Raw genomic sequence first — 72,089 nt, 5'->3', positions numbered from 1 at the left:
GGTTATGTCAAGTGTTATCTCTCAAATGCCTAGAGGACAAATGTAGATAATGTAATAGAAAGAAAATACACAGGCAGTAAAAGGTGGAGATGCATATACATGGCAGAAAAATGTGTTCATGAGAAAACAGCGAAGTAAAACGATTTTAACTGAGTGACACAGGTTCACATGCTAAAACGTCCTCTAAAAAAAAGCAATTATGATTGGAACTAACATAGACTATTTTGAGGAAAATTATTGGAATGGCTGTGCTGGGTGTCCACAGGTCTCCCTCTGATGATGGTCTCAGTACAGAAATATATTTACACTGCATTTCTAACTTACTGTGTGAGTTTTTTACATCTTCCAAGCTACAAAATAGAACAAATAAGTTGCTATAAAATTATTATAAGCTATAAAAGAATCAGAGACATATGGTATACTTCTCCTTTAGTTTTGGTGTTTCTAGCGTAGTTCTGAGCATTTTATGGTACACTCAAAACACTAGCAGTGAGAAATTCTTCTATTATCTTGTATTGTCTATGTTAATAGTCACCTTAATTAGACATTTACTGTATGGTTATATATACCTTGAATTTCCAGAGCAAATCCATGCTATATGTATATTCTTGGGTTGAAAGACATTCTAGAGGTAAAGTAGTCTCTTATTTGTTGATATTTCTGGAGTACTGTATTGGGAAGGACTCTGAAGCCTCGTTAGGACTAGGAGAGTAGACTGATGGGAGAGGTTAGTGATGTCTTCTATGGACACAGAATATTTGTAACCTGTGCGAAAGATATTCAATAACACATACTCCATTAAGAAAAATTAAGATAAACTTCACATAACATAAAATTCACCATTTTATCTATTTTAAAAAGTACAACTAATGTTTTTTAGTATATTCACAATGCTGTTCAATCAGCACCAGTGTCTAATTTCAGAACATTTTTATCATCCATAAGGAACCCCATGCCTCTCAATTCTTCCCTCGTCGCCATCCTCTGAAGCCCACTAATCTACTTTCTGTCTTAAGGATTTGATTATTTGGGTATAAATGCTACCACAATATTTGATATTTGATATAAATTCCACCACAATATATTATCTTCCGTGTCTGGCTTCTTTCACTTAGCCTAATATATTTTCAAGTTTCATTCATGTAGTATCATGCATCAATATGTAATTTTGTTTTATGATGGAATAATATTTCATTGCATGGATATATAACATTTATATGTCCATACATCATTTCCATGATTCAGCTTTATACTAGGCAACTAATAGTCTTTGAAAAAAGATCATCCTTTTTTTATAATTGTAATTGTTTTCTATTGTAATTGTTTTCTTTATTAATCTACTTTTTTGCTATTCATTTAAGCTGCTTTGATATTCATATTTAACTACTGATTTCTCGTGGTAATGAAAACCAGGTAAAAAAAGAGCTTTCCCCTGAATCACTTCAGTTTTCTTTTTTTTTTAAACCACATGAATTGGCCTCAGACTCACTATATATATATATATATATAATATATATATATATATATTAATCCCCTACTTGAGCTGTGTTCATATTTGACATTATGGATAAAAAATAAAACTAAGGTTAAGTCTAACCAAGTGGACAAAGAAGCAACAAATGAATAGCCAATTAATAGGAAATAGATAATACCTAGACTGTTAGAAATGTCTATCTCATTAATATTTAAAATCTCAATATCATAGCCTAATGGAAAGAATACACATTTTGAAGTCAGGCAGACATGGGTTTAAATACTAGTTCCACTGTTTCTAAACTTTTGCTTGGCTTGTTATTTAAGTTGCTCATCTATAAAATGTGGATAATAATACTTGCCCAAACAGGGACAGAGAGAAGATTAAAGGAGATAATATATGAAAGTATCTAGCATACAGCACACAGGGGCTCAAAAAATATTAATTCCCTCCCTTTTGTAAACACTCCTACTTCATAATTAATAATCTAGTGTTATCTGAATGAACTATATAGTTATTCCCTCCCTGCCTTTAATGCATGCCGTTTCATTTTATTAGGAAAGCCTCCTTTGCTTTTCATTGCTCTTACTCTTATTTCTTTTTTAATCTTTAGGGAAATAAAGTGATGAAAACAAAGACTTTCATTACTTTTCAATTTACTAGTACATTCATATTCCCTGTCTGACTTCCCATACCCTTGTGTTTAGGCATTAATCAGGATTTACAGTGAATGTTGATTCATTGTTTACTTACTTTGATATTCATAGTTAGCTGCTGCAAGTCCTACAAACTGCAAGCTCTTTGTGAAGGTAACTTGTTAAGTTTGAAACTATAAAGAATATGATATGTTACCCTGCTTGCAACTTTCAGACTTTCAGGCTCACAAGTGTGTAGTGTACGTGTGTGTGTTTGTGTGTTATATATTCATGCACACTATGTATACTATATATATATACACAGTGTGTATGTATATATAGATAGTGTGTATGTATGTGTGTGTGTATATATATATATCTATATATAGTCCAGAGACTATATATGCAAAAGAAATCTGGATCAAAGAACAAACCATTTACTCATAAGAGATCTTGTATTTTATTTCCCCATTCCCAATTCCCCACACTGTGACCCAGTGAGGGCCAGATGTACCATAGGAGGAGAGGAACTCCTAAATTATAAACTCAACAGCTTATACAGGGCACTACCAGGTCAGCTCCAGAGAAAGAGGAAGGAATATCTTTGCCTCAAAATATAAACAAAACCTCTCTGGGAAAGGAGAACTTTTCTACCTATAAGTAGGCAAATGGCTCCAGGAGAGATATTAATTTAAATCCTTCCAGAGCAATATACTTCTCTGACTTCTGCGGTGTGATTGTTATTCAATCATAAAGCCCAAACTGTACAGAAATGTGAAAATGTTCATGAGTCATTGTCTTCCAACACAAACATGTCTCTGAAATTTGTATCTCCATTTCCCAAATGCTTCTTGGGTGAATGAACTGATTTATGGTGTTCTCTTACTCCATGATTCTGTTTTTCAGGAATTCTAAGTGATCTTCAAGAATTTTTGTGAACATCTTCGTTTCCAATAGAGAATACAACCTTTGTAAGCACAAGCTGTACCTTATAGTTCTTTGAAATCCATGGTGCTTCTATCACGGCTAACTGCAAAGAGGTTGTAAATAACGGGCAGCTCCCTGGTTTCTCCACTTGGTCAACATCAGGAGGGAAAAAAAATGTTTTTGTTATTTTATTGTAGATGGTTTGGTGGTTTGGTCTTAAAAGGTATAAATCTAGAGATGTTTTGTTATTTTTTGTTGATCTACATAATATTGCAAAGCATTTCCATGATCTCATGGAGATATCTGTCTGAACAGGAGTTTGGTTTCAATACCTGAAAGTAGTGACTTTCCAAATGTGTTCCAACACAGCAGCTCTTACTGAGTTACCACTTATTCTGAGTCTGACCCTGAGTCAGGTATTCCTTCCATATGTTTTCTCACTTTTCATCTTTCCCTCCTTGGAGACAAGCATTGGGTACAGTTTATAGTAGTTGTTACATTATTCTTTTTGGAATTTACGCAAAGTGATTAGTTGGGCAGCCTGTATAGAAGGCATGAGAAAACAATTACAATTACAAAAAAAGAAAGTCTTTTTACAAAGAATATTAGTGGCCTAGTATAAAGCAGAGTCATGTAACTCATGCATGAACAAATAAATGTTATATATGCATGCAATAAAATATTATTCCATCATAAGGAAAAATTACATACTGATACACGATTCTACATGAATGAAACTTGAAAATATATTATGCTAAGTGAAAGAAGCTGGACCCAGAAGACACTATATATTGATGACATTTATATCAAATATCAAATATTGTGGTACTACTCCATCCTTCTCTTACTTATGAACTTACTGGTTTAAAGGAGAAACCTTCCCGTGGGTAAATGCAGAGTTTACCCACAGTTTTGAAATACTGCCACACAGATCTGCAGTTGCTATATGGAAAGGATGGTGGGGGTAGTTTTGCCATTATTAACTACAGTGGCTTATTATTTTTTCCAGACACAAGATAAATACTTTTCCACTTCACCACAGATGCATGATACTAAAATTTGGAAAACAATTATGTCCAGACATGATGTTCTAATTCAGTATACACTGAGAGGAACAGGACTATAAACAAACAGCTTTGTATGTGAGTCCCTGATTGGATTGCTTCTGCTTCTTTTCCCTTTGAAGATTTGATTGATGTTTGCATGTGTGTTTATTTGTCATTTCTCTCTTTTCTCTTGAAACATTGAGTTTTTAGGTAGTACTGAGTAGGTTGTTCCAGGATTTTGTGATTGTTGTCACTGTTTTCTATGACTTTCATTGACATCAAGGTTTTCTCTCCTTGATTTATCTTTCTCTTCATAAATGCTAGTTTACTCTCAAAACAGAACATAGTAGGAATGCTTTGAGACATAAGTAAAATAAACTACACTATTAAATGCAAAAGTTATTGTGTTTAATGATTATGATAGGTTAAGGTGGCAGAAAATTACTTGGCATTTCTCCTATTAAGACATAAGGCTTAACTCTCCTCTCCTTGCATCCCCACCAGCCTTGGTGATTTGGCTGACAGAGTGGTAGCCAATAGTGGTATCCAGTGGCACTGGAAGTGGTATTATGGGCATTTCAAGATACATCAAAAGAAATTGCATCCCCAAAGAAAACTGCAGGGTTAATCATTTAATATGCCAAGAAATCTACTTACAATTTCTTATAGAAAAAAATTTCAATTTTAATTCAACAGTTAGCTAAACTTAACTTCAAATAAATGATCTAAAAAAAAAAGGCTATGCAAAAAACTCTTATTTTACTCTTCTGTCTACCTCATTTATCAAATGCCCTTTTTCTGGTACTCAGATCACTGTGAAATACATCTTTGAAAGATTATAAAAGGGAAGAATATTGACCACTAATCTTTTCAGGAAAGTATTTTTACATATATTCAGTGAAGAGTATTTAACACAAACTGACAGATAATCTAGGAGTAGCCTCTTTTTTGATGAAATTTAGGCTTTACTTACATCAATTTCAGTAATCTTAGAAATTATGTTTTATTGTTTTTTTTTATTTTCCTTTTTGGCCAGGTCTTTTTGGATCCTTGCTAATATTATTTTGCTGAAATATCTTATAATAGCATCTTAAAAAAAAAATAAAAAACTTCGTACCACAAACCATATTGTGTGAGAAAACAAAGACAAAGAAAAGTTAAAAATCTTGCCAAGTTCAAATAGCAATATTCACTCCAACTTATCTAAGTTTTCCTCTCACTACATCTTGAAGCTTCCTTAGTAGTTCTCAATTAAATTGTTAGTTACCTCAATTTCTGTTTCACTGATTACAAATAACCAATGTAATATAGTTAATGCTGAAAGTCATCATAATTAATGCTATTTGTTGGTGAACTGCAGGCATTTATGGTAGTAACAACACAAGGTTGCCAAAAAATTTCATACGTCATTAAGTGAACAGTTGTTTTAATTCTGAATCCTACTAGCAATCTATGTGTCATGTGTAATACAATTTTCTATTATGTTGCCAAAAACTTAAATAATCAAATATACCAGGTTAAAATAGGGGTTTCAGTAAGCATGTGTCTCAATTATTCTAAGATTTAGAAAATAGCAATGATGTGTTCTCTTACCACTTTATTGAACATTGTACTGGAGGTCCCATTCAGTTGAATAAATCAAGAAAAATAAAAGCGTGCGTATTTAAAGGTAGAAAGTATAACTGTTTAGTCATAGGTAGTATTACTGTCATAAATGGAATTACAAAATATATATTAGAACTAATAGGTTGGTTTATCACAGTTGCAGAATTCAAGGCTGTTAAGTACGAGGAAAGGAAATCCCGGGGCAAAATACCCCTAAAGACCAAAATAAGTCAGAGAGAAATAAAGTTTAAAACCCGTTTATTCTCACAAACTGCAGTCCCAGGCCGTCTTTCTTCTCTGCTCCAGCAGCAACCACCGGCCCTACCCCTCACCTCTCAGGTACCGATAAGCCCTCTGTTGCCCAGGTAATCACCCATTGACATGGAGATGAACTTCTCCACCCCTGAGGAAAAACGCAAACGTACTAAAGCCATACTTCTTTCCACCCCTGACTGCCTATTGATATGCAGATGTGCTAAAGCCAGGCGAGAAATTCTGGAAATGTTTCAATTTTACCCACAAAGGTTAATATACAAAAATCAATTATATATGTATATATCCCCATAGTATAATCATAAAGAGAAATTTAAAATATTCTTGGGAACATAAAAAATATAAAGTCCTTCCAGGTAAATACATATTTTTTAAAGATGTCCAAGATGTTTACACTGAAAATATTAACTATTGCCATAGGTAATTATAGAATACTGACTAAATACAGAATTATACTATGTTCAAGAAAAAGAAACATAAGTATGGTTGTAGGATCTGAAAAATCAAAAGTTAGCATAAGTGCATAAGTACAGCCATCTTAAAGGGTTAAACACCACCCTCTAGCCTAGGAGAAGGAAAATTATTAGAATCTTGAAAAACAAATTAGTCAGCCAGTGTTAAATGTAGTGACCTTCAGTTAGCTAACCTCAAATCAGTTAATCATGACCACCAGGTGGTAGGCAGCTGCGGCCTTCAGATAGCTAACCTTGGTCGGATAGTCATGCATACCAAGCTTATCTTGCTGAAACACTGTGTAAGAAAATACTGTCTTTTTGAAAATGCTATGCTATAAAAACCTCTGGCTTTGGCTGCTCAGGGTCCTTGTTGAGACCCGCTGCGACGGGTAACTTGGACCCCTGCTAGCTGGTTCCTGAATAAATTCCTCTTGCTTGTTGCATCAAGAGACGTCTTTCGTGAGTGATTTGGGGCGGCGTCCTCCTCTGGGAGAATCCAACATGGTTAAGACGTTACGAATAAACGAAGCATAGTACATCCATCTGATGCCGGGGTTTTGTTCACAAAGCCGAAGAATGAGCTGCACAAACACTCAGGTAGGAGAGCAAAGTACAGGATTTTATTTAGAAATAAAGTGAGAGAATAGAGCTCCTGGCTCACGCCAGGAGGGGAGAAGAGAGCCCGTAGTGGTGCATTGTCTAGGGTGTTTTATAGGCAGTTGAGGGTTTTTCGAGAACATGAAAAAACTTAAGGGTGCGGACTTGCATCACCTGCCCTGTTCTCAAGGTGGGCTGGGTCATAGTCTGATTGCTGGAGCTGACAGTGGAGTTACGGGTTATGCTGATACCCTTGCAGAACACTCAAACATTCCAGGCCAAGTTGCTCCTGGCCTTTTGACCTTTAACTAATCTCACTGAAGATGTCTATATTAATAGGTATCTTTCCCTAAAGAATTAGTGTGACCTTGACTTTGCATAATGCTTAGCACAGAGTTTCAATGGGGACTTCTTTGCCCATTGTTAAATTGCTCATTCCACCCTGCTTTTCCCATAGGCCCTCACCCTACTCTGACTACACCCACCGTCCTGTCTCACATACAGTGGGATATTATTCCCTGATAAATGAGTTTCAAGTCATGAAAAAAAAATGGAAGAATGTTACTTGTATATTGCTAAATGGAAGAAGCCAATAAGGAAAGGTTACATACTGTATGACATTCTGGAAAAGACAAAACTATGGAGACACTGAAAATACCAGAGGTTTCTGGGAGTCCAGGGATAGGAAGGAAGGAATGAATGAGGTGGAGCATGAGAATTTTAGGACAGTGAAACTCTTTCTTATCATATAATGGTGAGTGTAGTAAAATTCACATTTGTGAGCCTATGATGCAGTTTATTTCCTTGGATTCTGTCAGTTAGATATTCTAATGAATTGCTTCTTTTGATTAAATAAATAAATTGGACACAAAAATATATATGCATTTATGTGTCATTTAATTGTTTTACTTATTTATTTATGTTTGCTATTTTTTCAGGCAAAAGTAGAAAGATAACATTAGGGAAAGACTTGATTTGTGAATTAAAAAGGTAGAATGAGGAAACAGACCTCAGTTAAAAGTAAAGATAAATACTTCTGTACTCAGAAGAATCCAATGAGGGAATGAAATTCTTAGAAAGTAGCAGGTATTCAAATATGAACTGAGTGTCAAGATCATGTTGAAGTTGTAGAGAAGAATACAGCCTATTACATGTAATTATTTTTGACTTGTAATGAATTTGAATAATGTGCCTAGCAAGACACATTGAGTATCACTATAGCATCCGTATCTAAAGAACTTCTGTTTTCCCTATTCAGTAAAGCTCTTGTTTACTTACATATGTTTCACTCTTTTGTCTGTTAGAATTCCCTGCTTTTTTTATTTCAGAAAAACAACATATTTTATTAGTATTTGGGTATTTAAACTCTCAAGGATTACATATGAGTGAAATCATTTGGTACTTGTCTTTTTCTGCCTGGCTTATTTCACTGAGCATAATACCCTCTATCTCCATCCATGTTGCTTCAAATAGTAGGATTTGTTTTCTTCTTATGGCTGAATAATATTCCATTGTGTATATACCACATCTTCTTTATCCATTCATCTACTGATGGACACTTAGGTTGTTTCCATTTCTTGGCTATTGTAAATAGTGCTGCTATAAACATAGGGGTGTATCTGTCTTTTTCAAACTGGGCTGCTGCATTCTTAGGGTAAATTCCTAGAAGTGGGATTCCTGGGTCAAATGGTATTTCTATTTTGAGCATTCTAAGGAACCTCCATACTGCTTTCCACAATGGTTGGACTAATTTACATTCCACCAGCAGTGTAGGAGGGTTCCCCTTTCTCCACAACCTCGCCAACATTTGTTGTTTGTCTTTTGGATGGTAGCCATCCTTACTGGTGTGAGGTGATATCTCATTGTGGTTTTAATTTGCATTTCTCTGATAATTAGCGATGTGGAGCATCTTTTCATGTGTCTGTTGGCCATCTGAATTTCTTCTTTGGAGAACTGTCTGTTCAGCTCCCTCTGACCATTTTTTAATTGGATTATTTGCTTTTTGTTTGTTGAGGTGTATAATGCTTTTTAATAATACTGGAATTTAGTTATATATATATATCTTAAGTTGTAAATATATCATCATATTCATAGTGTATTTTGTTCACATATACAGAACTGACTCCCTGAAATTCCCTTTGTGGTGTCTCATGGGCCCATGTTAGGGGCAGTTTATTTTTTCTCGTGAAAATTTATTAGGTTTGTTCCATATGTTTCAAGATGCAACATACCTACTTTGCTATAAAGACTCATTTACTGTGATTTAAATAAATAGCAATTATTTTTGACATGATTCTAATTTTAAGAGGAATATTAAAAGTAAAATATCAAGAAAATTTTATGAAATTCTGTTTGTAGGAACAGTACCAAATAAAACACAAACAAGTTAGTTTTTCTACTATAAGTAACAACTGTATGAAAATTATTTTCATATATTGTCAGATATCCAGTGCCATAAGCACTTCTGTGATGTGATGCTGTGTACAGAGAAGCAATCATTTGTCAGAATTTATTGTAGTCTAGAGAATTTGCTATGAAAATGCAATTTCACAGGAAGACTCTGAGAACAAATATGGAAACTTCCATGAACTTGATATTTATGGATCACTAAAGCATTATGCCATTTCTTGAAACTATAGTGTAGTAATTGGTGTGAATTACTCTGTCTGGTATCCAGTGAAGTTGTTTAAAAACAAAAAAGGTATAGAAGACAAAAGAAATGTTTTCACAGAATGAACCAGTATTGAAAAGCTTATACTTCTTGTAAATATTTGCTAAAAATGGCAAGTCACATCTAAATGGGTAAGAAAGTCATAAAATAGACAATGTTCAAGTACTTCATAATAATTTGAAAATTATGCTGGAGCTTTAAAGAACAGCTGAGGGACAAGGTATCAGAAGGGACTCGGGAAGGAAATTAAGTTAACTAATTAGCAAAGTTTGAAAACCTTACATTATTACTGATTTGTTGAATGTCCAAACTTCTCTTTTCAAAACAGTTTTGTTTTGAAAGGAATTACTGAATTTTCCATATCATAGAAAAAACAAGAAATTATAATTTATTAATTATGTAGGAAACAGTATGGTGTAATAAGGGATTTATTGAACTAAAATTTAAGAGTTAAAATTCTGATTCTGAAACCATGAGAGTGACTTTGGAAAAACCATATCATCTCTCTGGCCCCCATTGCTGATACGTAAATTATTCCTGGTGGACATGGTTAAATTATATCATCCATTTTAGTTTTACTCTTGATTCATATTGACTTTATAATCTGTTCCTAAAACATACTTGTTCAGATATTTTAAAATATTTTAAAATGTATAAAAAGGATAATATAATTTTTATTTTGAGTCTTCTTTTATGTTTATGATTATCTAGGAAGTATTTCATAATAAAAGCTATAAATGAATTTCAACTCATAAACAGAGTATACAATTCCTTTGCAAATTAACAATAAATGTGATGAAATGTGCTTATAATCTAATAACAGACTCCTTCATTAATGGCTTAGTGAGATTTAGACAGTTTGTTCCTAAATGTTAGTTCACATACTGATTTCAAGAAAACCTCCCACGAATGTTTTAGAACAAAGGGATTCCTGAGCCTCAACTCAGACATCGTTAGTCAGTCATGTATGGTGTAGTCAGAAATGTGTAAATATAACAACTGTCCCTGATATGCAGACATGTTAGAGAATCGTCTTTCAAGAACACTGCCATTTACCATTATCATTTACCACCACCTCATCACTACCACCACCGTCAACACTGCCATGACTGTGATATACTGGAATACTATCCAGACAGTATAACTTCATTGGGAAGGTACAGAGACTCTTCCTAATCTAGACACTAAATGTAGCAAACAATTTCTGGGAAATTGCAGATCAAAATCTCAATGGTCCCAGAGACTGCCTAACTCATCAAAGTTTTAACCCCTTATTGAGCACTTAAAAATCTTTAACTTAGTACAGGTTGCACTGCTGCTGTTCTCATGCAAACATGGTTTCAAGCAGTATTTGGATTGGAATGTATGAGAAAGATCCAAATGTGTGAGAAGGATCCACAAAAAGAAAGAAAAGAAAAGAATACTTCCTGACTAATCAGAGAAACTAGATATAATGGTGGATTAAGTATACAAAGATGAGACCACTAGCAGGGCTGGGTAAACTATGTACCAACTGTGTTTACTGCTTTAAGATACAAGTACAACTTCCTGAAACAAACATATGTAGTAGATCAAGGATGCAATTTCCTGTAACAAAGATACTTTACTAGTCATCACAAACCTCATGATATTCCATAAATTTTTATACTTTGAAGACTAAATAAAACTTTTTAGTTAACATTAATTCTCATAGCAACAATAAAATAGTAGGCATTTACAGATTTAAACTTAGAAAGACCTTCACCCTCTCTAGCTGAGCTGTAACAGTGCTTTATATTTTTGTGATCATCAGAATTAAAGCATACTTTGCCCTTTTTTTGGTATAACTACTAGAAAATAGATAAGAAGAGAAAGTCTTACTACTGCTTTGGTAGGAGGGTCAGTTCAAAGGGAAATGATCCTCACTTCTGGCAGTAAGCAGATACTTTGTATGTTACAAGAATTAGGATGGTCAAGAGCAAGAAATATTAAGAACAGGAGTGTGATGTTGGCAGTGAGCAAGATATCCCTCTCAGGTTCATTATAACTTATCTGTTTTCATAAGTAGATGTGTATGAGTAAGGAAACTAGGAAACTATGTTCTACAATTTCATATTTGGAAAGAAAATGGTTAGTTTAGGATGAACATATGATTTTTTTTTTTGTCATCTGAGGGTTGCAGAAATCCTTAACCTTTAACTCTTTCAAATATTGATGAGAAGTATAGTAACAAGTTGATTAACTTAGTAAGATAATTTTCTCTTATAGGTTTTCCGTAATTACAGTAGTGACCTTCAGTTTCTTCTAATGTTAATCTTAAATTAATCAGTGTTCTAGTCTTATAATTTATTCCACAACCACTTTATGCATAAATAAGTAAAACTGAGAGAGTGGGGGAAAATTAGCTTCTAGAATCTGATTCATTCATTATGTAGTCATTAAAATATTTAGTAAATAAAAAACAGCAGGAAACACAGATCAACTCACCTTAAGTGTTAGTTACCAAATGTTACTTTATACTGATGCTCTGACTGTAATTCCTGGTCATCCATCATCTCACCATCAAATTTAACAGCTTTTGTACGCTATGGTGACTCTACTACATTGGTTAACCATAATCTTTTACACAGGTTATTCCAGTATTCATCAAAAAACATCCAATGGCAAAGAAAAGCGTTATTAAAGTACAATTCTCATGCCACAAGATTCATTTTTTTTTGGAATTTAAATATTCACTAGATTTGAATATGTACATTTGCACTCCATTACCATTCTAAATGAATATACCAGCAGAAATAATAGATCAGCTGAATGATTTAACTGAATTACCAGTTTGTCATTTTGCAGACCCAACAGAAAACATATTTATTATTATGAACCTTTATTAAGTGGCTCACACTTCAGTATAAATCACACTAAAAAGATTTTTAAAAGCTATTTACACTACAGTGCTGACACATTTAAAATGAAAAAAAAAACTGGTATAAATAAGCTCTATGGAAAAGCCTTAACTTGTCAAAAAAAGAATTCTGGCTCATATTACAAAAAATATATATATATACGTCAGCTATATTCTAAAACCTACAACTCTAACTCAAATTATTTTTAGACTCCTTTTGCTTACACCTGCATCTGGCCCTAAGTGCTTCGATACTTCACAGTTATGGACAGGCACTGAGGAATGTTACAAAGCTACATAAACTATATTTTGTAACAGACTTGGGAGCAAGTCCTTGGCTTGCTTTCAGAATTATGAACCTTTATTACATTATTAGGTTTTTAAAAAAAGAATTTTAGATGATATGTACAAATTTAGCACAAAATGTCATCATCTTTTCTATCTTGATTTGAATGCGCTGAACTATGTTGCCTTGTATCAACTAGACTTATGAGACTGCCAGAACACAATTCTTCCTTTAAATCTTTGTTGCTATTTTTTAATTTAGAGTCCGGGTCTATCTTAAATTCTGTAAATTGAACATGATCCAATTTTGCTTTAACATTTTGGCCATCCATATTCGGTGCTCTAGTCTTTTCAGGAATATAAACATTCATAGGTTCTTCTCTGATTCTTACAGATGTAACAGGTTCATGTTTAATCTGCTGTAATTCATATTTAGAATGAAGTTTGTCTGAAAAAATAGAATCCAAGGAGGTTTTGCTTACAGCACAAACCATATTGCCACTGTGAGGTCCAAGAACAGATGACGTGGAATCTGGTGATGTGCCTGTTTCATGAGCAGCTATATTCTGAGCAGTGTCCTCCTCTGAGTGATATAACTTCAGCCGAACATGCCATGCTAAACTGCATGCAGCTGAAACTGTCTTGAACTGATGAACAACATTCCTGGGACAGTGGAGGTTCATGTAAATCTAACTGCATTTGTTGAACTACTTCTAAGAAATCTTCAGCATGAAAACAAATTACATCTTTGGTTATTTGGGGTTGGTCAGGCCACTCTCCGCAGTGCACAGCCTTCAACACTCCAACAGCAGCTGTCGTCTGTCATTCAAAACCTTGTCCAATATGATCTGCATGGGCTCTTGTCCTGTCTTCAAAGAGCATCTCACCGGGCTCGCTAGTTCGAGGTAGGTATTGCAGATTTTTTATTTCATTGGTAGTTCTTTTCCTTTTGAAAGGTGACTTTGGCATATCAGCCACAGGGATCATTTGTTCTCCTGGGCGTACCCACATGATGGGACCATCATCACTATCTTTTCGACTTTCTAATTTTAGACTAGATAGTGTCCCCCATGGCAGTGTACATTTTAAAAATGGTGGCTCTTCCAACATGTCAAGGAACTCAGGGAAGTAATCTCCCACTTCTTCATCAGCTGCTCCCACCAAGCTGATTTGTCGCATTGGGCCAGCTCTGTAAGTACTGTGAGAATACGTTCTTTTTACCTGAGCATGAAAATTGGACATAGTTGTTGTCTGTATATCCTTCTTTCCCAATATCTTCATTTTCACAGGCGAATTGGGAAAATTAAATGAAAAGTAGTCTAGAAAGTCAGGTAAATAAGTAGCTGCCCCATGAACAATACCCATTACATAGAAAGCTGCAGCGTTTTCATTTTCACTGAACACTAGACCCACAAATTCTTCTGCAAATCTCCCCATCTCCATGGGAGACAGGTGGGAGAGTTCATTACTGTAGGCATGGATAACTGATGCACCTCCATTGGGCTGGTGCTCAATATGAATGAGCTTTTTGAACTCCAAAGTGTCCAGCCTTTTGAGGTTATTCTGAACCCGTGGCTCTTTTAATGACACAAATGGAACCTCACTGTTCTCTGGAATTTTGGAATCATAGCTCTTGGTATCCAAGTTCTTTCCACTGTAATCCTGTATGTTATCACTTAGGATGCCTTTGGCTTCTTGATCTTCAACATCAGATAACAATCCTGAGCAGATGGTTTGAATAGATTTGCTGTACATTTTTGGACGCTTCCGTTTTTCATTCTCTTTGTGTTTCTTTTTCTTTTTCTTCTTGACCTTCTTAATTTGTAAGTCTTCTATATTTGTTTTTGGTTTCTCCTTCCCACAGTTCTGGAGATGAGGAGGGCTCAGCTGGATGCTCCTCTCTACCTGGTGCTGGCTTGCTCTCCACATCGTCTCCCTTCACTCTCATGGGCCTGTGGCTTAGCCTCAGCTGCTTCCCATGCCAGTGGGGCCCGAGTCTGAAGTAGCCTGGCCTCTTAAGGCCTGAAGTCTGTACTCCTCAGGGTCATCCGTTCAACAGGGCTAGCAAGGTTTTTGTGAAGATTAAGTAAGCTAATATGTGGTCAGAGATTAGCAGAGTGCCTGGCACATGGGTAAACATTCAGCAAGGTTAATACTTTATATTAGATAAGCCAGAGGCTGCAGGAGGGTATATTGATGCCTTAAGATTTGTTCATGCCTCTTGCAAAGGGAGGCACTTGTAGTAAGGCCTTCATAAAAACTTTAAAACAAGGAAGCCACCCCGACAAAGCTTTGGGGCTATTAGCTTTCTGAATTTTCTGGAGTGCATTTCTTGCATTTGACCAGTAAGTTTCCTCTTGGTTTGCTTTGCTGCCCCCTTCTGGTAGAATGGGGGAGAGTTTGATGATGTTCCAACCCTTTTCTCTACTGACTTCAGGGCTGAGCTGAAGAAGTTTCAGCGCCCTGGCTGTGCAGCTCGTTTCACGGGAGACTAAATTCCAAAATGTGGGAGAAAGCTGGACTCTAGGACCCACACTCAAAAGTGAGTTCTTGGGGCGAGGCGCAGACCGGCGCGCGGCTGCGGCACGGCCCACGCGCTCAACGGCGGCGCGGCGGACGGGACGGAACGTTGTCGCGGCCCCGGGCGGGCCCATCGCGGCGGCGGCGCGACAGCCCCAAGGCGGACGCGTGGCAGGCTGCGGGGACGCCGCCGCCGAGGCCGGCCGCCCGCTCTCACAGGCTCGATCCGGGAGACGCAGCTCCGGCCCGACTCCGGCCGGTCCTGCGGCGGCGGCAGTGGCGGCCGCAACCTCTTCCCGGATCCGGGAGCCCCAAGATTCATTTTTTTATAGTATATAAGTCAGTGTTTTAGTATATTTACAAAGTTGCATGACTTTTACGCTGTGTACTTTTAGAACATTTTCATCACCTCATAAAGAAACCTTGGACCCATTGCTAGTAACTCTCCATTCCCTCCTCATCTTCCCAATTCCTGGTAGCTCGTAATCTATTTCTATGGTGTTATCTATTGTGGAAATCTCAGATAAATTAAATCATCAATATAGATCTTTAGTGACTAACTTCTTTCACTTAACATAATATATTCGATGATTAGCAATGTTGCAAATATACTGAGGAGGTTGTGGAATGGGTAGGCATGACAGGGCGGCCCCAGTAAACAGTCAATGAAAACACCAATAATGGTCAACAAAAAGGGGAACTAATGCACATAGTCAACAAAGAAACCACCAGAACAAGCAGAGAGAGAGAGCCAAGAAAACCTTAAGTCTCACCCCAGCCCTAGCAACAAAGCCCAGCTAATCAGGTAGACTTCCTCCTTTCCAGTACTTATGAGCACTCAGACACTGCAGCCCTACCTGCATCCTGCCTGGAGCCTTCCCTGATTAGCAGGAGCCTTTTTCCTTTCACTCTTCAATAAAAGCTTTGCTGGTTGTTCTGTACTCTTCTCCGTTGGCTTCATTCTTTGTTGCCTCTGAGACATGATCCTGAGAAAAACAGCATCTCAGCCAGTAACATCTGTCAGCCCCACCAGTGTCCTCTCTTGGAGGCCCTCCCGATTAGCAGGAGTCTGTTCTCCTTTAAGCTTACCTTCCTTCCTTACATTAATAATACTCTTGTCAGTTGCTCTGTGCTTTGGTCTGTTGGTCTCATTTTTCATCACCTTCAAAACGGGATCCTGGGGCTCAAAGAGGAATGGTAACAGTATCAATATTTCATCCCTGTTTATTGCTGGATAACATTACATTGTATGGATATACCACCTTTAATCCATCCATTCATCACCTGATGAGCATTTGTTTCATTTCTTGGTTATTGTGTGTAATGCTGCTGTGAACCATACATGTATTTCTGTGTGGATGTAGATTTTCATTTATATTGGACATATACCTAGGAATGGAATTATACAATGATTCTGTGTTTAGTATTATGTGGAACTGAATGAATGTTTTCCAAAGTGTCTGTAGTATTTTCCATTCTGACTAGCAGTATATGAGGGTTTTAGTTGGTCAGAGCGTCATTAACAATTGATGCTGCTGTTGTAGTGATTATGAAGTGGTGTGTCACTGTGGCGTTGACTGGCATTTCTCTAATCATCAATGTTAATCATTTTTTCATGTGCATATTGACCATTTATATATATGTTTTGGAGAAATACCTATTTAAATATTTTTCCACTTTTATAAATTGGGCTGTTCATATTTTGTGCATGAATATGCATGGAATTTTAAGAACACTACATGTATTCTGGATATAAGTTTCCTTATCAGATGTATTAATTGAAAATATTTTCTTCCATTCTGTTGTTTGATTTTTTCATTTACTTAATGTTATCTTTTGAAGCACAGAAGTTTTAATTTTGTTAAATTTCATTTTAACTTTTCTTTTTCTTCATTTGTACTTCTGGTATCATATCTAAGAAACCATTGTCTAACCCAGCATCATGAAATGTTTACACTTAGGTTTTCTTTCAAGAGTTTTATAGTTTTAACTCTTCCATTTATGTCTCTGATCTATTTTGTGTTAATTTTTGTATATAGCCTGGGGTAAGGGACCCAGTTCATTCTTTTGCGTGGATGTCCAGGTGTTGCAACATTTTTCAAAAAGACTTCTTTCCCAGTTGAATTAAATTAGCACCCTAGATGAAGATCAGTTGGCCATACATGGAAGCATCTCTCTTTGGTGTTTCAGTTCTGTTCTATTGCTCTGTGTACCTGTCATTATGCTACTACTGCCCTCTATTTACTGTAGCTTTGCAGAATCTGAGGAAGACTACATTTGTTGACATTGCCCTTTATGGCCTTCCCTACTTTTTGGAGATGTTAGCAGTTATCTTAATGCATGAGAATAACTGTTGTGTACTAAAGATTTGGAAGCAGAAAAATAAAAAGAGTCTGAAGTTTTGGTGACATTTTTGAATAAATGCTCCTGCTCTGGACACATAATGCCAGATTACTTACTAAGTGAGACAGTGTCTGATGTGTTTAAGTTACTTTCTCAGTTTTTCTTTGTTTACAGCTCAGTATACCTCCATACATAAACCCTTCAATTCATTCTCATTATTCTTAGGATATATTAAGTTAAAACATTGATTAGAATGTCTCAGGATTAGTCCTATTCCTAGCTTTCCAATCTCATTCCTCACTTACTCTTCCCTCATAACGGGAGCTCTGTCCACACTGGCCCCTTTTCAGTTTCTTGCATGTGCTGTATCTTGCCTGCCTTTGTACGTACTGCCCCTTCTGCCTGAAAATTGCTTCCTGTTCTCAAACTTTGTATCATTAATATTACTCATCTTCATACCTCAGTTCAAAATTACTCTCTTGGAAATCTGTCTCTTCAAATAAGTTTCCCTGTCACATATAGTGAAAGTTGATTCTTTCATAGATTCTTTCATCACATTTCATAAATGTGAAATTATGTAATTTCACATTTCTATGATTATTTAATTAATGTCCATCTGTCCCATTAGACCATAAACTCTCTGAAATTAGAGCCTGCATTTCTTCTTCACTGTTGTTTCCCCAGCACATAAATCTGTGTCTGGCATGTAGAAAGCATTCAATAAATAATTGCTGACAGAATAGAAATAGAAGATATTAGACTCCCCTTGGAGATATCATTCTCCTTTCTTTAGTTTCCTATTTTCCAAGTTATTAATCTTCCCTATATATCAAGTTTTTATTTTTTTACAGCTTTATGAAGGTTCACTTGACAAAAATTTTATTCATTTAAGATGTACAATATGATGTTTTGATATACATTGTGAAATGATTGATACAATGAAGCTACTTAATGTATCTATCATCTCACAGTTACAATTTTTTTTGTGTGGTGAGACTTTAAGATCAACACTCTTAACACATTTCACATATACCACCAAGTATTATACCCTGTATTATTAACTACAGTCACACAGATCTATACATTAGATCTCCAGAACTTATTCATCCTACATAACTGAACCACTGTACTCTTTGACCAATATCACCCTATTTCCCTCCACCCCGGAGCCCCTGGAAAGCACTGTTCTACTCTCTGCTCTCAAGAGTTTGGCTTTTTAGATTCTGCGTATAAGTGAGATCGTACAATATTTGTCTTTCTGTATCTGGCTTATTTCACTCAGCATACTGTTCCCCAGATTCATGCTTGGTGTTGCAAAAGAGATTTTCTTTTTAAAGGCTGCATCTATTTTTAAAGTTTCAGATTATAAATGCTATCATAACTTGCATTCCCAGGGAAGGAGAATCTGAGATGGAATTTAGCATGCAGGACTTTTGGTTAGGGAGCATTTGAGATCATTACCTTTGTAAGTGAGTGGAAAGAAAGAACGGGCAGCTGAAGAAATCAAGATGAGTTGTGGTCTAAGCCAAACAATAGCTTTGAACTATGCTCCATATTTCTTGGGAGGTAAAATGGCCCAACGGAGAATTCTTATACCAGTCTGAAATGGACCTGCTTTTTACCTTCTAGCATCTATCAATAATTGGATGTCAGCTAGCTACTCAGGGTTGTCGAATCAGATTATTGTGAAATCAGAAGCATGTTCAGCTTGGGTGTCCCCAGAGAGCCTCTTTTGACTTGATTAACTTGCTCCTGAGTTTTTTCTAATGCTGCATGAACTTCCACAGAATTTTAGGTATTTCACCAAGTTTTCTTTCCTTACAGTAGTGGTGTTACATAGCGCAAGTGACAAAATGTGTGTTTAGTTTATTATATGTATTGAAATTGGACAAAATCTATAGCTTTAATCTGCAATGGACTCTCAAACAATATATGCAGAAAGATTATGGTGAGAATCTTTAGAAAAGTACCTGTGAGGGGAGGAAGTGAGATGTAGCATAGGGAAAATTTAATTGTGCAACAGATGCCACAAAGTCTTCAGCCAATCCCAGAGGTAATATGAAGCCAGAATGGCCCTTCAGAATTGTACTAATTTAAGAAAAAAGAGTGCTGCCTTTACTTCTCCACATCAACCACTCATTGTATGAGGCTACCTCCTGGAGTGGCACACATACCTGGGAGGCAGCTCTTCTGAATCATCTCCAAGCTTCTACTCTTGCCACACTTTAATAGACATAGCAGCTAACGTTGCCAAATGTACATTGGGTTTGTATTTTGTGTACTTAGAATGTTTTATTACCTTTCTTTCAAACTTAAAATAATAACCAAACCCTTTGGTAGAGTCTGTTATCTGGCTATACTGCCTTATTTCAGTTCTTTGAATGTGTCAAATTCTTCCTAGCTATGAGGCCTTTGAACTTGCTATTATTCTGCTTAAAAAAAATGTTGCAAAGCATAGAATTTTCCAGAAGGAATTAAATTGAATCATATTTTAAGCCCACCTTTGCTCTTGTGATAAAATGGAGTGCCATGCTGAATTAAGATAATAAGGATTTCTTGATTCTGAAATAATGTTATCTGTTTTTTGGTTAAAAAGTTTCCTTTTAAAATGTTACTAGAATACATTGCTCATATTAAGATATAATTTTTTTAATTTTTAGTATTGTTTTTTAAATGAAAGCATCCTCTTATTTAACTCACTGGGGTGTACTGTTAAACTTTGAATAAACAAGCTCTAACCAATTGGCCTCTTTACATCAGATCCATTAAAGAGATTTCCTTTTCTCTATTGATGAGTTTTCCTTATGCTCAATATATAAATATAATATATATAATATATAATATAAATAATATAAATATAATAATATATTTCATAGTCCTAAATGAAATTGGCTAGTTTGTTTTGTTATTACTTTATAGAAATAAATTTTTCCTGCCAGAGGTAATTTCTCATAGATCTTAATCACAGTCCGTATTTGCATTCTAACTCAAGCTGCTTGTGGTGAATGGGGCCTTTGTGTGCTTTCCAGTTCCCTTGACTACCCATTCTTGTTCTCTCACTGTGACTGTGTTCCACACTTTCTGTGTTGCTCCTCTGCTTTCAGGTTTGATTAAAGAATGACACTGCAGAGTATGGGGCCTGATATACAGCACCCACTGAAGGAGGCTTCTGATGCAGTCCTGAGGTGCAGAGGAGTTAATTCCTATGAAGTGAACTTCAAACAGTGGGGAATTGGAGATGGGAGAGAGGCAGGTAAATACATTTCTCTTCTTTCTTTCTCCCATGGAGTGATGTTTTCTCTCTATAGTCCAAATGGAAAAATCCATGGACCAAGTGGATGCACCTGCAGAATGACCTGCTCTGTCTCTCCCGGAGTGTTGTACTTCAGTTGCCACCAAGGCTGTGCATCATTTTTCCTTGTCTGACATGTTCTTTTCCTGTTTCCTCACTGTCATATATTTGTAACTGCCAGATGAAGTGCCAGTACTCTACTCCTTGTTTCGGGTTCTGCTGTCTACTGGCTTTGAGCTCTGATTTGAAGCATTGTTGTCTCCACGGTGTTTATTTGTTGTATAAATCTTTGGTCAATTTTTTGCAGAGACACTGTAATATGAAGTGAGTGAATGATAATTTTATGAGCTAATGCATATTTTAGGTTTACTTTACATGCTTATCTTTTTAAATAAAAAAAGAAGTTGGCATAAGTAATCAACTTGGAAATTAATCTAAATAATACATGTGTACTTGTCCTTTCTGGAGATGTTTTTCAAAATTTTTTTTCTAGCTCTAGTATCTCACTTTAGTTAGGATCCATAAAAAAAAAAAAGCAGAAGAGGTGTAAAACTGTATTTAATAATTTAGATTTGAATTATGACAGACACTTGCTTCCTGGGTCTCTTAATCTATTTCCACTCTACCCCTGCTCCCCACAATCTGTATTAATATAATTCTTTATACATATTTTTATGTACACATTTTGTCATGATTATTTTACAGAAAACATACATGTCTACTTGTCATACTTTTGCTTTTCTTCCTCAATATTTTACTCTGTTTTCACAGGCTTAACTTTTTAGATTCCACATACAGAGTCATTTCAGTATTGATGCATTGACACTTTTATTTTGATGGTATGAACCCTCAGGAGTGAAATTACTAAATCAAAGGATAGACACTTCACCTGTCATCTCCTTAGCAAAACATCCTGCTTTTATTTGGGAACAAGAGGCTACTCACTACTGTATTCAGTTCTTAACTCCTAACTTCCTATCTCCTCCTTTTGGTTTTTGTGTGTATATTAATTTTTCTCCCCAAACTGAATGCCCCCTTTTGGCTTTAAAATAAAAGTTGGTTCCTGCTACCACCCCGCCCTCAGCAGCAAAGCTGGGTTTGATCAGGCCAGGACTCTGGAGGCAGTCTGACCCTTCACTCTCCGGAAGTCCGCCTTGGGGCAAGACACTTCATCTTCCCTGTGTCCCAGTTTAATTGTTTATAAAATGGAATGTAAAAATACTATCTTCTTCAAGGAGTATTATAAGAATACTTTTTTGCCATTGTCACTCTTAAGCCACTCAGACAAGTGGAATAAGCTTGAGACAGGCCTAGTTTTATGACTCAGTTTCATTTATCATTTACTCTTATTGTGGCATGGAGTACATCATAATGTCTGCAATTTCAGATCCTTAGTTTATATATAGGAGAATTTATATGAACTTAGTATATTTTATAATAGCATGCCGAGTAAAAATTAGAATTTCTTAGAAATTCAATAAATCCAAGTTTTTGCCTTGTTCTTTCTAAAGAGTGGGATGTAGTGAATTCTGGATATTTTGGTTCTGATCAAGGACAATGACAAGGCCACAAGGTGGCAGGAGCACTCAACAGGCTTTATTTAGGCGATTCCACCAGAGGTGTATTTCCAAGGGAATGGGAACATTATGTCCACATAAAAACCTTAGTATGAATGTTCATAGTAACCTTATTCATAATAGTCAAAAGTTGGAAACAATTCTAATGTTCATTAACTAGTGAATGGATAAATAATAGTTGGTATATCCATATAATGAAAAGTCAATCAGCCATAGAAAATGAACCTAGTACTGATATATGCTATAACATGGATAAATCTTGAAACATTATCCTAGTGAAAGAAGCTAGTCACAAAAGCACATATATTATGTGATTCCATTTATATGAACTGTCCAGAATAGGCTAAATATATAAAGAAAACAGATTCATTATGCCAAGAGGTGTGGGAGATGGAGGAAATTAGGAGGTGAGAGCTAAAGGTATGGCATTTCTTTTTGTTATGATGAAAACGTTCTATAATTGTTTGTAGTCATCATTGCACAGTTCTGGTGAATACAGCTCAAAAAAATCTTGTATACTGTAAATGTGAGAATGCTTGCTATGCATATCATATTTCTATTAAGCTGTTAAAAAAAAACACAATAGAGAAAATCAATTAATCCAAAATGTGGGTGTTTGAAAAGACAAAGGGAAAGTGACAAATTATTATGTAGAAGGTAGATTTAAAAAAAAAGAGAGAATACTCAAGTTACTGAAGTCAGGCATGAGAAGGGACATATCATAATTGAATTTACAGAGATCAAATGGAGTAGAAGGGACGGCTTGAAGTGCTGTTGTTGAAAGGTCTAGTCATGTGAGACTAGGCCTTCCAAACTCATTTTTCTAAATGGAGATAAATATTAACATTTAATGAATGGATTAATTCTTTTCGGGTTGCGAGTTCTCCTTTGGCAAGACATTTTAACCTTGTAAGTTTGTTTTTTTTTCTTCCTTAGTCTTTTTGGATGTTCTTAGTATGTTTTGTCTTCTGTATATGTTCCTATTAACCTCAAAGCTAATGTAATATTGATTGTTTTAATGTTATGTTTTGTTGAAAAATGGCAGTATTTTTTTTATCACGTTTAACTGTGAGACATGAATGAAATGAACTGTCAACATGATGGAATGCATAGGAAGACTTATAACCCCTCCCCATTACGCTGGAGTAACAGAAAAATGTGTAGGAAGGGCAATTCAGCTGTCAAAATTTCACAATGATTTAAAACCAGTCAGGTAACTTGAAGTTCATGCCAATCATGTTTTAAGTAGTTCCTTTACATTTAATAAATGGTTTAAAAAGTGGTGGTATCAAAAGAGAGGCTGTAAATGCTGCAACAGATGTACTACCAGTAAAGTGATTTCATAGTGTCTACTATTTCTTTGCAGACAATTCTTGGATCCCATTCTTAAAGGATTCCCCTGAATTCCATTAATTTTTCTAAACACTTATTGCACAGCTGCAATTCATAAAGACCTGTCAAATGAAGAACAAATAAAATATAGTTGAAAGGAGGTAACTTCTTTTTAGCTCAGGACTAGTCTAACGTGCTCTATTATATTGGGCCACACATTTTCACCCAAAAAGATAGCATGCTTTCAAAAAAGTAGCATAGCATATGAATTAGGAATATCCCTTTTTTGGGATTAGATGAGTCTACCCTCTATATTCATAGGGCTGTGGATAAGTGGGAACAGTGGAGATAGATACAAATAATGTATGTCTAAATATTTGGAAGTTATGTTTTAAACCTGTTATGTCATAAATTATTTAATAAAATACTTCTTTCCATTCTATTTTGAAAAATATGCTTTCAAAATGACCTGTAAGTTAGGTTTTTATTTAAAATGTTCAACCACTGTAGAGTTCTGCATATACATAGGATATCATAAAGAGATTTGGCCACTGGCCTCTAGGCCTTGGTCCCCAGGCTGCAGTCCACTGCCTTCTTTCCTAAGGCCTTTCTCTGTCCTGTAACAGGGCAGGGGCCTGTGTGGCTGTCTCAGCATGCATATCCTGTTCAGTCCACACCTCTGCAAAGCTGCTTTGACCATTCTTCAGGATGAGGGTGGTCCACACTAGAAGGATGTGCATGCTTAAAGGGGAACTATGATGGGTTTCTAGGAGTGTTACCTCCTCAACCCCATGGACCTTGTGCCCTGTGGAGCAATACATGTTAGGAGGAGGCACAGAGTTCCTCTGAAGAGCATGCCCCAGATCACGGACCACACTTGCTAATTCCCAGGGTGGTATTGCAGGTAGACTTATGTTTAAATCCTTTTTCCCCCATCAGTTATCACTTGCGTGTTCTTTAGTTTAGACCAGAGTGCCTGGGTTTGAATGCCAGCTTCACCACTTAATAGCTGTGAAATTTTGGGAACATTATATAATCTGTCTTTGTCTCAGTTTTCTCATCTCCAAATGGGAAGAGCAATGAGCTCAAACTCAAAGCATTACTTTGATAATTAAGTAAGTTAACATTTATGAAGTGCTTATAAGAGTGCCTGGCACATAGAAAGTATTTGATGGCTGCTTGTTAAAGAAGTAATAGTGTCCATATTTGTAAAAATGGGGACATTAATAATATCTCCTTCATAGGGAGTTGAAAAACAAGTAAAATAATGTCAAAACCTGTTATTCCAATGCTTGGCACAAAGTAAGTGTAGCAGATTATTAAATAATATAAACTGTAAAGAAGTAAATAAAATGTAGCACTGGACGTATGTACCATAAGATTAACAATCATAGCCTTTTTGCATTTTTATTCTGTAATACATTCACTTTTCCTTTGATAGTGATGCTGTAGGCAATTGTCTTGGCTTTGTAAGTTTGGAAACATAAATATTCCCCTTTTAATAAACTTACATTGCTTTTCATGACCTTTAATCTGAGAGATTGTAAGGTCTTATCTCATATTTGCTATTGCAAACTATTCCATTCATTTAGTTGATAAATATTTGTTATATGCCCTAACTGTGCAAAAGTACTGGGCATTTAACTTTATAGCTAACACTGCAGCTAGGAAGATATCAGCCAAAATAATGAATTAATATTGTTTTTCTCTAAACCAATCTCCTACCCATAAGGGCAAGCACATGAAAAATTAATTGTATCTTCATAGAAAAAGGCATAGAGCTTGAAATCATAAATTTACATATGTATTCATTGTATTCTTTTTGGAAGTTCCTTTAGGTAAGAACATAAGAGCTGAACATTTTCTACAATATTTCTTTATTTCTTAAAAATAAAGGAAAAGGTCAGTTTTTAACATTACTCAATGACAAGAAGCATGCGATGTGATTCGTGATTTCAGATAATGAAAAGGCATTGCTTCCATAAAGCTTCTTTACCCATTTACACTAGAATGAGTGTGCACATGCTTACAATGATCTATTAATCTGTGCATATTCTTGAAAGTACTATATTCAGATTATTGACACTCTAAGATTAAAATTCATATAATTCATTTGTGAGAAATAAAATATAATGCAATCATTCAGAGCTTTTTCTTGAGGGGGCAGTCCTGAAAATGCATTACACAGAAAGACAGTGGTTGCTGACATATTTGAATGATTCAAGACTGTAAACTATTAGTAAGTTTGTTTTAAATTATTTTTTGCATGTATATATATGTATATGTGTGTATGTGTGCATGTAAATATAAACATGAACTTGCCTTTAAATCTAACATGTTCTTAATTATAGTTTAAGGGCCTCCCTGCCAACTATGATGCCCAAACTAGAAAACATATTGATTTTCTACTAAACTACAACTTCTTTTGAGAATCATCAATCACAGAAATTAGAGATATGCAGTTCTCTTAAAGAATAAAGAAAAATTTGGGAAAGAAGGTCTGTTACCTATAACTGTGTGTTGACTTGAATTGATCTGATACTTCATGAAAATCTTTCAGTTAAAATCATTGAGTATGACATGCTTTTCAGTTTAAACTTTTGAGCTATCTCAAAATTTAAAATACCTCTTTAATTTTAGATTTGTATACTTCTGAAGAGAATGAAATCTAGAAAAATGTGGCATCACATTTTTATTCAACAAAGAAAATATGCTAAGTATCACTACTTTCATTAAACCTCTGAGATAAAATTAAGATACCAAAATATATTTAAAGAATAAAAATAGGATAGTTTTAATCAACCAGACCTATTATTGTGCCCAGTAAAATATAAATACCAAGTTCTTCATTCACTGAGATATAACCTCTTGTTTCCAATAAATCTACACCTATTCTTTAGTGTTTTAGGGCTTGTCTGTTTGTCTCCTCTTTCTCAAAATATTTGGTTAAATTATACAAATAAATAAACATATATATTTATATATAGTGTGGAAACATGTTTCCAATAAAACCTCCTTGAGACACATAATTCTGTGCTACTCATGTTTCAAGATGTTTCTGTTTGTTTTCTAGAAGGACGTATATCTTATATTCTCAGTGTGAGGTTTGTGTTAGTTAAGTCAATGTTAGCATCCATAACAAAACAACCTAAAAAATATATAGTTTCTCAAACATGGCTGAAGTTGATTTCTTGCTCATACAAAATCCAAAATAGGGCCTCCTGATAGTCTGGAGGCTTTCCTTCTATTAGTATGTGAACCAGAGACTGAGGATTCTTCCATCTCTTGTCTTTGCCTTCTTTAAATGGCCTTCAAGTTCAGTTTTTACCTGCATCATCAGTGCAAAGCAAAGACCATCAACAGATGATGAATGAGAGGTTTTTATATGTGGTGTGTGGCAATGAATCATTTCACTTCCTTCATATTCACTTGCTAGAACATAGTCAGGGACACAGCTAAGTGCAAGGGATGCTAAGAAATACAATGTAAGTAAGTTACCTAAAGAAAGAAGGAATAGGTTTAATTTCATAGTAAAACAGACACATTACAGGGAATTATAAGATGATTTTAAAGTTATAAGCTACTGTTCCATGAAATCCATTTTTAAATTTTGCGAACTATTCTAGTATGACTTAATAGTTTTCTTGAGCACAAATGAGTAACTCTAAGAATACAAGTTGAGCATGTAACATGCTAACTCATTTCATTATAGCCCATTTCATTAAAGGAAAATGAAATTTTTTGCTGTAAAATTCAATTTTACTTTTAAGCAAGGGATATCCACTGTACTATTGATGAGTGACACAAGTTAGTAGTAGAACCTCCAGATGCTATAAGAGTTGAGTAAGGAGGAATGGAGATTCCTGTGAAGGTAAATTCATCACTATTAAAAATGCAAGCAGACTGTTGGATCAACTATATCACCTCCTGAGAAAACAACATTGAAGGAAGACACATACACACAATCAAAGGGCAGTCATCTCAGATGATTGGGCATTTTGTACACTGTACAAATTGGCAAGTGGTGGTCTAAATCTTGCCTGGGCGTTGCTCACCAAGCCATGTGCCCAGGAGCAGGCCTCAGTTAAACAAGAAGTGAGGTAGGTATTTTCTTTAAAATGTGCTCCAAAAGTCCTGTGGTGGGTACGTGTCTCTGTGGCTTTTCTCATTCCCCTGTGCAAAGGGAACATTTTTTTTTTTCTGATTCATCAGATGTCCATGTAAGCTACTGGAGTCCCTGAATAGAAGTGGGAAAACAGAGTGCCTTTTAGGTTCCTAGATACAACCCCGAGGTGTTGTGAAGGGAGAGCTTCCATATAACATTGCACAATCCTTGGACACCAGCATGTTATATGAGAATTCAACTAAATTCTGACACTATCAACTCAGAAGAGCCAGAGTCTGCAGGTTGAGGGCTCATTCCTACAAGATAGACCCTGTACACTTTAGACACCAGTCGAAAGTCCAGATTGTCACTTGAGCTTCGAATTGATTGGCCATAGATCAAAGTTTCCCCAAAACCCCGCCTTGGACTCAATTAACATGTTGAATGGCTCCCAGAACTCAGAGGAACATTTTACTGATTAGATTATTTGTTCATTATAAAAGGATAGCTCAGGAATGTCCAGATGGAAGAGATGCCAAGGGCAAGCACATGGGACAGTGTGTGGAGCTCCCCTGCTCTCTTGGCACATGCTGCTCTCCTCGGATCTCCACACGTTGGCCAAATGGGAAACTCTCCAAACCAAGTCTTTCTGAGTTTTTGCGGAGGCTTCATTCCATAAGTATGATTGATTAAATCGTTGGCCATTGACAATTGATTCAACCTCTTGCCCCACCCTATCCTCTGAGGTCTTGGGCATTGGCATTGAAAGTTCCAATCTTCTACTCACTCGGTTGATTCTCATGGCCAGCAGGAGATGGGTCCGTAGGTGGGGTCCAAAAGTCGCCTCATTAAATAAACAAGACACCTTTACCTCTCTCATCACTTAGGAAATTCCAACGGTGTTAGGAGTTCTATGCAAGAACACGTGAAGACAAAATGTATATTTATTATTATAAATCACAATATCAGAGTGGCAGATAAGAAACTACACGCCCAGGTTGATGGAGTAACCGAGAAACAGATCAGGGAAAACCAAGAAGTTTAGTAATTTGAGGTGTGATTTATTCACAATAACAAGAGGTTGACTAGATGACTTTTGTAATCTTATTTAAATCTAAAAAATCTATGACTTGTAAAAATATATTCTACCATGTCTTTCCACAACTTAGAGTAAAAATTTTGATGTAAGTTAGTGTTTGTGAATAAAATATTTAATTTACTTATATGTGAAAATAAGGAAACCTTACTGAAAACGGAATCGGGAAGCCCTGAAGGGGGAGCTCTCACCCAAGTACTACTCCTTGCCGCCTGCATAACCAGCTGGGAAGGAGATAATTCTTATCTGGACAAGGGAGGACACTTTTTGCATAGAAAATTTATCTCCTGCTTTTAAGAAAAAGAAGGAGGCCTCACCTTGCCCCAACAACAGTGCAGTAACCCTGCTTGCAATCAATGAGAAACTTCCACAAACTTGTGCTTTAATTAGCTTTTGTTCAAAACATTCCTCCTCAAATTTCCTCCTAAAACCTAATAAAAACTAACCTTTCCTTTTTTCTTTGTACTTGGCTATGGTTTGCCATAGTTTGCTTCTCCTGAATAGCAATTCCTTTACTACTCTCAAATAATTTTGCTAGTAAAATAACTATTTCAATTTTAAGATTAATAAATATGTTTTTACATTTTCAAATGCTTTGGTTCCTAATTTTCAAAGAAGTCAAATCAGGACAAAGGAATTTAAGTTCTCTTGGCTAGAGGCATATTTTAAGTTTCTTAAAAAAATTTTTTTTCTGAAAGGTTAGTGGTGAGCTTCAATTATTTTCTTTATATGACCTGTTTGAATTAAAAAATCTAAATAGAAGAGCCGAAAGCTTTCTTTCAGCCTTCTCAAAATGAAAACAGTGTGTTTGTGTATGAATTTATGAAGCATTATTGCCACCAAAGAATTAAGTTTTAACCATGCAGCCTTCAGTCAAGACCACAGATCATTTGTCCTTCCTGGAATAAAGTGAATAGGATTCATTGCCAAGTTGTAGTATGATCCTAGAGTGTTGTGGGTAAAACTGCAGTATTTCCATAATCTCTTGCCTGGCTTTATGGTATCTACATATCAATGGGTGTCTCAAGGGGTGGAGAGAGTGGCTATCTACATATCAGTAGGTAATTACAAGGGCATGCAAGGGTTTATCTGGACCAGAGAGGTTGGGTGGAGCTTTCTTCTGCTGCAGCCTGGTCAAGAGAGAGACAGGACAACTGCTTGTAAGAAATAAATGGTTTCTTAACTTTATTTCTCCCTTCGACTGGTTTCAGTTTTAGAGGTATTTTGTCCTGGGAACTTCACCCCAGAGTTACATCTGGCGGAAGCTGGCAGGAACTCTGAACCCAAACTCTGTTTCAATGTGTGTCCCTTGGAGGGCTGTCTCTATGAGTGACAGGGAGACCCCAATGGATGCAGAGGAAGAGAATGCAGCTTCACTCTGCTACTCCCTATATGTGGGGCTTCCAACTGGGCAGCCCCTAGTGGGGAATTGGTCTAGGGGAAAGCACCTCCTAAAGGGATGGGGCCTTCCACAATTGGGGAAGAGTGGAGACTCTGGAAGCTGCAGCATTAGCCTTCCGCCAGATAGAAGACTGCTTAGAGGCCCTGAATAGTGAGGCAGCTGGCATCTTTGGATCTCTTTTCATAGAGACAGTGGAAAGTGTTACTGAGGAGCGAGAGTGGGTTATTGATGACAGAGAGAGAGTTATCGAGGAGAGAGACTTGGGTAGGAGAGAGACACACTGCAGCATCTCTTGGAGGAGCTGGGTAATGACCTATGGGTTGCCTTTAAGAAAGATAGACAGTTACTGAGAGGACTGGTAGTGCTCCTGGAAAATTCGTTAGCAACAGTGAGGGGGGAGGCAGCAGGAGAGTCTGCTCTGCAGAAGGAAGTTGCAGAGGGGGAGGAAGAGCGGTGCCTTCAGCTCTGGGTTGGTGGAGGAGGCGTCAGTAGAGGATAAGGGGGTGGGACTGAGGCCCGATCTGTTGCTGAGGCCACTGCTTGAGGCACCAGCCTCTACTGTATTAAAGGTCTGCCTTGTTATAATTAAGAAAGTACAAACACAACAACCGCAGGCTCCTCAGTGGGAGGAGCTGACCCCTCCCCAGATTGTGGGGCACTCCACACTCTGCCCCTATACCTGGTGGACATGAGCGCGTGGTATTGGCAGAAGCTATCGGAACCTCTGCCCACATGGCTTCTGCATCTCTGGGGTATGGGGGTGGAAAGCATTGTTACGTCGGGTTCTGAAATGAGTAGACTGGCTTCCCTGATGACCACCCTTCTCTCCAGCAAGGGGCCCATCACACCTCAGGAAATCAGGTGCTTCTGGAATGGCTGACAGCAGCCATCAGAGAAGTGCCTACTCAGGGTTATTTACCATACTTACCCACTGGCTAGAAAACATATGTAGAGCTCTGATAGGTATTGTGGGAACTGGCCATGAAAAGTATCATCTGTAATATGGACCCCCATATCCCTGATGAGGAGTTTTTCACTATAGGAATGAGAAATCTTGTGCTCCATACAGTTCCCCCATCTCTCTTTGGGTCCCAAGTTACTATTCTTGCCTCCCCCCCCTCCCCCCCACCACATAGGGCAACCCATAGTGAGGCTATTCATACTTTAGCAGATCTGGGGGAGGTTAAAACAAGAAGAGCACAGAAGGAACTACAGGCTACAACTGAAAGGAGAGGTGCAAAGGGCCCCCTGAAGGTCTCAAGGATCCAGATGTGGGTTAATATGCTAAAGGCTAGGATAGTGAAAGAAAAACTTGATGGGCAGCCCAATAGGATTTTACTAGGATTCTGGCACCAATTAAAGCCAGAGCAGCAGTTCCAGCCACTGAAGTCCAGGACACGGATGCCAGAGGCAAAAACCCATGTCTAACCTGTGTCCATGCAAGACTGCACTCAGGCTCCACCTGGGTCCTCACCCCCACAGGACGATGATTGGGCATTGCAGTCTGACTAAGGGGAGGGTCAATGCCCCCACCTTGGGGTACATGGCAGGGATCAGAGGCCACATGTAGAATTAGCAATTCATTGGTCCCCTGTGAATGTACAATGTGTCCTGGTGCTGGTGGACACAGGAGCTGAATGTTCTCTGATTTATGGCAACTCTGAGCATTTTCCTGGAACCCCTGCTGTGATAGACAACTATGGGGGTAAGGCGATTAGAGTGAAGAATGCCCAAATCCTATAGGGGATAGGGTATTTATCCCCAAAGGAGTATACTGTGTATATTTCTCCCATGATGGAATATATTTTGGGGGTGGAAAACCTGCAGGACCTGTGGTTATAGACCACTGCAGGTGAGTTCACACTGAGAGTATGTGTGGTAAAGGCAGTTTTGAGGGGACATGTTAAGCATCCACTTGTAGCTCTGCTTATACCAGGGTGGGTGACAAATACTAAGCAGTATAAATTTCCTAGGGGACAGAAGGAAATTGGAGAAACTCCACAAGAGTTGGAGAAGGTGGGCATCATAAAACCACTCACACTCCTTTTAATTCCCCAGTGTGGCCAGTGAGAAAGCCAGATGGCTCCTGGCATATGACCATGGACTATAGGAAGTGAATAAAGTCACACCCTCTTGCATGCTGCTATCCTCTCTATAGCAGTGCTTATGGACATACTAAGTCATGAACTGGGGATGTATCATTATGTTGTGGACTTTCTCTATTGACATAGTACCGGAAAGTCAGGAGCAGTTTGCCTTCACATGGGAAGGCTGGCAGTGGACATTCACTGTCCTTCCATGGGAATACTTCCACTGTCCCACCATTTCTCATGGACTTATAGCCAAGGACTTGGTCACATGGAGGAAACTGCAAATGGTGAGACTGTATCACTGCATTGATGATATAATGCTCACATCTGATTCTCTTGAAGATTTAGAAGGGGCAGTTCCTGGACGGCTGCAACAGCTACAGGAGAAAGAAAGTTCAGGAAACTGTTTTGTCTGTAATATTCTTGGGGGTTGTCTGGTCGAGTAAAACTGAAGTTACTCCCGAAGCAGTCATAGACAAGGTCCAGGCATTCCCTACCCCTTCCACTGTGGCAGTCTTAAAAGAGTTTTTGAGTCTTCTGGGCTACTGGAGAGTGTTTATCCCTCACTTGGCACAAATTCTGAAGCCCTTATACAGGCTGCTATGAAAGGGGATCAGATGGGACTGGGATGAAACATGTGCCTGTGCTTTTACTGCTGCTAAGCTAACAGTCAGGACCATACAGGCCATGAGAGTAATGGACTCATCAAGGCCCTGTGAGCTAGATGTTCATGTAACTGAAGATGGTTATGGTGGGGTCTTTGGCAGTGGCTTGAGTGGACATGCCAACCCATTGTGTTCTGGTTACAATTACAGAAAGGAGCAGAGGTCTGGTACACCTTGATAGAGAAGTAACTGGCTGCTGTGTACCACACCTTGCTGGCTACAGAGTTAATCACCAGAACAGCCCCAACAACCAACCACCTAATCCATCGAGGGTGGATGTGAGACTGGACGCAAAGGCCATGGAGCAGTGTAGCACACCTATAATGGCCAAATGGGGTGCATATTTATAGCAGTGTAGCACCCTCTCTATTAGCCCCTTAAGTGAAGAACTCCAATGCTTACAGGGGCAACTGACATATATGAGTGGAAAGTAGGAAGAACTTGCTTTTGAGCCATTGGGGGCTGAAAGTCCTTATGAGAAGGGAAAATCCCCTATACCTGAAGATGCTCAATATACAGATGGCTCCAGTCATGCACAGCCCCCGAGGTGGAGGGCTGTGGCTTTCCATCCTAAGACTGAGACAATATGGATTGAGGATGGAAAAGCACCTAATGGGCTGAGCTGCAGGCAGTATGGCTTGTGATCACTCAGGAGCCCTTCCCTATAGTTGGGGGCACTAACAGCTGGGCCATCTATTGGGGCTTGATCCTGTGGCTATCAACATAGTACCATGCCACCTGGATGGTTGGTCACTGGCCCCTTTGGGGGCAAGAGTTGTGGCAAAACCTATGGGCCTCTGGTCAGATTAAGACTGTTACTGTATATCGTGTGACTGGCCATTTGCCTTTGGCATCCCCAGGGAATGATGAAGCTGACACATTCACCCAGGTGTTTTAGCTAGAAGGAAAGCCTGCCTCTGATGTGGCCCAATGGTTCTATCAGCATTTGTTGCACTCAGGGCAAAAGACAATGCGGGCTGTAGCCCATCAGTGGGGCCTGACGTTGATCTTTAAAGAAGTCAGCTGAGCCAGAAAGGAGTGCCTTGTGTGCTCCAAGAGGGACTTATCCTGAGTGCTGCAGCAACATGGGACAATAATAAGGGGGCCAATACCTGCTGTCAGGTGGCAGATAGACTACTGGGCTGCTACCCATATCAGAGGATATCAGTATGCTATCACTTACATGAATGCAGTTACTCGCCTACTGGTTGCTTTTTGTGCACATTGTGTAGATGAGCAAACCACCAAGAGAGGCCTAGAGTATTTCTTTGTAGCTTATGGCTGGCAATAGGTGATTGAGAGTGATTCAAGACACCCAATATACTGGACATGTGTTACAAGAATAGGTACAGCAATTATGAATAAAATAGAAGTTTCATGTACCATATAACCCTACTGGGGAAGGCATGATAGAGAGGTACAATGGTTTGTTGAAATCTGGCCTGGAGTTGGACACCCAAAATCTATAGGACTGGTCAGTTCACTTATGGAGAGTGCTATGGTATTTAAATGAGAAGCTCTGAAAAGGAGCCTTGACCCTGTGGATATGGTCACACACGTTGCTGCCTCTCCTATACAACTGTATATGTAAACCAAAGAGGAGTTACTGAAGACAGGATATGTCTAGCAGAGCAGCCTTGTGTTGCCAGTTCCTGCTTCATTAAACCCTGGAGACACTGTTGAATGGACGTGGCCCTGGACATTTCAACACACAGACCAGCAATGGCTGTCCCTTCTAGCACCTTGGGGTAAAGGCCTGGAAGCTGGCCTCATGTGTACTCCTGGAGTAGCAGCAGAGTGACCCCCAAAGATCAAAGATTGGTAGTGTACCCAAAATGTCTGGGAAGTAAGAGCATCTTATGGGCAAGTTTTATTTTATCTTCATGGCCATGCATGTACCTCCTGTAGACCTATATATATATTGACCCATCTATAACTCCCACAGGGAGGGGGCTGAAATTCTGGTATCCTAGACCAGGACAAGATCCAGGACCACTGTTTTGCATGTATCCTCCTCGATGGACAAGATTTGCCTATGCTGGTATCATTAAAACATGTATCTTATCACCCTTAAAGTAATTTTTTCTTCAATCCTTGTGGCCTGGTTGCATCTCCTGGCAGAAGCTGCCACATGATGATTGCTCTGAACTCCCTACCTGTTCAGTTTCTAACTGCCTGTGGAATGGGTGAGCTATGGGCGTAATCAGCCTAGGACTTTGAGCCTAGCTGAATCCTCCGGCCTGAGGATTGTCATGATTTTATTGCTGTTGCTATTGTATGTCATTAGTCTCATCACAATGCTCCAGTTTTTTCACACAGGGGCCATTGTGGAAATGGGGAATATGTAGATTGTGAGGCAAGATTCCTGGATGGTGGGTTGTGAGTAAAACTGGAACATTTTCAGAATCTCTGACAGGGCTTTAGTGCATCTGCACATCAAAGCTGTCTCAAGGGGTGGAGAAGGGTGGTCAATCTACATATCAATAGGAAATCAAAAGGCTGTGTGAGGGTTTATCAGGCCTGGAGAGGATGCTTGGAGCTCTCTTCTGCTGCAGCCTGGTCAAGAGACAGTCCGGATGACCGCTTGTAAAAAAATAAAAGGGTTCCTTATCTTTATTTCTCCATTTGACTGATTTTGGTTTTAGAGGTATTTTGCTCTGGGACTTTCACCCAAGGGTTACAACTGTGTTGTACAGTTTTGTGAAAAATCATAGAATACTTTTAGTACTTTTGTTTGTTCTGAATGGGAAAACTTTTTCCATTGCTAAAGGAAACTTTTGATCTTTAATTCCTTTAAAAGAGCAATTCTTTTTCAATAAGCACAGAAATTAGAAAATGAAGCACATGAATTATAAACTCAGTTTTTAAATTATAATATTCTTATTATAATATATTCTCAATGAGGGGTCCAGGTGGGGAGTAAGACTTTTCAAGATAAGATGAGCATTATTTTTATTAATTGATGGTAAAGCAAGAGAGCTTATGTAATGTGAAAATGAAACATTTGATCAATAAATATGAGAGATGCCCTCTCAAAAAAAAAAAAAAAAAAGAATAGGTCTAACCTATACATGCTTAAGTTACTCTACAAGATGTGTCAAAGTAATAACCAATCTTCCCATGTTTTCTTCCATCTGCTATTTCTACAGCTTTTCTTCTTCCTTCCTAATTACAACCCTTAAATAGAATTCGTGCCTCATATCAAATTTACCGAGTATCATAATTCTTCCAAGTGGTAAAGATACCTCAAGACAAATGCTGGGCATAAAACCCACAGGGCATAAATCTGCAAAGAAGTAAAAAGCTAACCTTTTCAAACAACATGGCTTCTCTCTCCCTTACCAACTTTACATTTCCCTGTTTGGCCCCGGAAGATGACTGGTTAGCCAGAGACGGGTAAGATTCCTCAAGGGAGGAACAACCTAAGACAGGCACAGTCGCAGGGGGGCCATCAGGTGAGAAATTGGGGATCAACAGAGGTGAGGCTTAGAACCTCACCCCCCTGTTTTGAGAGAAATCTTCTGCATCCGTGGATGTTTTATTGTCCTTGTTTAGCTTGGATTAACACTTAGTCTACAGGTACATACCTGATCATCTACATTTGCTCTCTTACAACACTAAACTATGTTTTCTACCTTTATCTTGCATCTACCTACCACTTCAGCATTTTATTAGAAATAATAATAATAATAATAATAATAATAATAATAATAATAATAAGGGAGAAATATGGGATTCACATATAAATCAAGTATAAAAATCAAATGAATATTCATATTTGACCTGATTGTTTATAGTTCATAATGCATGACCAAAACCAAAAGTTTCTGTGATGACTGCCCTTGTAGTGTTCATCATGTAAGAACTTATTCACTATGTAAGAATTTGTTCACCATGTAAGAACTTGTTCTTTATGCTTCAGAAGATTGGAGACTGACGAGAATTAGGCTTGGGGTGGATACAGAATTTTATTGTTGTTAACAACCATTTGATCAATAAATATGAGAGATGCCCTCTCAAAAAAAAAAAAATAGGTCTAACCTATACATGCTTAAGTTACTCTACAAGATGTGTCAAAGTAATAACCAATCTTCCCATGTTTTCTTCCATCTGCTATTTCTACAGCTTTTCTTCTTCCTTCCTAATTACAACCCTTAAATAGAATTCGTGCCTCATATCAAATTTACCGAGTATCATAATTCTTCCAAGTGGTAAAGATACTCAAGACAAATGCTGGGCATAAAACCCACAGGGCATAGAATCTGCAAAGAAGTAAAAAGCTAACCTTTTCAAACAATATGGCTTCTCTCTCCCTTACCAACTTTACATTTCCCTGTATGGCCCTGGAAGATGACTGGTTAGCCAGAGACGGGTAAGATTCCTCAAGGGAGGAACAACCTAAGACAGGCACAGTCGCAGGGGGGCCATCAGGTGAGAAATTGGGGATCAACAGAGGTGAGGCTTAGAACCTCACCCCCCCTGTTTTGAGAGAAATCTTCTGCATCCGTGGATGTTTTATTGCCCTTGTTTAGCTTGGATTAACACTTAGTCTACAGGCACACACCTGATCATCTACATTTGCTCTCTTACAACACTAAACTATGTTTTCTACCTTTATCTTGCATCTACCTACCACTTCAGCATTTTATTAGAAATAATAATAATTATAATAATAATAATAAGGGAGCAATATGGGATTCACATATAAATCAAGTATAAAAATCAAATGAATATTCATATTTGACCTGATTGTTTATAGTTCATAATGCATGATCAAAACCAAAAGTTTCTGTGATGACTGCCCTTGTAGTGATCATCATGTAAGAACTTATTCACTATGTAAGAATTTGTTCACCATGTAAGAACTTGTTTGTTATGCTTCAGAAGATTGGAGACTGATGAGAATTAGGCTTGGGGTGGATACAGAATTTTATTGTTGTTAATAACCATTTGATCAATAAATATGAGAGATGCCCTCTCAAAAAAAAAAAAAAAGAATAGGTCTAACCTATACATGCTTAAGTTACTCTACAAGAAGATGTGTAAAAAGTAATAACCAATCTTCCCATGTTTTCTTCCATCTGCTATTTCTACAGCTTTTCTTCTTCTTTCCTAATTACAACCCTTAAATAGAATTCGTGCCTCATATCAAATTTACCGAGTATCATAATTCTTCCAAGTGGTAAAGATACCTCGAGACAAATGCTGGGCATAAAACCCACAGGGCATAAATCTGCAAAGAAGTAAAAAGCTAACCTTTTCAAACAATATGGCTTCTCTCTCCCTTACCAACTTTACATTTCCCTGTATGGCCCCGGAAGATGACTGGTTAGCCAGAGACGGGTAAGATTCCTCAAGGGAGGAACAACCTAAGACAGGCACAGTCGCAGGGGGGCCATCAGGTGAGAAATTGGGGATCAACAGAGGTGAGGCTTAGAACCTCACCCCCCTGTTTTGAGAGAAATCTTCTGCATCCGTGGATGTTTTATTGCCCTTGTTTAGCTTGGATTAACACTTAGTCTACAGGTACATACCTGATCATCTACATTTGCTCTCTTACAACACTAAACTATGTTTTCTACCTTTATCTTGCATCTACCTACCACTTCAGCATTTTATTTAAAAAAAATAATAATAATAATAGTAATAATAATAACAATAAGGGAGAACTGTGGGATTCACATATAAATCAAGTATAAAAATCAAACGAATAGTCATATCTGACCTGATTGTTTATAGTTCATAATGCGTGATCAAAACCGAAAGTTTCTGTGATGACTGCCCTTGTACTGTTCACCATGTAAAAACTTATTCACTATGTAAGAATTTGTTCACCATGTAAGAACTTGTTTGTTGTGCTTCAGAAGATCAGAGACTGATGAGAATTAGGCTTGGGGTGGATTCATGATTGTGCATTGAGTCCCCTGTACAGAATTTGTTGTTGTTAACTGTTAACCATTTGATCAATAAATATGAGAGATGCCCTCTCAAAAAAAATAAATAAATAAGAATAAAAAGAATAGGTCTATATATTGCTTGGAGAAGGTTTTTTTCTTCTCCCAAGAGATTCTCATGGTGATCACAGAGATTTGATTTCCATATTTAATATGTAATAATTATAGCTGTTTCATTTACTGAACAACAATTGAGTACCTATTAACTGGGAAGGCAGTTCACCTCTTTTGGAAGATAGGTTGCCTGGATTCAAATGTCTCTTCTGTAATTTAGTAGCAATGTAACCATGGGCAAACAAATGGATTTGTCTCTTTCAATCTCACTTTTATACCCATAAATTGGAGATAACATTGTAGGGTCAAGGACAATCTGCCCCAAGATTCACCAGTTTGGCAGGCAGATTATGTCAGAGTTGAAAACAATAAAGGCCTGAAAGACTCAGAAAGACACTTTGACATTCCTCTCTCTTAACTGCATACAAAGAATTCAGATGGAGGAAATGCTACAGGAGGAGAGATATCCCCAGACATAATTACATTGTAATGTGAGCCTGGCATGGTGGATGGGGAGGAATGTGGCTAAATTCGTTAAAATTCCTTTCTAAGTTGTATTATTTCTGTGTGTCCCAGGAAACATTTGTTTCCCAAATCTTTACTCTTTTATATCCCTATGAATTGCTTCCCTTTGCTTCTAAAGTCTCAGACCCCTACCCCATTCTCCTTAGTTCAAGATGACATATACACCTCACTCTCCCTATATTTGGAATCTACATCTATAAATTCCCTGAAGGTGCATAATTAAACTTTGGTTTTTGTCCTGTTAATCTGTCTCCTGTCAATTTGATTCCTAGACCAGCTTGATATGAAGGGTAGAGGAAATGTTCTCCTTGCCAACAACAAAATATTTTTCAGGTTTTTAAGGATGAAATCATCTTCCAGGAATTAGTCCAGTAGTTGGTGCTTTAGTCAGTTTGGACTGTTGCAACAAAGATGTGTTAGACTGGATGGTTTATACAGCAAACATTTATTTCTTGTGGTTCTGGAGCCTGGGAAGTCCAAGATCAAGGTGCTGGTAGATCCTGTGTCTAGAGAGAACCAACTCCCTGGTTGCAGATGGTTAACTTCTTGTTTTATTCTCAAATGACAGAGAAGTCAGAGAGAACAAGCTCTCTGAAATCTCTTCTTAGAAGGACACTAAGTCCATTTATAAACACTCCACCCTTATGATCCCAAAGGTTAGGAGTTCAACATACATATTTGGGGGGTGGGGGTAAACAAATATGCAGTTCATAGCAGTTGACAAATAGTAAGTGCTCTATTAATGTAAGTCTGGTTCTTATTTTCATTCTAGCTTATTATCATGTACTAGGCTTTATTTTGTGTTGGCAAAAGATGAAAATAGAATTCTTAGCCTCAAAGAAGCATACAACTAGTGCTTAAACCCACACTTTTGTCTTATGAAAATAAACCAGCAATCACAATATGGTTTGATGAGTGGTTGGTGCGGAGTGATGGATGTCTGCTGGTGTGTTATAGGGACACAATGGCATCATATGAATGACCTTTGAGCTATTGGCAGAATACGAATTACATCATAATCCACACTTAGCACCCATACTTCTCTGAGGATTTAATCCCTTCTTATACCACTGGTCACCACTTCTGACATTTCTCACTTAGTATGGACCATCAGTGTCTCCTTCCTTCTAGGAGCCATCCTAGTAGTGTGCCTGCAACCTCTCCCTGGTCCTTGCTAGGTGATGCATGCTGTACATGAGGAGAGTGCTCCCAAAGAGACAGACTTCTCTCAGCCAATTGAATACTCCACTGCCCTCGATCTTATCCCCTCAGAATCAAGTCCAGTGTATGCAAGGTCTCCCTGCTCTGGCTGCTAGCAGCTGACTAGGTTTTGCAACTCCATTAGTATGTAGTCCCTTTCCTCCCTATCAGACCCAGTGTGTCCCTGGCTGGGTTATATTGTAAGTTAATTAAGATTTGGCCTAATGGTCTATATGGATTTATGCTTTCCAGTGGGGGAGTGACCTCTCCATCATTTGTGGAGTTGGAAGGAGTTCTTGATCATCCTAAAATTCCACTTAAATTATGAGTTACTGCTCTTCCATGAGGTGTCCTTCCTTTATACACTGCTATGGGAAGAAGTAGCTTAGGTTAAGCGTACAGCCCCTTGTAATCAGTTTGACTGGGCTTGTTTCTCTTAACCTCTCAATCTCAATTTACCTATGAAGCACAGATAGCACTGGTACAAGGTTCATAAGGCTGTTATGAGTAGTAAACAAGATTCTCACATGAAAAATTTAACCAAGTATCTGTTGTAACAAACTGTAAATGTCAGCTATAATTTTTCTAAGAAGAAAGTTTACATGCAAAATGTTTTTTTTTTTTTTTACCAGATATCTATTTAAGGGAAAGTGACCATCAGAAAACTTAATATGTAATGTTAAATAGTATCATTTATCATCTTCAAGCAAGAGGGGAATTCCAGACCTTTAAGAAGTAGGTCATTCTCCTAGTTCAGAACTGAAAGAGGAAAGAAAACCTCTCCAGATGATATTCTCCATAGAAAAACACTGCTTCTTTGTAGTTTTTATTTTTTCTGTAATCTTTTCATTCCTTTATATTTTTAATTCCTTTATAAATATGCATAAATGAGGAAGGAAAGGGACATGGGAAAAGCATCATGATTAATATTTCCTGCCTATGATTAAAATGCTGAGATATAAATAGTATAGGAAGAACAGGAGAAACTCCATCTTAAGGCTAAGATCCCATTTTAGAAATGAGGTAGTTAGGAGGCAGAATTCCTAAAATGTTTTTTGATAATCAGACAAAAACTGACCCTGTCTTAAAGCAGCACCAGCAGTCCTAAATGACATGTCCTCACTGCTTGAGGTTAACCACTATCTTGAGGAACAGGATCAAGAAATCCCTTGGGTTAAGCTTATCTTAAAGAATATCTAGAGGACAGATTATGGATGGTGACATGTCTCTCACTGGAGACAGACATCATGAGACCACATGTGAAGCCTACATCCTTGGGTCCCCCACCCCCACACTTTGTCCCATTCTTGAAGGCCTTAAAAGAGAATCCTAAGCAGTTGAGCCCACCACCTCTCTGAGTGAGGTGCACTCCCCTTTCTTTCAGTGTGTACTTTTTCCCTTAGATAAAGACTTCTCACTGCTCACTTACTACATTTTGTCTCTACGCTCTTCCAGTGTTAAGTGGCAATCTCACTTTGCCATTTCATTCAATTGTATACACTTAAACACAAGTTTTCACTCTCTGTCCTACTTCAGTCAAGTAAGAAAGGGCTACTGAGCTCTGATTTGGGCTTACAAGTTCCCATCACCTGGGTGACCCAGACAGGACTGCAGCTGTACAATCATGCTCCTTAGTAGCCTGACCAAAAATCTTCTTTCTTTGCCTTTGGGAAGTTCTCAGAACATGAACTCACTCCATCCAGTGCCCTGTGGCTCCTCCAAATCCTGGGGTTATAGTGGCTTTGTTCCTATACAGTGCAGATTTCAAGCAGACACTGGATGCCAGGTGACCCTGGCTTTAGGAGTTGGCTAGGGATTTGCCCTATGCTGAGCAGGGGTTCAGTGAGTTTCTCTTTCCTCCCTCTGTTCTTCCTTGCTTTTTGCTGCCAGCAAAGCAGGTGCCATTCACTTCTACTCTCCCTTTAATGAATTCCTTCCTCACCTATACTCATTCAACTTGTTTAAGAATTCTTGTTCAGAGCCAAGAACCTCCCCCAGCCCCAATCCATATTGAGGTTTCACCTAGTACACAGGGAGGGACCTCCCTAGATGCAGCTGCCTGGCAACATAAATATTGGGAGGATTTTAAAAAGCATAAGTTTGACATTGATTTGTCCTCTACCATGGAAAGTTTACTTTTCAACTTTTGGAAAATGATTAGAATATGTTATAAAGCTGATAATTTGTACCTAACATGATTTGCCTTTTTAAAAGGCATTGATAATTAGAAAGGAGAAGAATAACATTTGATTTTGATAAAGATTATAAGTTCTCTATGAAGATTAAAAGAAAATGAACAATTAAATAAGATTTTTAAGCATAAAAATTACTATCTCCTCTTTTAAGTGAAAAATTAAAATGTGTAATGACCCCTTGAGAACCTTTCTAATAAGGAATTATACCATGTTTCTGTCATTTCTCAAATTGCTGTATTTTTGACAGCCAAACCTTGTTTTTATGACTCTAAGTAAAAGCAGAAAAGCCATATATTATTAAAGGAAAACAAAACATACCTGGTACAGATCACTGTTATAGCTTTAAGTTTTCTTTAACTAATTTTATAATTATAAAAAGTATTTTAAGATTTATTACAACCCAATTAAGCAAATGTTGAGAAACACAGATGCTAGTATTTTTCAATCAGAATTAAGAACAGTTCTGGCCATTTTTCTTTTTCTTTTTCTTTTTTGCTGTGGCATAAAGAGATGACTTGGAAGTGGCTGGGGTCATTCCCAGCTCAGTTTTATGAACTGATGGGCAAGACAGCTAAGTTTAAATGCCTTAGAGCTGAAAGAGTTCCTAATGTATTTCTTTCCCCTCAAAAAAATCTTTCAATGTGGAAACAATAAATTTCACAGAAAAAAACAGGTAAATAACAGTGTATATGATCTCATAGAAGAGAAAATGAGTAGTAAATTCTGAATACGAATTTTAGGCATTGGGAAAGGGACTTTTCAATTGTCTTCGCCTAGGTTCTTAAGAAAGTAGGCCCTGAGTTTAAGATAAAAAGTTTAGATAAAGCACCTTTATTTGGGTGGTGGAAGCCTAGACAATTGATGATGGAGGAAAAGAAAAAAGTAGACAAGGCACAGAAAAAGGAAATATGGTGTGATAAGCAGCCTTACAGAACTGACCCCTTCTCTATGGATTGTTGAGAGGGCAGGAGCACCCACCTGGAGGCAGGGGTGTTCACACAGACTGAGAGGCAACACATTGGGGGCCAACAACGGGTGCAAGGGGCCCAGTCCAGGAGGAGGAGGAGCAGCTGGTCAAAATAGTTCACTGCCCCTTTATTAAACAAAGGCGAATGCCCTGATTGACAGAGCTTTTTCCCGTAGCCGATTATCAACCCAGTTATCATTCCCTGGAATACAGGATTTTTGTGATGCTTGGAACTCTGCAAAATTCCTGCAAGCTGTTAATTTTGATACGAATGCTCCTACTACCTTCCATAAGAGATCCTTCCCCGTGTTTAGTGCCGATGTACTGGCAGGAGGAGTTAGTGGGCTCATACCAAAATGGTTTGGTATAGCTTTTGGTGAAGGAAAACTGTTTTCCATTCCTTTGGCAACAGGAGTGGCTGGCAAAGAAAGTGACACTTGCACAGCAGAATCCCTCTTTTCAGAGTCTAGAGTTTGCTTTCTGGTTACTTGTTGTCTTTCGCGAGCTGCTAGTTCTTGTTTTAACTCTCTTACTTCATCCTTTAACCTCTGCACAGAGACCAACGAAGATTCCTTTTCATCAAGTTCACTCTCTAAGTATGCATTTCTTTCGAGGGCCTCATCTAGCCTTTGCTCAGACTCTTCCAGGGAAACTACTGCTGCCCTTTGTGCGCGCTCCAGGTCATCCTTGGCTTGCTCCAGCTCTCTCACGTACTTCTGCAACTGCTCCTTAACCACCCGAGTCTGATTTAAATCATCCTCTACTACTGTGACCTGCTTGTAACTTTGTGCATGCTCATGTTCTGGCTTCTCTTTTAATGCCTCCACTTCGTATTTCAGTCTTTGGTTGTCAGCTTGCAAGTCTCTCTTACTTTGTTCAGCCAGTACTAACTGTGCCTCCAACTCTGCTTCTAATTCCCTGCTTCTTTCCTGGAATTCAAGTAGCTCATCCTGAGTTTCCTGGAAGCTTTGTTTATACTTGAAGGAAAGTTCTTTCCAGAAAGCAGTTTCCTCCTCTAAACTAGAAAAATATGGTTTATCTTCAACATCCATAGTCAAGAAAGTCTCCAGCCTGTCAAAAGGGCACGTTCAGCGCCTCTCGGCAGACGTCTCCGCTCTTCTGGCCCAGCCAGGGCCGCCCAGCAGCTCAGCCACTGCTCCACTCCGCAGTTCCAAGCTCTGAGCTCCACTCCACGCACCTCAGTGTCCAGCTCCTCCCCAGCGCATCAGGGGTTGCCCGGGAGACATTCTGTGACATAGAGGGCGTGGTTCAGAGCATGCCAGCGCGGGGCTGTCATGAGGAGGGCGTCGCCGGGGGCGGGGTCAGGCCCACCGCGTTAAGGTCAGACTGACAGTGGCCTTGTGCACAGACGCTCCCAAGCTCCGCAATATGCGCTTTTGGCCATCGAAGTTTTCCCTGCACACTTTGCCACTCGGGAAAGAGGCACCACCGTGGTTAAAAGTCGGCTTTCCAGTTCCTTCAAGTGTCAGTGTTTAGCTGTTCTTGTTCACGTAAGATGAATCTCTTTGGGTCTTATTATGTGGAACATGTTTTTATAGCTGGAGATACAATGATGATGAACATCAACTTTCTGACCCTCAAAGAGGGGAAAGGGCAGAACTAAGTAAGGTAATATAGTAGATAAACTTGATTAGAATTAAGAACAGTTCTGGCCATTTTTCTTTTTCTTTTTTTTTTTTTTGCTGTGGCATAAAGAGATGACTTGGAAGTGGCTGGGGTCATTCCCAGCTCAGTTTTATGAACTGATGGGCAAGACAGCTAAGTTTAAATGCCTTAGAGCTGAAAGAGTTCCTAATGTATTTCTTTCCCCTCAAAAAAATCTTTCAATGTGGAAACAATAAATTTCACAGGAAAAAACAGGTAAATAACAGTGTATATGATCTCATAGAAGAGAAAATGAGTAGTAAATTCTGAATACGAATTTTAGGCATTGGGAAAGGGACTTTTCAATTGTCTTCGCCTAGGTTCTTAAGAAAGTAGGCCCTGAGTTTAAGATAAAAAGTTTAGATAAAGCACCTTTATTTGGGTGGTGGAAGCCTAGACAATTGATGATGGAGGAAAAGAAAAAAGTAGACAAGGCACAGAAAAAGGAAATATGGTGTGATAAGCAGCCTTACAGAACTGACCCCTTCTCTATGGATTGTTGAGAGGGCAGGAGCACCCACCTGGAGGCAGGGGTGTTCACACAGACTGAGAGGCAACACATTGGGGGCCAACAACGGGTGCAAGGGGCCCAGTCCAGGAGGAGGAGGAGCAGCTGGTCAAAATAGTTCACTGCCCCTTTATTAAACAAAGGCGAATGCCCTGATTGACAGAGCTTTTTCCCGTAGCCGATTATCAACCCAGTTATCATTCCCTGGAATACAGGATTTTTGTGATGCTTGGAACTCTGCAAAATTCCTGCAAGCTGTTAATTTTGATACGAATGCTCCTACTACCTTCCATAAGAGATCCTTCCCCGTGTTTAGTGCCGATGTACTGGCAGGAGGAGTTAGTGGGCTCATACCAAAATGGTTTGGTATAGCTTTTGGTGAAGGAAAACTGTTTTCCATTCCTTTGGCAACAGGAGTGGCTGGCAAAGAAAGTGACACTTGCACAGCAGAATCCCTCTTTTCAGAGTCTAGAGTTTGCTTTCTGGTTACTTGTTGTCTTTCGCGAGCTGCTAGTTCTTGTTTTAACTCTCTTACTTCATCCTTTAACCTCTGCACAGAGACCAACGAAGATTCCTTTTCATCAAGTTCACTCTCTAAGTATGCATTTCTTTCGAGGGCCTCATCTAGCCTTTGCTCAGACTCTTCCAGGGAAACTACTGCTGCCCTTTGTGCGCGCTCCAGGTCATCCTTGGCTTGCTCCAGCTCTCTCACGTACTTCTGCAACTGCTCCTTAACCACCCGAGTCTGATTTAAATCATCCTCTACTACTGTGACCTGCTTGTAACTTTGTGCATGCTCATGTTCTGGCTTCTCTTTTAATGCCTCCACTTCGTATTTCAGTCTTTGGTTGTCAGCTTGCAAGTCTCTCTTACTTTGTTCAGCCAGTACTAACTGTGCCTCCAACTCTGCTTCTAATTCCCTGCTTCTTTCCTGGAATTCAAGTAGCTCATCCTGAGTTTCCTGGAAGCTTTGTTTATACTTGAAGGAAAGTTCTTTCCAGAAAGCAGTTTCCTCCTCTAAACTAGAAAAATATGGTTTATCTTCAACATCCATAGTCAAGAAAGTCTCCAGCCTGTCAAAAGGGCACGTTCAGCGCCTCTCGGCAGACGTCTCCGCTCTTCTGGCCCAGCCAGGGCCGCCCAGCAGCTCAGCCACTGCTCCACTCCGCAGTTCCAAGCTCTGAGCTCCACTCCACGCACCTCAGTGTCCAGCTCCTCCCCAGCGCATCAGGGGTTGCCCGGGAGACATTCTGTGACATAGAGGGCGTGGTTCAGAGCATGCCAGCGCGGGGCTGTCATGAGGAGGGCGTCGCCGGGGGCGGGGTCAGGCCCACCGCGTTAAGGTCAGACTGACAGTGGCCTTGTGCACAGGCGCTCCCAAGCTCCGCAATATGCGCTTTTGGCCATCGAAGTTTTCCCTGCACACTTTGCCACTCGGGAAAGAGGCACCACCGTGGTTAAAAGTCGGCTTTCCAGTTCCTTCAAGTGTCAGTGTTTAGCTGTTCTTGTTCACGTAAGATGAATCTCTTTGGGTCTTATTATGTGGAACATGTTTTTATAGCTGGAGATACAATGATGATGAACATCAACTTTCTGACCCTCAAAGAGGGGAAAGGGCAGAACTAAGTAAGGTAATATAGTAGATAAACTTGATTAGAATTAAGAACAGTTCTGGCCATTTTTCTTTTTCTTTTTTTTTTTTTTGCTGTGGCATAAAGAGATGACTTGGAAGTGGCTGGGGTCATTCCCAGCTCAGTTTTATGAACTGATGGGCAAGACAGCTAAGTTTAAATGCCTTAGAGCTGAAAGAGTTCCTAATGTATTTCTTTCCCCTCAAAAAAATCTTTCAATGTGGAAACAATAAATTTCACAGGAAAAAACAGGTAAATAACAGTGTATATGATCTCATAGAAGAGAAAATGAGTAGTAAATTCTGAATACGAATTTTAGGCATTGGGAAAGGGACTTTTCAATTGTCTTCGCCTAGGTTCTTAAGAAAGTAGGCCCTGAGTTTAAGATAAAAAGTTTAGATAAAGCACCTTTATTTGGGTGGTGGAAGCCTAGACAATTGATGATGGAGGAAAAGAAAAAAGTAGACAAGGCACAGAAAAAGGAAATATGGTGTGATAAGCAGCCTTACAGAACTGACCCCTTCTCTATGGATTGTTGAGAGGGCAGGAGCACCCACCTGGAGGCAGGGGTGTTCACACAGACTGAGAGGCAACACATTGGGGGCCAACAACGGGTGCAAGGGGCCCAGTCCAGGAGGAGGAGGAGCAGCTGGTCAAAATAGTTCACTGCCCCTTTATTAAACAAAGGCGAATGCCCTGATTGACAGAGCTTTTTCCCGTAGCCGATTATCAACCCAGTTATCATTCCCTGGAATACAGGATTTTTGTGATGCTTGGAACTCTGCAAAATTCCTGCAAGCTGTTAATTTTGATACGAATGCTCCTACTACCTTCCATAAGAGATCCTTCCCCGTGTTTAGTGCCGATGTACTGGCAGGAGGAGTTAGTGGGCTCATACCAAAATGGTTTGGTATAGCTTTTGGTGAAGGAAAACTGTTTTCCATTCCTTTGGCAACAGGAGTGGCTGGCAAAGAAAGTGACACTTGCACAGCAGAATCCCTCTTTTCAGAGTCTAGAGTTTGCTTTCTGGTTACTTGTTGTCTTTCGCGAGCTGCTAGTTCTTGTTTTAACTCTCTTACTTCATCCTTTAACCTCTGCACAGAGACCAACGAAGATTCCTTTTCATCAAGTTCACTCTCTAAGTATGCATTTCTTTCGAGGGCCTCATCTAGCCTTTGCTCAGACTCTTCCAGGGAAACTACTGCTGCCCTTTGTGCGCGCTCCAGGTCATCCTTGGCTTGCTCCAGCTCTCTCACGTACTTCTGCAACTGCTCCTTAACCACCCGAGTCTGATTTAAATCATCCTCTACTACTGTGACCTGCTTGTAACTTTGTGCATGCTCATGTTCTGGCTTCTCTTTTAATGCCTCCACTTCGTATTTCAGTCTTTGGTTGTCAGCTTGCAAGTCTCTCTTACTTTGTTCAGCCAGTACTAACTGTGCCTCCAACTCTGCTTCTAATTCCCTGCTTCTTTCCTGGAATTCAAGTAGCTCATCCTGAGTTTCCTGGAAGCTTTGTTTATACTTGAAGGAAAGTTCTTTCCAGAAAGCAGTTTCCTCCTCTAAACTAGAAAAATATGGTTTATCTTCAACATCCATAGTCAAGAAAGTCTCCAGCCTGTCAAAAGGGCACGTTCAGCGCCTCTCGGCAGACGTCTCCGCTCTTCTGGCCCAGCCAGGGCCGCCCAGCAGCTCAGCCACTGCTCCACTCCGCAGTTCCAAGCTCTGAGCTCCACTCCACGCACCTCAGTGTCCAGCTCCTCCCCAGCGCATCAGGGGTTGCCCGGGAGACATTCTGTGACATAGAGGGCGTGGTTCAGAGCATGCCAGCGCGGGGCTGTCATGAGGAGGGCGTCGCCGGGGGCGGGGTCAGGCCCACCGCGTTAAGGTCAGACTGACAGTGGCCTTGTGCACAGGCGCTCCCAAGCTCCGCAATATGCGCTTTTGGCCATCGAAGTTTTCCCTGCACACTTTGCCACTCGGGAAAGAGGCACCACCGTGGTTAAAAGTCGGCTTTCCAGTTCCTTCAAGTGTCAGTGTTTAGCTGTTCTTGTTCACGTAAGATGAATCTCTTTGGGTCTTATTATGTGGAACATGTTTTTATAGCTGGAGATACAATGATGATGAACATCAACTTTCTGACCCTCAAAGAGGGGAAAGGGCAGAACTAAGTAAGGTAATATAGTAGATAAACTTGATTAGAATTAAGTACAGTTCTGGCCATTTTTCTTTTTCTTTTTTTTTTTTTGCTGTGGCATAAAGAGATGACTTGGAAGTGGCTGGGGTCATTCCCAGCTCAGTTTTATGAACTGATGGGCAAGACAGCTAAGTTTAAATGCCTTAGAGCTGAAAGAGTTCCTAATGTATTTCTTTCCCCTCAAAAAAATCTTTCAATGTGGAAACAATAAATTTCACAGGAAAAAACAGGTAAATAACAGTGTATATGATCTCATAGAAGAGAAAATGAGTAGTAAATTCTGAATACGAATTTTAGGCATTGGGAAAGGGACTTTTCAATTGTCTTCGCCTAGGTTCTTAAGAAAGTAGGCCCTGAGTTTAAGATAAAAAGTTTAGATAAAGCACCTTTATTTGGGTGGTGGAAGCCTAGACAATTGATGATGGAGGAAAAGAAAAATGTAGACAAGGCACAGAAAAAGGAAATATGGTGTGATAAGCAGCCTTACAGAACTGACCCCTTCTCTATGGATTGTTGAGAGGGCAGGAGCACCCACCTGGAGGCAGGGGTGTTCACACAGAGTGAGAGGCAACACATTGGGGGCCAACAACGGGTGCAAGGGGCCCAGTCCAGGAGGAGGAGGAGCAGCTGGTCAAAATAGTTCACTGCCCCTTTATTAAACAAAGGCGAATGCCCTGGTTGACAGAGCTTTGTCCCGTAGCCGATAATCAACCCAGTTATCCTTCCCTGGAATACAGGATTTTTGTGATGCTTGGAACTCTGCAAAATTCCTGCAAGCTGTTAATTTTGATACGAATGCTCCTACTACCTTCCATAAGAGATCCTTCCCCGTGTTTAGTGCCGATGTACTGGCAGGAGGAGTTAGTGGGCTCATACCAAAATGGTTTGGTATAGCTTTTGGTGAAGGAAAACTGTTTTCCATTCCTTTGGCAACAGGAGTGGCTGGCAAAGAAAGTGACACTTGCACAGCAGAATCCCTCTTTTCAGAGTCTAGAGTTTGCTTTCTGGTTACTTGTTGTCTTTCGCGAGCTGCTAGTTCTTGTTTTAACTCTCTTACTTCATCCTTTAACCTCTGCACAGAGACCAACGAAGATTCCTTTTCATCAAGTTCACTCTCTAAGTATGCATTTCTTTCGAGGGCCTCATCTAGCCTTTGCTCAGACTCTTCCAGGGAAACTACTGCTGCCCTTTGTGCGCGCTCCAGGTCATCCTTGGCTTGCTCCAGCTCTCTCACGTACTTCTGCAACTGCTCCTTAACCACCCGAGTCTGATTTAAATCATCCTCTACTACTGTGACCTGCTTGTAACTTTGTGCATGCTCATGTTCTGGCTTCTCTTTTAATGCCTCCACTTCGTATTTCAGTCTTTGGTTGTCAGCTTGCAAGTCTCTCTTACTTTGTTCAGCCAGTACTAACTGTGCCTCCAACTCTGCTTCTAATTCCCTGCTTCTTTCCTGGAATTCAAGTAGCTCATCCTGAGTTTCCTGGAAGCGTTGTTTGTACTCGAAGGAAAGTTCTTTCCAGAAAGCAGTTTCCTCCTCTAAACTTGAAAAATATGGTTTATCTTCAACATCCATAGTCAAGAAAGTCTCCAGCCTGTCAAAAGGGCACGTTCAGCGCCAAGAAAGTCTCCAGCCTGTCAAAAGGGCACGTTCAGCGCCTCTCGGCAGACGTCTCCGCTCCACTGGCCCAGCCAGGGCCACCCAGCAGCTCAGCCACTGCTCCACTCCGCAGTTCCAAGCTCTGAGCTCCACTCCACGCACCTCAGTGTCCAGCTCCTCCCCAGCGTGTCAGGGGTTGCCCGGGAGACATTCTGTGACATAGAGGGCGTGGTTCAGAGCATGCCAGCGTGGGGCTGTCATGAGGAGGGCGTCGCCGGGGGTGGGGTAAGGCCCACCACGTTAACGTCAGACTGACAGTGGCCTTGTGCACAGGCGCTCCCAAGCTGTGTAATATGCGGTTTTGGCCATCGAAGTTTTCCCTGCACACTTTGCCACTCGGGAAAGAGGCACCACCGTGGTTAAAAGTCAGCTTTCCAGTTCCTTCAAGTGTTAGTGTTTGGCTGTTCTTGTTCACATAAGATGAATCTCTTTGGGTCTTACTATGTGGAACATGTTTTTATAGCTGGAGATACAATGATGATGAACATCAACTTTCTTACCCTTAAAGAGGGGAACGGTCAGAACTAAGTAAGGTAATATAGTAGATAAACTTAAATACTGATGACTACTACAATGAAAATAATGTGGAAAAAGGGACTGGTAGGTGCTCTCTGTGAATGTAAACTTTGGATTGACAACTGAACAATGTGAAGGAGGCAGCCATGCAAAGATTTCAGACAGGAGCATTCCAAGCATACAGAACATCAAGTTCATGGCAGCTGACAAAACATACTTGGCCTGTTTAATTGGCAGAAAAAAAGGCCAGTGTGGTTAAGTATAGTGGGAAAAAAAAGAAAGTGGAAGGAGAAACACCACAGAGAGGCAGGGTCCAGAAAATGTAGGACTTGGAGACCAGTGAATTCTGCTGGTGTTTATTCTTGTGGCTAAAGGGAGCCATTCAAAGGCTCAAGCAAAGCCATATCACCATCTCATTTACATTAGCTTCTGGATGGATGGTGGATTGTAGTGGAAAGAAAGAAGGGGCAGAGAAACTGCTCAGGAAGTTGTTTACTTACTGCAGGTGAGAGATAATGGCAGGTTGGTCCAGACTAGCAGCACTGGAGGTGGAAGTAAGCAGTCAGACTGAAGGAATACATTTTAGAGGCAGAGCTGATGGGGCTGATGAAAAGAGAATTAAGCATGGATTCCAGGTTTTGGATGGATTGACTAGATAGATCGCAATGCCATTTCCCAAACTGGGGAAAGTTGGGATTTAAATGGAAACAAATGTCTGCATGCAGAGGGAGATGTCTAGGAGGAATGTATATATTGCTGAGGGGAGATACTTTAGAAACAGTATGCTCTCTGTCTAACTAGATCTGTATAGATACACTGACTATATATAGTGTGTGTATATATAAGTTAGAGCACATAGTATGTACACTATGTAGCATAGATTTTATATTATCAATGATACAGTAATATAATTCATAGATACCTTATGTGCTGTCCTGAGGGCCAGCATATGCAGAAAACCTACTCTTTGGCAAGCCCTTTATGTCTGGTTATCTAGCCTCTTCCAGGAAGAGGAAGAGTGTATCTACCCTTTCCCATGGGTCGGCGTCCCACCACATCACTGAGCACATCATTGCTAGACAGGCTGAATATAGCTGATATGAATCCAGATGTCTTCTTCCCAGACACTTCTTTAAAGGACAATTAATCATTTCAAAGGAGGTAAACAAAACAATCTGCCGAACTCACATGCGCAGTGGGCAGGGCCACATGGCTTTGCTGTAAGCCTCTAAGACACCAGGGTCTGTGTCAACTCTGTGGAGTTAGATCGGTTTTCATGAGCAGATGATACCCAAGGTGGAGCGGATGGTGATTCTAGAAGCGACCGATACTCGCATTTGTTTGAGATGCCCAGATTCAGGGATCTGAGAGTGATGATAAATTTCTGAGGAAATGCATCACGTGCTGCTGAGGGTGGATGGGGCACTCTGGAAAGCCTGAGTCTGAACATCTGTTCCCCAACAGCCGCAGGAGCCTCAACATGCTGCTCAGAGATGAGAAACCCAGACTTAAACGTGGCTGGCACCAGTTTTTCATTCTGAGCCTCTATGTCTTCTTCATGTATCTCCTGCTTGCTTGTTCTGTTGTCTCTGTCCCCAATCCTTGGCCCAGTAACACATCAAACACACAGTGTTCTTGAGCTAGATATTATATGTATTTCTCATTAAGGATTCAAATAGAAATGTAAGTAAAAGCAATGGCCTCCTTACTTCAGCCATGGCTGCCCTCTTCCCAACACTCAGGTCTCCAAATTAGATGGTGGGAGGACTTTACCAAAGTTCACGAAGAAAAGAATATGTTTTTGCTTCTCCTCCCTTTTGGATCACAAAGTTTAGGTTCTCTACCATATAAACATTTGCAAGTCTGTAAGAAACAAGTCGCAGTGTTCGTTCAGAGCTAAACAAAATAAGAAAGGAGTTTTGATTATTTATTTTAGGAGGACATTATTAGGAAAAGAGAATTAAAAGAAATGTAAAAAATCATCTCTGCTCACCACTCTCAGTAGTAGTACCTATTTACTTGTTCCAAAAAGGAAGCTCCTGTTTTAGATGCTGAAGCCGGTGCAGCTTCCAGAGAACTGGATCTGAGGGGAGTCATCGCCCCTGTCCTCAGTCTCCCGTGGAATGCGTCCGTGCTGCTCTATGCGAGGCTTCTGCTGGAGGAGTCACCTTAAGAAGTAATATTAGCCTTCCTTGTCAAGATTATTTCACATGCCTTTATCACTTCAGAAGAAAGCTATTACTTTATGTGGTAGTGACTTGCTTTTATCTGTTGAAAAATTCAAGTCCTGAAGTCAGTGTTACAAACAAATGCTTCTGTGCTGAGTTATATACTTTGAGCTGACATCCTAATACAGTGAGCCCAGGTGTCATATGCCACTGGCTTTACTATTGAAAGATGAGTGGGGAAACTTTTAAACCATGGTATTTCCACATTAAAGTCTAAATTGCTCACTTGGAGGTGTTTATTGCTGGCATGCAAGGTGTGCTTTTATTTTTACTGCATATCTTTGAGAGGGAATTTATATGACTAACAACAGCATGCCACACAAACATTTAAAACATTTAAATATTGAATCAAAATTTAAGGAGATCATGGGACTAAAGATTGAGGAAACTTGAGCGGTCTTCTCGGACTTTCATTAATTAGTTCTGTGATCTTGAGCACGTGACTACCTTTCCTCACATCCACTTTTTCTTTCTGTAAATAAATAAAGGATGTTTTTACAGTCATTTATTTTATACTTAACTTCCAAAATGCCCTAAATTTTAAGATAGATAAATGTGTATATATGTAATAGTTAAAAATGCATAGTAAATATTTAATCAATATACAAAAATGCCACCTAGATTTATCACCTTGCTAGTGTACTATGTATATAATAGTTGGGTTATAGAGGGTTCATCTGTATTTTTTTTATTTCAAATAATACACTTTATGAATATACAGAAGTTTTTCAGAAACTTTTTCCTTGAAAGCTTTTCAGAAAAAGTTATTTTGGTTTCTTTCAATGTTATTCTATATGTCCTTTCACTCTTCAATAGTAAACAAAGAAAATTCTTTTATTTGCAACTAAAAGTAGTCAATGATTAACATAAATATGTTTAAAGTCATTCTTCTTGTCAAAATCAAAGATATGCGAAGAACTAGAAATAATGATTGAAAGTGTGAACTGGCAATTGACTCTGTGCATTTTCAGTGTCTCAATACCTTTATTAAGGCTGTGAAATAACCCTAGATTTCAAGAAAAGGATCTTGAAACGCACTATTATGCAAGATCCATGACATCAGGATCTCTTTTCTTCATTGTTATCCCCTCAGAATCTAGAGCACTGCCTGCATATTTTAGCTGTTTTATAAATATGAGATTAGACAAAATTTTTTATTGAGTTTTCTGCCATACACCATTATAATCTAGTATGTCCTTCCCCATTGAAAGAGAATACTTGCCATCTCCGAATGAAGCATATTTTTAAATTTTGCTTTCATATTGTTTGTATTTTTCACTATCTGCTTTGATTTGTCTGATACCCCAATAGAAACAGATTTGAATCCCAGTTTTGCTACTTGTAGTCCAAGTTAGCCTAGTGCATGTCTAATTTAGTGTTATCAATACTATTTTGAATACTCTGAATTTATTGAAATCTTTGAAACTAAACTGGACTTCCTTTGTAGATTTCCTTAAACAAGCATATAATCTGCGGTCAGAGAAGAAAGCAAAAGTTACTTTTACACAGTATAGTTAAAATTTCAGGTATGGTTCAACATTTTATACAAAGACTTAAACATCAAAAGGAAAACATAATTTTGTTTTTAAAATGTTTCACTTTAAACTTCAGGAAGGTAAAAATCTAACTTAGCTTCTTTTCCTGAAATATTGTGAAGCTCACTGCAATTATGAGATACAGTAGAGATTTTTGTTGGGAGTCTGCTAAAATATCCTCTGAGTAATATGACCGAAATATTGTACATTTTGATTTTAGGAAAACACTTCCGTGTTGTCCAAATAGTACATGGAATTTATGCAAATAGCCTTTGAGAATCTGTGTTAAAGAATGACCACCTAATTCTCTATTCTAGGATAGGTTCATAAAGATTATTCTTTTTTTGTTTTACTTGGTGGAAAATAATGCAAAAGTGAGACATAGCATGAATTTTTGCAAATAAATATTGGAATTTGTACATTATTTAATATACTTAGATAAGCCTTCAGCCTTATACCTATTAATTTCTGATAGTTAATTTTAAAAAATTCTGATGAAACTAATGTAAACCTTGGCATAAAGAGGTGCTGAAGGAAGATATGATCCTTGCCCTCCTGGAGCTTAATGTTCATCAGCAGGAGAGAGAAAGGCAGTCAATTAGATCAGTGAACAGTTGGAAGATGGGATTACCAGGTGTAATAGGTGCATATTACTTGGCCTTGATTTTGATGGGGAACAAAGGGGGGTATTCTGCAACTTCTACCTCCGTATAATTAAAACGATCAAATAAGTCCCAGCAACACTTGGTTTTGACAGATACTAAAGCATAAAATAAAGAGGAAATTAATTATTGGCTTCTAAGCATCAAAATTACCAGTAATAAATATTATAAATGATGTTAATAACTAGCCATATTGATAAAGTCTGATTGAGATGTGTTAAGCATGAACTATTCATCAAATTCAAGTGAGATATAGTCAAAATTGGGGCATATCAAAATAATCAGGGCAAAGATGTAGTTGATGTTTCTTAAATATGATTTTAGTTTTGCGTGCTTTCTTTAGGATGGAAACAATTATATCCAATAAGCACAGTTGGTAATTTTGATTCCATCATAGATGTTTTTTTCTAGATCAACAGCCTGCTTGTGCTAATATCATAGAATTTTTGCCAGTGAATCACTTTATTATGTTAAACATGCTTTGTTAGTAACAGAGGTAATATGGAGTTGTGAAATATACTTTTCCTCACTGTGTCATGAGTTATACAGTTGAATAATTGGGCTAACTTGTTAGCTTTGTGGCCCTACAGTAACAAAAGTGATCTATAGAAGGATGATTGTTTTAGGAAACATAAAAAGAAGCAGATGAATACATGCAGAGTATTTGCCTTAGAACAGCGTTCATCTTCTGATGAAAAGAACTGTTTAAAGTTGACAACATTGAATTGCACCAGACTAAAATGTTTCAAAGGAAGCAGTTATGTACTGAAAACCAAGTACACTGAAGATCTGCCAGAGACATTAGATGAAACCTCAGTTAAGATAATGTTACCTCCGGCTTATTTGTCTGAGATTACTAGTAACCAGTATCCTGATTTGGAACCAAATTGTCCCTGTTGCTGTGCCAGCCTGATAGACAGTCTTCCCCTGTCTGTAGTGCAACAGACTGTTACATGTGAATTATGGATTCCACAGTCAGATGGTTCCTTATGTAACCTGACTTCAAAGCTTGATTTATGTTGATGTAGTTGATGTAGTTGTTGATTGTTGATATTAAATTTTACAACTATTTAAGTAAATTAAGACATATTCACTTGTTTATAAAGCTTTAATGAATGAGAAATTATTGTTATATTCCAATTAAAATATGGGCAACAATGAAGATTTTCCTACAGGGAGGTAATACATTGACCAGCCAGTGCTGTATTTTCATTTCTCATTAACAGTAATTAAACTGGCATTTAGGTTTATAAATTATAAGATTATAAATTCTTATGAATTTAGGTAGCATGAACTCTTGTTCTTCTCCACTCACCTATACTTTCCTCAGAGCACACTAACAAATATCAAGAGTCTGCACCTATAAGTTTTGGTCCATACCAAACTGTGTGTGCTGCATATCAAATTCATATGACCTTGATTTGTCTTTGCTGAGCAAGCTGCCCCTCTTCCTGGAGAGACCCATTAGAACTCCCTCTGAAATATTTCTATTTCTTAAACACAATCTGACCCAGCCCTTATTTCTTTATGAAATTAATGTTTCATCACTTCTCCATGCCAACAAAAGAAGGGTTAAAGATGCTAACAGGAAAGCTTATGTGAGGGCAATGATACCATGTATGCCGCAACCCTTTTCTGTGGTAACATTAACTCTTAGTAACTTATTCTTCATAAGCATATGAAAGTTCACCATTACCCAGTGATTCTTCTCTTCAGGTTCCATATTTTCAAATCTTTATATCTGTATGCTTCCCCTTAACATAAAAACACAAAATTCTCACTCAAATCCTTTGGCAGTGAGTACTTCAGAGTGATTATCAGATGCAGCCACAGTCATAAATATTATTCCCACTCATCCCCCAATTCTGTGGTGCAGTACCATTTCCAAACGTTTTGTTTTACTAGTGAATTTTGACAGCTACACTTCCTCGATTTCACGTTCTGATGGTATACATGACAATTTCAAAATCCTCCCATCTAAATTCTCAAAAATTAGTCTAGAATCTGAGGATTCTATTTCAAAGCTCAGGGCTACTCATTTCCTGATTAAATTAATTGGCACATATTGACTCAACACATATTCTGTTATTCTTATTATCATTATTTTGAGTTTGGGGAGAAATAAAAAGTGCTTCTCATGTCTGTGCTCCTACTAAAGTTTGGTTGAACAAAAATATCCTTCAAATATGTTCAGACTCAGAGATGGATCTGATTTCAGCTCAGAGATGTGGAGAGCTGGAAAGGCTATTACTCTCTTGCATAAAAACTGTAAATGAATGATTTTCTCAAACCCTACATGAAGCTGAAGTCAGAGGGCAATCATCTAACCCAGATCTGGGGAGAGACAGCACCAAGGGGAAGAAACATGATCCAAGTGCTTGATTACCTGAGACAAACACTACTGCTTCCATATAAAGTGGTAAGAAGAATTCAGCCAAGACAGTTTTAATAAATGTCTAAATACCAAATGTGGGGAGCAGTGACATTGAGAAACTTTGGAGGGCTACAAACACAGGTGGACTTGCACTCTCTTATGTATTTTCCCCCATGCATCTCCAAGCACTCATAGAAAGGAATGGGGGGAGATAGCAAAGAATTGCAAGTAACCTCTTCCATGGTATTTTAGGCTTTGCTGGCCACGAGGTTTCTGTCATGACTGTTTAACTCTTGTATTGTATCAAGAAAACAGTCCCAGACTACACATAAATATATGGAATGTGTTCCAATCAAAGTTTATTTATAGACACTTACATTTGAACTTCATGAAATTTCATATTACATTTGAACTTCATGAAATTTCATAGTTCATGAAATACTCTTTTTAATTTTATTTTTGGCTACTTAAAAATATAAAATCATTCTTAGTTCTCAGGCTATACAAAGGAGGCTGTGGCTTGGAATTGACCCATGGACTGTAGTTTGATAAAGTTTCTCTGACAATTGAAGCATTTAGGTTCTAAAAACAAATTTATGAGGGTTGTATTAGTTTTCTCCTGTTGCTTTATAAAATAACCACAAATTGAATGGATTATGGCAAAGCAAACTTATCATCTTATAGTTCCACAGGTCACTAGTCCAGGCACAGTATCACTCACCTAGTTCTCTGGGCTTCATTGGGTTGAAATCACGGTATTAGCAGAACTCCACTTTCTTCTGGAGGCTCTGGGGATTATTTGTTTTCAGACTTAATTTTCAAGTTGCCAGAATCCAGTGCCATGTGTCTGGAGGACTTAAGTTCTTGTTCCCTATCTGGCTATTAGTTGGGAGCCTCCCCAGTTGATAGAGGCTGTCCACATTCTCTGACTCATGGCACCCTTCAAAGCTAGTAGCAGCAGATAATATCCCTCTCTCTGCCCCTTCTCCTATGTCTATCTCTCTGAAGCATCTCTTCTTTCATACAGCAGTGCTGCAATTTTATTCTGGCACTTTTAAGGACCCATGTAATTTAATAATTGGGTCCCCTTATACAATCCAGGAAAATCTCCCTTATTAAAGCTGGATGATTGCCAACGTTAATTCCATTAGTATAATAATCTCTTTTGCCATGTAAGTGAACATATTCACAAATGTAACACCAGATATGAACGAAGAGCATAGCATGGGGAAGGGCAAACTCTGCAAGGTCCGTGCCACCATGTGCTATTCTGACCCAAACTCTCTGGTCTTCCACCCTTGTCAAATTGTTAAGAGACCCAATCATTTCATCTTTTCCTTTTCATTTCTGTACCCTCTCTCTGCCTGAACTGAAGAGAAGTAAACATATACATATAAACCAAACAAACTCAATTAACCCTGGTATTAAAGCTAAACAACAATGTATTCATTCTTCATTTATTCAAGGATTATTTCATAGTCCTTGCTAGATATTAGGCTACTTTCAGAGCAGTCCCACACACCATCAGCATGAATTTCATAAATCAGGAAATAAGCAAATGTCTGTGAATTGTTATTGTAAGACATAATTCAGTGAATACTTTTTAAAAATATTAAAAATATCACTTTAAACACCATCTGAAAGGTCCACAAGAATTATTGTAGCTGCACTCTTGTTTTTAATTCTCTTGCTTTTTCTTAATTTTAATGGTGAGAATTTATTAATGCCTCTTATTTGGGTTTCCTAAGTGACCTGGGATCATTTTTAGACCAGTTCAGTCTTCATGGATCATATAAATTTGAGCCAACAAATGCAAATTAACTCTTAACTTTGTTCTCTCCAGTTATTCCATATAGTCAAAAAAATTAGTTTTTAAGCTGGTTTACATGCCAAAATAACTACACTAGCTCTGGGTACATTGTAGGTACCAAGTATATAAATGTTGGTTGATTAAAGAAGACATGTCATGGAGAATGGTCACAGAATAGAACAGAAAAATATTTGTGGAAGTCCTAGGTTCTAGTTTTGGGATTCTCCTCTGTACTTGGACAAGTGTCATACACTCTGGACCTCAGTGTTCTGATGCTAAAGATGAAGGGCTTTAGACCAGATCAACAACTCATATTTTTAAAAAATCTTCCCAATGATAGACTTTTAAGGTGAATAAAGTACAGGTTCACAATCAAAGAACTTCTACTTGATAAAGAATATCTAGAAAGACACGCAATAAACATAGTTAATGGTGAGAAACTCAAAACTTTCTATTAATATCAGGAATGAGGCGAGGATGTCTCCTCTCACCACTACACTTCAACACTACACCATTACACCATCACACTACACAACAAACTGTAAGTTTTACTAGTGCAGTAGGACAAAGAAAGGAAATAAAAGACTACATGGATATGGAAGGAAGACATAAAACTTTTTGTTTGCAGATGACATGATCATCTATCCAGAAATCTGAAATAATCAATGAAGAAAACCTCCTTAAACTAACAATCAATTATAGCAAGGTTACAGGCTATGAGGCTAATATACAAAAATCAATCACTTCCCTGTATACCAGTAATGAACCAGTGGAGTTAGAAATTAAAGACACAATAGCATCCAAAAAATGAAATGCTTAGGTATTAATTTAACAAAATATGTACAAGAACAATATGAAGAAAATTACAAAATTGGGACTAAAATTGAAGAAGAACTAAATAAATGGAGAGATAATCAATGTTCATGGATAGGAATACTCAGTATTGTAAAGATGTCAGTTCTTCCCAAATTAACCTGCAGATTCAATGCAATCACACTCAAAGCACTCAAACAACATCAAACAGGTCAGACATATTTGAGATGTTTGCATTCAGTATTTATAGAATAATGTCTCCCAATATCTAAGAAAGCATTCACAATGAGTACATTATTTACGTGGTTAACCTTCAGCTTGTGTCTGTGTAGGACTTTTTGCTCTCAATATCATACTCTCTCCTATGCTAGTGAAACAATATTCTTTCATGGTCCAAGAAACATTTGCTTTTGGATGCAGCCTTATGGAGATGCTCCATCCCTGATTTCCTTTTAGTAGTTGCACTCTGCTCTATGACCCACTAAGCCCAAATTTTATTATCTAAAATTTGTCATTGTAATCGTATGTATGTATTCTATTCATGCATAAACAGAAATAGTTTGAGACAGAATTATGTACATCAATTGAAATTAAATTATCTCCAAAACATTGGTTCCCCAAACTGACTTAGTATTTTAATCACCAGGTGAGGACAGTCTTAAGATATATATACATATATGTTATTGAGCTCTGCAAGTGAAATGTATATTTCCTAAATCATAAGTGATGCCTTGGTAAGTGTATTTACCTTTAAAGCTTTCTAGGTGATTCTAAAGTCACCCAAATTGGAACCATTATTCAGGTTTTCCCCTTCTCATTTTAAAGAATGTACAGATGCTCAGAGCTACAGTCCAAGGTCTTTATTTTTCTTGAATAGAGTTTCAATTATCTACTGATAATCTAAAGTGACCAAAGGCAGAGGAACAGAAAGGTATTTAAATGAACAAAACACCAGCCTTACTTTATTTTTTTATTGTAACATACTTGTAAGTAATCCATTAAATATGGATATCAATCAACTGAAAATTATCAACCACATGGAAGTTTTAGTTTTTATTCATTTGAGTATAGTTAATTGTTGAATACAGATAGTATCTGCTTGACAATGTGCTCATAAGGAAACTAAGTGTTATTAAACATGATAATGGGAAGACCAAATTTTGAGGGCCATGCTTTCAAAAGTACTATATATTCTGAATTACATAACACACACATATATATATATATATAAAATAACATACATGTGGGCTCTATTAAAAGTATGAAGGCAAAGCTGATAGTTGACAAAATCATGAAGTAGATGCTGTGTCTTTGGCACTTATATTCTGGGTCAATGTATAGCCATCATCTCCTAACCTTTACCTTTCAGATGTTTTATTATTTTCACCATATATGTGCTCTTGTTTTCTTTCATCTGCATCTTTTTCTAAGTTGAGATTTTCCAAGGTCAGTAGCAGACTTTAGAACACTGAAAAGGAGAATCTGAAAGGAAACATATTTCACAATCATGAAACTTCAGGTAGCATAAATGCAGGGGGCAGGATGCAGCAATTATGGAGGTTAAAATTTCTTTCACAAAGTGTCTACTATGCCAGTTTCTTACATTTTATCCCATAGTTAATTTTTTAACATTTAAATGTTGGGTTTTTAAAAATTTTTCTTAACTTTTGGTTCCTTTATTGGTTTCCAGCTAATAAAATCAAAGAATAAGTACAAATTGTAATAAAAATATAAAAGTAGCCTCTCTTTACTGTGAAAATACTACATGCATAGCATCTTCTAGGCACATGGCCACCAGAACACCTCTGAAAATATCTGGCCATGTAATCATTGATTGGAAGATTTATAACTTGTTAGTTTGTTACTGGCTTAGAATGCTATGTTTTCCCAGGATTGTGTCTTGGGGGTGACAAAGAGCAAAGCCAGCAGCAAGAGCATGGAGCAACCAGCAAAGCTCTTTTAATGACTGAAAAGAGAAAGGTCCTGCTATTCAGGAGGGCTCCAAGGAAGGATGCAATGAGGGCGGTGCAGTCTGGGATTTATATTGCCTCCTGGGAGGAGAAATTCCCACCCTCTCTGGATCAAATAGAGAACTGAATTGATGACATCACAATCCACTCTTGAGCGGCTGAAAGTACAATGCTTCATTTGCACAGGGCATAATCAGTCAGCTGGCATAGGGCATAACCAATCAGAGCTGAGGTCTATCTAACAGCACAATTTTGATTGGCTGAGTTTGGAACTTCTTGAAACTTACAAGGGTCTTGAAACTTACAAGGTCCCTGAAGCTTCGTGAAACTTACAGGGGCCCTGAACTCTTATCTGCCTGCATCTCTCTGTTACCTGCCTCAAGTTCTCCCCCAGTTTAAACATAAATTCTCCAACTTGGTTCTTCTAACCCAGGAACTGAACTCATACACATTTACACAGGGAATTGAAAACCTGAATTCATAAAGACTTTTACAAAAATATTCAAAGCAACTTTATTTATAATACCCAACAACTGGAAGCAACCAAATGTTCATCAACAGATGAATGATACATAAGTTTCTGTTTATCAGTACAACGGAGTATTACTCAGTGATAAAAAGGAATGAACTAATTACTGACTTATGCAGCCACATGGACAAATCTAAAAGCTTGTTAAAGATACTGGGCATAAAATATAACATACTGTTATCATGATAACATGATTCAATTTGCAGGAAATTCTAGAGCAGGCAAAGTAAGTCTATGGCGATGAACAACTGAAATTATTATTTTTGGAAGAGAAGGCAGTTAACTGAAAAGGAACCATACAGAGCTTTCTGAAGGGGATTTCCAAGCTCTGTATCTTGACTAGGTAGTATTTACATAGTCTCTTCACTTGTCAAAACTCAAATAACTGCACACTTAAAATCTGTGCATTTTATTGTAGACATAGTATTTCCCAAAATGTCACATCTATATTTAATTAGGAAAATAAATATTTTGATGTTTCCAAATGTTAGCATCTGCACCAGGGCTCTGTAATTGTCCTCAAACTTTTAATTACTGAGTGTCTTTTTAATGACTCCCAAATCAGAAGACAGTGAAATGGACATTTCTCTTAATAACCAAAGTCCTTGTAACAGTCAGTGCCAGAGTCCAGGGACTTTATTATGTGGGGTCAGCATCTCCTACGCTAAAGGCTTTTTCTGTCTCTTTGTATCCTAAAATAGGTCCCTGTGTGTGCAGGCTGAGGGCAGAGAAGATTCTCTGAGACTAAGGAGACAGCTTTGTTGTGAGAACATGCCTGGTGGCAATTCTTTGTCTCTGTATTTCTTTTATTTTGGTCTCTCTGTTATCTGTTACTACCGAGGTTGGTGAGCAACGTGCCTTTGACAGTTTTGGTCCCTCCCTAGTTAAAGTACTGACTCTTCACAAGAGGGGCCAGGGCAAGTAAAATGGGCTGGGTTCACCCAAGGGTCTGATTTTGAAGCAGGAGATGCAAACAGCTGACGTGTCCTTCCTTGGCCCTCACAGGTGACCTGCGGGAGGACCAACTCGCACCTGCAGCGCCCCTGGGCTCGCGTGGCTCACGCTCCTGACTCACCTGGTGCTGAGGACCAGCGCCGGCAGGAGGGACAGCAAGCAGCGCGGTGCTCAATTTCATGCTGTCGTCCGCGCAGGTCCTCCCTCCCTCGCTGCCTCCGCTCTCCCTGCTCCTCGGGTCCTGTCGCTCCGCGCTGCCCGGCTCTGTCCCGGCCAACGAGGACCCGCTCCAGCAGCGGACGGCAGCGCACGGACGGACAGACGGCCGCTTGGTGAAGGCGGCGCCAAGAGCCGGAGTATCCTTGCGAGTGATGTCACTGGCGAGGCGGCCCGCCCGGATTGCTCGGCGCCGCCGCCCCCGAGCCCGGAGGCGCTTGTCCCTCGCGCTGGAGGCGGCGGGCGGGGAGGGCGGGGGATTCGGGGGTTGGGGGGTGGGGCTGGCCCTGCGCTCCGGTCTCGGGGTTGCGCTCATCCGGGTGCGCGCCCACCAGGGCTGGTAATTGATTCCCGCTCCTCCCCAGTTCGCGGCGGGGCGGGGGCGGGCGCGGGGGATCCAATTCCGCCGTAGTGGGGCCGGCGCACACGGCAGGGAGACCGAATTCCCTGGGAAAGCAGCTCGGGGTCCAGGCAGGGGCCCTCCCCAATTAAACAGTATTTTAAAGAATGATGGGCTTGGAAGGGAAAATATTTTATTTGCCCTTGTGTTTTCCAAATCCTCCATGAGATTGGAGAACTCAACAATTGTCATTTGATAGAGATCTCAATTGTAATTTGAGAAATAATTTAGACAAATTAAATGACTGCTTCTACACAATGTTTTACAAAAGCCATCCACGAGAACAGAGCCACCCACACCTCCTGAAATAATTTATATTAACAAGTTCTGAGGATCATTAGCTCACCATGGTTATTATACCTAAAAATACTGTAATATATATTTGAATGTTGCTGAAAGGGTAAATCTTAAATGTTCTCACCACGCACACACACACACACACACACACACACATAACGCTCACAAAGGTAATTTTGTGATGGGGTGGAGATATTAACTAATACTGTGGAGATAACCATTTTATTGTACAATATATAAATGTAACAAATCAACACACTGTAAATTTTAAACAGCGGTGTACATGTTAATTATATTTCAATAAAGCTTGAAAAAAATGTACAAACCAAGAATCTTTAGGATATGTTTTTGAGATTCTGGCAAACTATCCTAGTTTAATTATCCCGTTTGTAAAAAAACACTCCTTCACATATTACTTCATTTGTTCTTCACAGCAATCAGACCAATGTACTACATTTCTCACTTAGTATGAACCATCAGTGTCTCCTTCCTTCTAGGAGCCATCCTAGCAGTGTGCCTGCAACCTCTCCCTGGTCCTTGCTAGGTGATGCATGCTGTACGTGAGGAGAGTGCTCCCAAAGAGACAGACTTCTCTCAGCCAATTGAATACTCCCCTGCCCTCCATCTTATACCCTCAGAATCAAGTCCAGTGTATGCAAGGTCTCCCTGCTCTGGCTGCTAGCAGCTGACTAGGTTTTGCAACTCCATTGGTATGTAGTCCCTTTCCTCCCTATCAGGCCCAGTGTGTCCCTGGCTGGGTTATATTGTGAATTAACTAAAGATTTGGCCTAATGGTCTATATGGATTTATTCTTTCCAGTGGGGGAGTGACCTCTCCATCATTTGTGGAGTTGGAAGGAGTTCTTGATCATCCTAAAATTCCACTTAAATTATGAGTTACTGCTCTTCCATGAGGTGTCCTTCCTTTATACACTGCTATGGGAAGAAGTAGCTTAGGTTAAGCGTACAGCCCCTTGTAATCAGTTTGACTGGGCTTGTTTCTCTTAACCTCTCTTGATCTCAATTTACCTATAAAGCACAGATAGCACTGGTACCAAGTTCATAAGGCTGTTATGAGTAGTAAACAAGATTCTCACGTGAAACATTTAACCAAGTATCTGATGTAACAAACAGTAAATGTCAGCTATAATTCTTCTAAGTAGAAAGTTTGTGTGCAAAATGATTTTTTTAACAGATATCTATTTAAGGGAAAGTGACCATCAGAAAATTTAATATGTAATGTTAAATAGTGTCATTTATCATCTTCAAGCAAGAGGGGAATTCCAGCCCTTTATGGAGTAGGTCACTTCTCCTAGTTCAGAACTGAAAGAGAAAAGAAAACCTCTCCAGATGATATTCTCCATAGAAATACTGCTTTGTTGTAGTTTTTTTATTTTTCTGTAATCTTTTCAATCCTTTATACATATGCATAAATGAGGAATGAAAGGGACATGGGACAAGCATCATGAGCATTTATTTCCTGCCTATGATTAAAAATGCTGAGATATAAACAGTGTAGTAAGAACAGGAGGGATTTCATCTTAAGGCTAAGATCCCATTTTAAAAATCAGGATGTTAGGAGACAGGATTCCTAACAAGTTTTATGATAATCAGACAAAAACTGACCCTGTCTTAAAGCAGCGTCAGCAGTCCTAAATGACATGTCCTCACTGCTTGAGGGTAACCACTATCTTGGAGAACAAGATCAAGAAATCCCTTGGGTTAAATTTATTTTACAGAATATCTAGAGGACAGATTATGGATGGTGACATAATGTCTCTCACTGGAGACAGACATCATGAGACCACATGTGAAGCCTGCACCCTCTTGGCCCCCAAACCCCACCCTTTGTCCCATTCTTGAAGGCCTTAAAAGTTGAGCCCACCACCTCTCTGAGTGAGATGCACTCCCCTTTCTTTCAGTGTGTACTTTTTCCCCTTAGATAGACTTCTCACTGCTCACTTACTACATTTTGTCTCTGTGCTCTTCCAGTGGTAAGTGGCAATGTTACTTTGCTATTTCATTCAATTGTATACACTTAAGCACAAGTTTTCACTCTCTCTATCCTACTTCAGTCAAGTAAGAAAGGGTTACTGAGAGCTCTGATTTGGGCTTGCAAGTTCCCATCACCTGGGTGACCCAGACAGGGCTGCAGCTGTACAATCATGCTCCTTAGTAGCCTGACCAAAAATCTTCTTTCTTTGCCTTTGGAAAGTTCTCAGAACATGAACTCACTCCAACCAGTGCTCTGTGGCTCCTCCAAATCATGGGGTTATAGGGGCTTAGTTGCCATGCAGTGCAGATTTCAAGCAGACACTGGATGCCAGGTGACCCTGGCTTTAGGAGTTGGCAAGGGATTTGCCCTATGCTGAGCAGGGGTTCAGTGAGTTTCCCTTTTCTCCCTCTGGTCTTCCTTGCTTTTTGCTGCCAGGAAAGCAGCTGCCATTCACTTCTACTCTCCCTTTAATGAATTCCTTCCTCACCTATACTTATTCAACTTGTTCAAGAATATTTGTTCAGAGCCAATTACCTCCCCCAACCCCAATCCAGATTGAGGTTTCACCTAGTACACAGGGAGAGACCTCCCTAGATGCAGCTGCCTGGCAAAATAAATGTTGGGAGGATTTTAAAAAGCATAAGTTTGATGTTGATTTGTCCTCTATCATCTAAGGTTTACTTTTCAACTTTTAGAAAAAGATTAGAATATGTTATAAAGCTGATAATTTTTACTTGACATCATTTGCCTTTTTAAAAAGGCATTGGTAATTAGAAAGGAGAGGAATAACATTTGATTTTGATAAAGATAAGTTCTCTATGAAGGTTAAAAGAAAATCAACAATTAAATAAGATTTTTTAAGCATAAAAATCATTATCTCCTCTTTTAAGTGAAAAGTAAAAATGTTTAATAACCCCTTGAGAACCTTTCTAATAAGGAGTGATAATGTAAGTTTTTGTCATTTTTCAAATAGATGTGTTTTTGGTAGACAAATCTTGTTTTTTTCTGACTCTAAGTAAAAGCAGAAAAGCCATTTACTATAAAAGTAAAACAAAACATACCTGGTACAGATCACTGTTATAGCTTTAAGTTTTCTTTTTTATCTTTAGTTTTGCAATTATAATTATAAAAAGGGTTTTAAGATTTACTATAACTCAATTAAGCAAATGTTGAGAGTCATAGTTGCTAGTACTTTTTAATCAGAATTAAGCACGATTGCTGGCCATTTTTTTTTCTTTTTTTTTGCTGTGGCATAAAGAGATGACTTAGAAGTTGCTGGGCTCATTCACAGCTCAGTTTTATGAACTGATGGGCAAGACAGCTAAGTTTAATGGCCTGAGAGCAGAAAGAGATACTAATGGATTTTTTTCCCCTCAAAAAAAATCTTTCAATGTGGAAACAAATTTCACAGAAAAAAAATGTAAATAACAGTGTATATGATCTCATAGAAGAGAAAATGAGTAGTAAATTCTGAATACATATTTTAGGCATTGGGAAAGGGACTTTTCAATTGTATTGGCCTAGGTTCTTAAGAAAGTAGACCCTGAGTTTAAGATAAAAAGTTCAGATAAAGCACCTTTATTTGGGTGGTATAAGCCCAGACAATTGGTGATGGAGGAAAAGAAAAAAGTAGGCAAGGCACAGAAAGATGAAATATGGTGTGACAAGCAGCTTTACAGAACTGACCCCTTCTCTGTGGATTGTTGAGAGGGCAGGAGCACCCACCTGGAGGCGGGTGTGTTCACACACTGAGAGGCAGCACATCTAGGGCCAACAACGGGTGCAAGGGGCCCAGTCCAAGGGGAGGAGTTCACTGCCCCTTTATTAAACAAAGGCGAATGCCCTGATTGACAGAGCTTTGCGGTGTAGCCGATTATCAACCCAGTTATCATTCCCTGGAATACAGGATTTTCGTGATGCTTGGAACTCCGGAAAATCCCTGCAAGCTGTTAATTTTGATACGAATGCTCCTACTACCTTCCATAAGAGATCCTTCCCCATGTTTAGTGCCGATGTACTGGCAGGAGGAGTTAGTGGGCTCATACCAAAATGGTTTGGTATAGCTTTTGGTGAAGGAAAACTGTTTTCCGTTCCTTTGGCAACAGGAGTGGCTGGCAAAGAAAGTGACACTTGCACAGCAGAATCCCTCTTTTCAGAGTCTAGAGTTTGCTTTCTGGTCAGTTCTTCTCTTTCCCGAACTGCTAGTTCTTGTTTTAACTCTCTTACTTCATCCTTTAACCTCTGCACAGAGACCAACGAAGATTCCTTTTCATCAAGTTCACTTTCTAAGTATGCATTTCTTTCGAGGGCCTCATCTAGCCTTTGCTCAGACTCTTCCAGGGAAACTACTGCTGCCCTTTGTGCGCGCTCCAGGTCATCCTTGGCTTGCTCCAGCTCTCTCACGTACTTCTGCAACTGCTCCTTAACCACCCGAGTCTGATTTAAATCATCCTCTAATGCTGTGACCTGCTTGTAACTTTGTGCATGCTGATGTTCTAGCTTCTCCTTTAATGCCTCCACTTCGTATTTCAGTCTTTGGTTGTCAGCTTGCAAGTCTCTCTTACTTTGTTCAGCCAGTACTAACTGTGCCTCCAACTCTGCTTCTAATTCTCTGCTTCTTTCCTGGAATTCAAGTAGCTCATCCAGAGTTTCCTGGAAGCTTTGTTTATACTTGAAGGAAAGTTCCTTCCAGAAAGCAGTTTCCTCCTCTAAACTAGAAAAACATGGTTTATCTTCAACATCCATAGTCAAGAAAGTCTCCAGCCTTTCAAAAGGGCACGGTCAGCGCCTCTCGGCAGATGTCTCCGCTAAACAGGCCTGGATACGGACACCCAGCCGCTCAGCAACTGCTCTCCTCTCTGCAGTCCCAAGCTCTGAGCTCCACTCAGCGCACTCAAGAGTCCAGCTCCTACCGAGACCGTCAGGGGTTGCCAGGGAGACATTCAGTGACACAGTGGGTGGGGTTAGGAGCATGTGCACTAGCGCTAGGGCAGCCAGGGCGGGGCTGTGGCGGGGAGGGCGTCACAGGGGGCTGTGTCAGGCCCGCAGAGCTTACATCAGCCTGACAGAGGCCTTGTGCACAGGCGCCCCCAAGCACCATGATAGGCGGGTTTGGGCATGGAAGGTTTCCCTGCACACTTTGCCACTCGGAAATGTGGCGCCACCGTGGATAAAAGTCGGCTTTCAAATTCCTTCAAGTGTTTCAGTGTTCTTGTTCACATAAGATGAATCTCGTGTGAGATTTCCCGTCCAAGTCCGTCCCCAACCTCCACATAAAGTATAAGCATTGTAGAAGCGCCCCCATCACTCTCTCACAAATACCTGTGTGATTTATAGCAGGTCCACTAGCTGAACTTTTTTTTTCTTCTGCATGTTATTTATTTATAATGTATTTAAAATTAAGGTATTATTGATAACACCCTCCTGTGAAGGTTTCACATGAAAAACAATGTGGTTGCTTCATTCACCCATATTATCCAGTCTCCCTCTTACCCCATTGCAGTCACTGTCCATCAGTGTAGTAAGATGCCACAGAGTCACTACTTGTCTTTTCTGTGCTACACTGTCTTCCCCATGACCACCCCACACCATAACTACTAATCATAGTACCTTTAATACCCGTCTCCCTATCTCTCCACAGGGCTTTCCCACCCTTCCCTTTGGATCTCTGACCAGAATTCATTCCTGAATTCTTGAATATCTTTCCATGACTCAATTAGCATGTTAATCATTTTTATTTTGAACTCCCTTTCAGGAAGAGTCACAAGGTCCTTGTCATTTAAATCTTTCTCTGGAGTTATATTAATTTTACTCTAGACCAGGTTTCTTTGGCATCTCATATTAGTGTATGGTGCCCTCTAGTGTCCAGAAGCTCTACTCTCTGGAGCTGTTCAGCCCCTGAAGCAATGTCGGGGGTTGCAGGGGAGCGGTATTGGTGCCTGAGGGGTGGAAAGAGCTGTTCCCTGCT

At 39.0% G+C, this 72,089-nt stretch overlaps 1 protein-coding gene and 5 pseudogenes across 1 annotated transcript; all 6 read right to left on the bottom strand.

Moving 5' to 3' along the window:
* Window positions 1-12,034: 12,034 nt before the first annotated feature.
* On the bottom strand, window positions 12,035-15,239 carry LOC140844405 (lysine-specific demethylase RSBN1L pseudogene; annotated as a pseudogene).
* A 25,513-nt stretch (window positions 15,240-40,752) lies between these two features.
* On the bottom strand, window positions 40,753-45,215 carry LOC140844321 (nuclear distribution protein nudE-like 1 pseudogene; annotated as a pseudogene).
* Window positions 45,216-46,373: 1,158 nt separating this feature from the next.
* Window positions 46,374-47,390, bottom strand: LOC140844320 (nuclear distribution protein nudE-like 1 pseudogene; annotated as a pseudogene).
* A 1,158-nt stretch (window positions 47,391-48,548) lies between these two features.
* Window positions 48,549-49,565, bottom strand: LOC140844319 (nuclear distribution protein nudE-like 1 pseudogene; annotated as a pseudogene).
* A 13,558-nt stretch (window positions 49,566-63,123) lies between these two features.
* Window positions 63,124-66,448, bottom strand: LOC140844406 (uncharacterized). The gene is made up of 2 exons (XM_073216334.1): window positions 65,336-66,448; window positions 63,124-63,243 (listed from the first exon to the last, which is right to left on the bottom strand). Exons 1-2 carry the CDS (start codon window positions 66,020-66,022, stop codon window positions 63,172-63,174), a joined length of 759 nt encoding a protein of 252 aa, XP_073072435.1. The 5' UTR covers window positions 66,023-66,448; the 3' UTR covers window positions 63,124-63,171.
* Window positions 66,449-69,836: 3,388 nt separating this feature from the next.
* On the bottom strand, window positions 69,837-70,877 carry LOC108397149 (nuclear distribution protein nudE-like 1 pseudogene; annotated as a pseudogene).
* Between the last annotated feature and the right edge of the window lie 1,212 nt (window positions 70,878-72,089).

The sequence above is a fragment of the Manis javanica genome, chromosome 11 (genome assembly GCF_040802235.1).
Source record: "Manis javanica isolate MJ-LG chromosome 11, MJ_LKY, whole genome shotgun sequence".
Lineage (NCBI taxonomy): Eukaryota > Metazoa > Chordata > Mammalia > Pholidota > Manidae > Manis > Manis javanica.
This window is presented reverse-complemented; position numbering and strand designations above follow the sequence as displayed.

Bases quoted from the DNA above. Each gene is read 5' to 3' on its own strand.
- LOC140844406 (XM_073216334.1), bottom strand. From the start codon at position 66,022: ATGACAATTGTTGAGTTCTCCAATCTCATGGAGGATTTGGAAAACACA. The intron at 63,244-65,335 runs GTGAGTCAGGAG...GTTTCCTTTCAG, and splicing joins GCGCTGGTCCTCAGCACCAG to ATTCTCCTTTTCAGTGTTCT.